Genomic DNA, 64,014 nt, shown 5'->3' on the forward strand with positions numbered 1-64,014 from the left:
AGTGTACGTTCTGATGTTACTGCTATCTGACCCAGCTTAAGAGCATTCTTAGAATTGATTGTGTAGGAAGTGGGCTAATCTTTCCATTGAAAGCCGAGACACAATCTGGAAGGTGGTGGGTGGGAGTGAGGAAATGTTCCTCTGAGACCTTCACCTGATACAAATCCCACACAGATCCAGTGAATTCACTTACCTTGCATTCAGTGTAGTTGTTATCCTGAGGTTTCACTGAACATACACATTTCCTACAGCAATACTCCCTGGCAGAGCGACTAGAAAATAGCTATCCACTACAAATAAAAACTGCTTACATAGCCTTGATGTTGTGTAAAGTTTAAACAAAAGGATCACCTGCAAAGGCTGTAAAACTTAAATAAAAACTGAGGTTGCCAGATTTGAGCAATAGGTCAGTCAGCATGAGAGCCTGAACATGACAGGGTCAGGTTAACATCTCAGTTTGAGATCATTGCTCAAGATGCATCTGACTTCAAGTGTTAACCTGTCTTTTTTCTCTCACCTTTGTATAAAGTATATCTCAGGGGCTGGTGGTTTACGGTAAACTGCCAGTGTTGCACAAAATGTAATTTAACTCCTTGAAAGCATTTCTTATGCTTTATCACTGGTTATCCTCCCCATCCTTCCCCCTTAACCCAGCTTCAATCTGTATTCTCTGTCTTGACAGAGAATCGAAGGGAAGCTAGAGAAATTCTCCCATACCTCCCTTATATTCAGTACTATCCCCATCTCTGGGTGTTGTAAATAAGTTCACTGCTAGCCTCCTTTGTCACCCCAGTCCCGGCCACAACCCTCCCATTTAAATGAAACCAACACAATAATCTAAAAGCAACACAAATTTAGATTTTGAAAATGTTACATATGCACACTTTCTATTCATCTCACTAATACAAATCTTGTCACACTCAACAGTTGAAGAAACATCATTTGCATTGTATGGAAAACCCCTTAGGAACAGAAAATGCTGCTAAGGTTCTGCCCTTCAGCCTGAATAGCTATAAATGAAAACACCTAGTGTTTATTTAACACCAGTTTAAAGATACTAACAGTTTTTGCACAATAATTCACAACGCTTATGTGGCACAATCTTCCTCAACTGGGCAGTGGGTAGCCCAAGTCAGAAATGTGAGAGTTTGAGTCCCACTAGAGATATCAGTGCATAGCATAAGCTGATAGTCCAATGGCGTATTTAAGGGAATGGTCCACTGAGCCGTCATTTGAATGCAATGTTAAACAGAGACCCTGTCTGCCCTCTCATATGATCACATGACATTATCTGAAGAGCAGGGGAGCTCTCCCCAGTCTCCTGCCCAGCATTTATTTCTCAACCAATGCTAAAAATATGATTTGATAATTTGTGTGCAAATTGGCTGACACATTTCCTACATTACAACAGTGATTACACTTCAAAAGTACTTCAACAACCATAAAAAGCTTTGAGACATCCTGAGGTGGTAAAAGCTGCTATTATATGCAAGGTATTTTCCTCCTAGACAGTGTTTCACCTGCTCTCTTGTGAGCAGTGCTGCAAGATATTTACCAGAATGATAGATTTTTGGTTGATAGACAGACTTTTGGTCTTTCAGGGATTTTAGAGATATGGAAAATGGGTAGAAAGATGGAGCTGAAGCCCAAAATCAGCCATGATCATATTGAATGGTGCACAGGCTCAATGGGCAGTATTTCTACTCCTGCTCTTATTTCTTATGTTATGATCAATAATCAAGATGTCCATACTAACATCCACTAGATGTTCAGAAACTCAAAATAAGGATAACTACAGACTGCAGTCAGTTGCTTCATGAAAAATGCACTGGAATAGAATGGGTGGAGCATTGAGTTAGACGCTGGCTTTTTATCCCTAGGAGCTAGGCTCAAATCTAGCCTAGAACAATTCGATGAAAGTCTCCCATCTGTTGGGTGCAAGAGTTCAATATGAAATGAAATGGCCAGTCTCAATCCTATTGGACTTGGGCACAAAGCATAGAAGCATCGCTAATTCAGCACCAATTGACAGTCTCCCTCACACAGGCTACAGAAAGGCTGTAGTCAGGAATATCAAATGATCACATTGTGGTTAGGTGAACTGTTCGCTTTTGAAGCTAGGCTAAGGGACAGTGTTACCCTGCCCTATACTGTCTCCTGACCTGGGAGTCCTTGAACAGACACTGGAGCAGTCAGGCAATATCAGATATACCATCTGCTTTACAGCCTGCTCCATATTCCTATCCATTGCCAGAAGTTAAATTATCCTCCCCTAGCTACCTGAAAAGAAACTAATCCAGTCCCCATCTTAATTAGTGGAAAATTCACACAAAGAAAACTATAAAAAATGCCACAGTAGCAGTCAGGGTTAAATATATTTTTTATTAATTAATCTTATTTTGAAAACAGAAAATGTTGTTAATATTAAAATACTAGACTCAGAGGTGCTAATGTTTGGAGTGAGCCCCCAACAGCCAACCTTAAGAAAAAGGTTATGTAATTTGTTAGGGTTAACATGTTGTTAATAAAATATAAATAGGGTTAACATGTTGTTAATAAAATATAAACCCCAGAACCCTCCCCAAACTAGCAGAGCTTAATCTCATTCAGTATCTGACACCACCCTCCCACAGATCACAATCCCAAAGTCATTCACCGGCTCCCCACCTGCAGCCTTGGCACAGCATTGATCTGGAAGAGGAGCCAGGACTCTCTGACTGATGCACAGGAACCTCCTACATTGGGAAATACTTGCTCCCAAACGCTTTCACCCCTCAAGAAGCATTGCTGAGGAACTTCCAGAGTAACATCTCAATCAAGTTTTCCAGCCATATACAGAATCTGGAACAGAAGTCAACTGATCCATGCAGGCATGGGATGTACAAGCTCCACTCTGGCCAGGTAAACCAGATTGGACAGTGGGAGCCAGGGCCCTGAATTGGGGCTTGAGGAGGAGCCTGGAATCAGGGCCCAGAGAGGGTAGGCCTGGACCAACAAACTGATGCATGTGGTACAGATTGCCCAAACCCAGCAATATTCCTGTGTACAAACTAATTACATACAGTTTGTCCTAGTGTCTGCACAAAGTGTGCACACAGAGGGCCAGCCTAATGAGCAGCTTCATCCAATTAAGACATTAAGAATTTTGGGAACTGTGGATCAAAGACAAATGGAAATCTTGGGTAAATATTTTTTCTTGGTGTAGTCCCCAAATATGGATGGTGAGGTGGTCAGCATTTTATTCTTTTAAAACGTCAAATTTTCAAACCTCAGCAGACAGCCTCCAAACCAAGGCTCTGTGCCTCTGCACAGCAGTGTTAACATCACTGTCAGGAATGAGCCCCACATGCCCCAGGGGCAGAGCAGCTCTGTTGGTTGCAACTGAAACAGTGACTTCTTCCAATCTAGACCAACCTAATCCCACAAAAACACAATGGCCGAGATGTGTCACGGCTAATCATTCTCAACATATACAGTCCTCACCACATGTGGGTATGTTCATGCAAATGCAATTTGACCACTATACACCATAACCAATATAAAGGGATAGCATTAAAAATCAGTTCAATTTCAGTTATTAGAGAGATAGAATGTTTAAAATTTACACTGCAGCATGTGATAAGAGAGAACTGAAAAATCAATAAAAAAACAAAAATGTTGCAAAAGCGAGCAGGTCCATTGGTGCCTGAAGAACAACATTTGGCTCATGTTTCACAAACACCTAGACAACTAACGTTATTACAAATAACATTGATTCAACAAGTGATTTCATCTGTTTCAATTGAGATGATGGACTGATGGATTAGACAAATAGTTCTCTCTCTCTTTTTTCTCCTTTGACCTGAAATAAACAGAGCCTTAAATTGCTGTAACCAGCAACTTTGAAGTTGACATTAACTCAAATGGATAATGGTGATCACATTTTGGCCAATATAAATGACTACCCATTTTAAAGGTGGACAATTTAAGTGGTGGGAACTGTATTTCTTTAAATGGACAGCAGCGGAATTACATTGGACCAAAACTGCTGACCCTCCCATTTAATAAAATTCACATTTTACTCTGTCTGAAGTGCAGGGGGAATCACAAGAGTGTGAAATGGGGGAAAAATCTTTCAGAGCTGTAAAGGCTGGACTAGCTCAATTTGTAAGCTTCCATTAATTGCTGTAGCATTGCTGCATTTACCATCTCCCCTGCAGCACACTCCTCTTCTGCAGTCACCTGTACAGCTTCCAGCTCTGCCTCACTGCCCAGCCGCAGAGGGCCATGCAGCTCCTGCTGCAGCATCTGAAACAACCTCATGCCTTTCTCTCTCTCTCTGCCATTCAGGAAATCCACATTCAGGTCAAACCGTTGGGTTTGGGAAAGATGCAGCAGGATCCAGTAAATTGCCTGGCCATCCGTCGGTTGGAAGTGATTGCAAAGGATGACGAGGAACTCACCGAGAAATCCAAATCCAATTTCAGCATGAAAGATGCTTCCCAAAAGCTGGCCACCTAGGTTGAGAAGGAAATTGTATTTCTCTGGTTCAGTGCTGTAGTATCTTCTCCAGTCACGGCTAAACTCCGCTGCTGTCTTCGGCTGGGAATTCGGGTGCTATGTTTTAGGGAGAGATAACATGATAGTGGCTTCAACCTTAATCAACATCAGTAATGTGAGTGTTTCCAAACATTGTTGTTTCAACAGCACATGCTTCAGTGACATGAATTTGGCAGACTCAACCCAGTTCCAAGGAGATGTTTTCTGCTACGGGCAAACATGCCTATGGCTCAGCACTGTTTGGCAATCTCACTCACTAAGACAGCTAGCATCAGAAGTGCCAAGGCTGTCCTCCTGAGGTTAGGGCTGAAGCACACAGTTGGGGCAATGTAGAGGGAGCTCTACTCTGCAAATAGTCATGCCAGATCTTGTCTGGGAGTAATTAAACTTAACATTGGGTATCTGAAAGTGTTGCATTGTCCAGTGCAAACAGCCCTCACCTTGATAGGCACAAAATTCAGAAAAAAAATAGTGATTGCACCAACTGAGAGAAACTAAGTAATTAAGGCGGCAAATGGAATTTTGGCCTGTATTGCTTGGGGGTTGGAGTTTGAAAATAGGGAAGTCTTGTTACAACTGTACAGGGTGTTGGTGAGGTCGCACCTGGAGTACTGCATACAGTTTTGGTAACTGTATTTAAGGATATACTGGCATTAGCAGTTCAAAAGAGATTCACTATTTTTTTTAAGTAAGATGAAAGTGGAGAGGAGGGGGATTAAAAAAAAAGGAACATAGGATAGAAGACCATTCAGCCCATCGAGCGTGCTCCGCCATTCAGTACGATCATGGCTGATAGAACACTTCAATGCCTTTTACCCACACTATCCCCATAACCCTTTACATTATTGTGAATCGGAAATCTATCAATCTCTACCTTAAACATACTCAATGACTGAGCTTCCACGGCCCTCTGGGGTAGAGAATTCCAAAGATTCACAACCCTCTGAGTAAAGAAATTCCTCCTCATCTCAGTCCTAAGTGGCTTCCCACTTATTTTGAAATTGCATGCCCTGGTTCTAGGACTGGGAAATGATACAGATTTGCATAGGAGCAAGGAAGGGAGGGCAAGATAATTACAAAAGGCAATTTAAAAAGGGCAGTAGTGCTCCCTAAAAGGCTCTTTTTAATGATATTACAGTATTAGAGGCCCAGCATATGTCATGAAGGAAATGATGGGCCAGCATTTATGCTCCACATAAGCCTCTTTCCATCTAACTTCAACTTAACTAGCATAACTCTCTATTCCTTGTTCCTACATGTGTTTATCCAGCTGCCCTTTAAATACATCTATCCTGTATGCTATTTGCCTCAGCTACTTGTGGTAATATATTCCATATTCTAACCACTCTCTGAGTAAAGAAGTTTCTCCTAAATTCACTATTGGGTTTATTAATGACTCTCATATTTATGGTCCTTTAGACAGCCTTTTCTACACAGGAAAATAAGAAGAGAAAAGTGAACAATTCAGTTATCTTCAGCTTCCTTTGCATTGCCAAGCTATCTACCCTCACCTGCTCTTACACATTGGCCAATTACTCTCCCTTGATCTTTCCAGTTATCAGCTGCCTTTACACATTCAAGCCACTCACTCTGATCTACCCTTGCACACTACTGGTATTTGGTTGAAATACACGGGCAGTGAGGTAGCAGCTAGGTAGCACTTGCTCGGGTGCCAGAGTACACCATTAGCAAGTTTAATACGGGAAGAAATTATGCAGAAAATATATTTAGAAGGGAGTTATATTTTCTAAATTTAATACCAATTGGAGTTTATGTGATGAAAAATACAGACCTGCAGTGATACCCCCAGATCTCTCAATCTGGTACTGAGGCACACAGATCATGCATCCTCTGTTGGTGAGACAATTGACTAAGAAGAAGCAAACACAGCCAAGTTTCCCCACTCCTGATCATTATTTGGGGACCCCTGCTCAAAGTTCACACATACATGATGAAGGTCAAGCTCACTATGATGCTCCCAATGTCAAACAGCCAATCAGGGTTTGAGTTGCGGGAAAGAATCAGGACAAGGAGGAGATTATTCAGCCCCTCAAAGCTGTTTTGTCATTTAATTAGATGACAGCTGATTTGCATCTTAACTTCATCTTGCCTTCTTGGTTCTATACCCTATCCTGCCTCTGACTACCAAAAGTCTTATCAATCTCAGCTTTGAAATTTTCAATTGACCCCAGACTCAAGTTTTTTTGGATGAGAGAATTCCGTATTTTCAATACTTTTGTGTGAAGAAGTGCTTCCTGACATCATCCCTGAACAGCTTAGCTCTAATTTTAAGGTTATGCCCCCTTATTCTGGACTGTCCCAGCAGAGGAAAGAGCTCAACTCTACCTACCCTATCAAATCCTTTAATCATCTTAAACACCTCAATTAAATCACTTAAACTGAAGTGCAGAGCTTTAATGTTGCATTAAAATGGCATTGACTCTGACACTTGCAGAACCCCACCTATATTTAACCCTATTCTATGTCCATTCAACACTAACCTTGGATAGTCCCACCTGAACACTGTCTTTTGTGCTCGTTGACCGGGCACATATATTCCAGGGTTGATTCCTTGCTCCCAACTTGTCTCGCAAGTCCAGGGGTTTCAGGTGCGATGCCAGCACAATATCCCTACACAAAGTAGAAACATCGGATTAATGTGCAGTGATTCTTCTGCTCTCACACTCTTCCAATTTTCATATTAGAAGCCTTGTGGTGCTCTGCAGGTAAGGGCACTAACTGGTTCAGCACTGACCCTCACAGATCATGAAGTTCACAGGGTTCATTCTTGATGTGGGCTCAACTGAGGTGCGAATGGGCAGAAATAAGACAGGGACCAACATAAGAATGTTTCTGAACAGAAACAGGCTTTTAAGTTTAAAATGTCCTTTGCAGATAGAACACACACACCCTCACTGTGTCTCACAATTCCTTTGCCAAAAATGAATCTTAGTACATCAATTCAGTGCTTTCCCAGGAAATTGATTCCGTACATCTATTAGCATTTGAGTGAAAAAGTTACACCTGACTTCTCTTGCTTTACTTCCAACTTACTAAATTTTCAACTTCTGGCACGATATTTGAAGTGTGCTCCAGCAAATGGCAATTCCTGTTCCTGATCATTATCCAGTAATGCCTTTGCTGGGTGTGTGTGGACATCAGGTGAAGACAAATTTCAGCTGACTCCCATGGTTTAATAGCTTTCAAACACTCAATGTATAGAGTCTCACACTTGGAGAACAGATCAAAGGGCTGCCGATGCCTGTGAAACTGCTCCAGCACAAGTGAATGTATTTAGGAGAACAGGATTGGCACCCCAACCACAAACATTCACTCCCTCCACCACCGACACACAATGGCAGCAGTGTGTGCCATCTACAAGATGCGCTGCAGGAATTCACCAAGGGTCCTTAGACAGCACCTTCCAAACCCACGACCATCTAGAAGGACAAGGGCAGCAGATAAATGGGAACACCACCACCTGGAAGTTCCCCTCCAAGTCACTCACCATCCTGACTTGGAAATATATTGCCATTCCTTCACTGTTCCTGGGTCAAAATCCTGGAATTCCCTTCCTAACAGCACTGTGGGTGTAACCACACCACATGACTGCAGCGGTTCAAGGCGGCAGCTCACCACCTTCTCAAGGGCAACTAGGGATGGGCAATAAATGCTGACCCAGCCAGCAAAGCCCACATCCCGTGAGTAAATAAAAAAAAAGGAGACGGAATTGGATGGAGAGATCCATGTCTGATTTATAAAGAATTGAAGTCAATTAGGATGCTGTAGAAACCCCTGGCCTGACTGCAACAACAAATGATGCTGGGGTCCAATTAGTTCCTATTTGGGTTATCTCCCCAGTTCAAAGCACTTTAAGGTTGAAATTCAAATTGGACGATAGCACAAATGGGCAGTATGACATGAGCCACCCATTATAGTCCCCTCCTTCCACCGTCATTCAGTTCCTTTAAAGTCAATGGCGCTGAATATCAGGTGTGTACATTGGAAAGCCAATGCTGCTTCATCCATTCTGCACTATTGCCTAAAAAAAACTTCTGCCTGAGCGCCTTCAGGGTCTCTTCGAAAATCAAAACAAAACTCATGTTACAAAATTAAATGGGAATTATTGACTCTCACTACATCATCCATTGATTCCATCAGGCTGAAAATTCAATTAACAGATCAGGAGAAAACAATAAGAGCTGTTTCAGGCAACCAGTAATAAAGCTTAGTCTGGCTCTGGGTGCAGTGATTGTTTAGATAATAGCAGAGAATTCTAAAGTGAGGCCAGAAATTAAATCAAGTCCAACATGTGAAGCCTCCGGCAATACCGAACATAACTAAAAACTGCATGGACTGTTTTAAATGTAAAATAAAAGTCATTGACCTCTGTGAAAGTACAGGGTGAGTGGATATGCTTCAACTCTCTGATGCCAGCTCCACTTGCATCAAACACTGTTCAGTTGAGCTTCACACAAGATGTTTGGAGCAAGATTTTTCTAATTCTTGCTTGAAAAATAAGAGTTAACAATGCACAGTATTATTAATGTGCAAATCCACAAGCAAGTTCAGGGGAAGAAGAGATACAGTGTGACTTGCAAAGTTCCAGACTTGCTAGTCGATTTACACTGCTCCATCATTTGCTTCACATAAATAGCATCTCACCCTTCGCCTTCGTTATTTTTATATTTTTCCTTTGGCTTCCCATTATTTTTATTAGCATTTATTACACTATTGATAAATGCCAGATTTGTGAATTAATTGTCCAGGAGATTTACCAGAATAGTTCCAAGGTTGGTGGATTTTAGCTACAAGGTTAGGTCAGAGAAACTGGGGTTATTCTCCTTGGAGCAAAGGAGATTGAGGGAAGATTTGATAGAGGTTTCCAAGATATTGACAGGTTTGGATAAGGCAGACAAGGAAAAACTCTTCCCATTAACTGATGGTTCAATGACTAGAGTACAAAGCTTTAAAGTTTTGGGCAAGAGATGAAGGATGTATATGAGGAAGAACTTATTTTACACAGCGAGTTGTAATGTCCTGGAGCTCACTGCCCACAAGGGTGATGGAAGCAGAGATGATCAATGATTTCAAAAGGAAATTGGATGGACGCTTTGTTAAATAAACTTGCAGGAATACAGGAATAGAGTGGGGAATGGGACTGCAGGGATTATCCCACGGAGAGCCGGCAGACTCGATGGGCCAAATGGCCTCCTTCTCAGCTCTATATGACTCTATAAACTCATAACAAAAAAACAGGACTTAACAGCACGGGTGCCCTTTTAACAATGTGATAACTGTTAATGCAATCAATCCCACCTTCCCAAAAATATATCAAATTTAATCCGTGGCGTCTCATTCCTGCAGGCATTCAATTCTTCTGAGAGATTTTTAAAATATCAAATTTTATATTTTTAAATTTTATTTTTCCTCTATTTTTTCCTCTCTTAATCCAACCTTTCTTTCTCTCTCTATTTCTCTTTCTGTACTTGATTTGACTCAAATTCATCCTATTTCCTTCTCCATTGTTCCTCTCTTTCTTTCTCAATGAATAAATCTCAAGGAGACTGTTGTTTTCAGGTTCCCCATTACCTCACCGTACCTTTATCAGCTCGCACTTCCAATAAGTTACATCACAAATTATATTTGAGCTGAAGAATGTAGTTAAAGATCTAATAGTACATGCTCTACTCCAGCAAGATTTTGCCTATTGTATTTAGAGGGCCAGATTGTCTCAGTTCTCATTACTGTAGACCGCTGCTCTGAACCAATCCCCAGTCATTGCGAGCGCTGCCTTCAAGCAGTCCCTAATCACTGCATGTGCTGTTCTGAACCATCTTTTAAAGGATCACAACTACCCCACCCAAATGGAAAAACACTTTGCCTTTGGTCAGAGTAACATGGTTGAGATCAACAGGGTTTTGAGGTGGATGGGCAGTGGGCTGTACAATCATAGTTGCTATCCCAAATCCACCACTCTAATATCAGAAAATTCTGAAAACATTCAGCAGGTCAGGAAGCATCTGTGGAGAGAAAAACAGATTTAATGTTTCAAGCCAGTGATCTTGAATGAGAACTGGAAAATGTTATCGATGTAACAGATTTTAAGCAAGTGAAGAGGCAGGGGTGGAGGAAGAACGAAAGGGAAAGATTGTGATAGCGTAGAGGACAGGGGTGATAAAATGAAAAGAAGATGATGATGCAAGGCAAAAGGGCATGGTAATGCGACAAAAGATGGATCTCGAGGAACAGTAAATGGCAACAGCAGAATAATTACCAAAACCTGCTGTCAAAAAAATGTGAGCAGCCAGTAGTTATGATCTGAAATTTCTGAACTCACTGTTGAGTACTGAAGTTTGTAAAGTATTTAATTGAAAGATGAGGTGCTGTTGTCAAGCTCCATTGAGCTTCAGTGGAACAGTGAGGGAGGTCAAGGACAGAGAGGTCAGTGTGGGAGTGAGGCAGAGAATTAGAATGGTACGCAATGGGAAGGTCAGGGTTATGCCTGCGGGCTAAACAGGGGTGCTTAGCAAAGCAATCACCCAATCCACTGTGACATTACAAGTTAGTGTGCAAGCATACAAAGGACCCAAAAGGACTGCTGGTAGTACAAGGTTTAAATCAAACATTGAAGAAATAAGTTGCATTAACTTAAGCACCTTTCAAACATCAGGATGCCCCTAAGTATTTTACAATCAATTACACACTTTTGAAGTCTGATCATTGTTGGAATGTACGAGAAGACAGCAACCAATTTGTGCACAGCAGGATCCCAAAAATTGCAATGTTTCAATGATCAGATAATCTGTTTTGGTAATGTTGGCTGAGAGATAAATATTGGAACACTGGGGAGATTGCCCCACCTCTTCTTCAAAATAGTGCCATAGAATCTTTTACATTTAATTGACAAGGCAAACAGCATTCCCTCAGCACCACACTGGGATGCCAACCTGGATTTTGTACTGAAGTCCCTGGAGCAGGATTTGATTCCATGATCTCTGACTCAGGTGCAAGGGTGTTACCACTGAACAACTGTTAAGATCCTGATAATTTAGATAAGGATACAAATGGAATCAATATAAGTCTCCATTCCCATTCTTTACATCAAATAAAGACAGGTAGTACAACTCACTTTCTTGCTGAAATAGTTTATTGTGTCAAAGGCCATGATTGAGCAATTAGAGTCCCATCCAGAAGCCAAGACACTTCTTAGAGCAAGCCTGGCACTCTTCTTTAAACAGAAAATGCCAGCTCACAGATTGGAAATATTAGCTGTTTCTCTCTCCACAGATGCTGCCTGAGCATTTCCAGCATTTTCAGTTTGTGTGTCAGATTTCCAGTATCCACAGTTTCTTGCCTTCAGGTACTCTTCTGTATAACCTTCCTTTAGATGTTTATAAAACTCATTAGCAGTACAATGGCTACATTCACAGTGGGCATTACTGGGAAGAAACTTGATAACATTACACTTCTTGGAAAACCTTGACTTTCACTTTTTAACTCAGTGATTAACCTTCAACCTGCTGATGACAGAGTGGGCCAGGATTTGCTGACAAAATAATGGCACATTTAATCACTATTAATAAATAACTCAGCAATTGTGGCAAGAAAGAGATACCCTGTGAGTTACAATCGCCACAAATTGTTGGATAATTATGCCACTCCCCTACTTATCTCACAAAAATGGAGGCTCGCGGTCAATCTCCCTGTGAATTTCAAGAATTTTTCTAATTGCACTGTTAAAACAAATTAAATTTGCTGCATAAAGTTAGGGCTGGTATTTAATGACATAAGGACCCTTTTAACGAGGAGGTTAATACTTCTGTAAAACTACTCAATCCCTCTGGCCCAAAAGGGGAACAATTCGAACTGTGGCGTCCCATTCCTCCAGGTAGCAAATTGTCCCTAGAGGTTAAAAACATTTTAAATTTTAAAAGTTTTTTTTCCCCCTTACTTTTCCTTTGTTTCTTTTTTCTCTCTTTCTGAATCCAATCTTACTTCCCCTCTATTTCTGTTTGTGTAACTAGTCTGACTCTAATTCACCCTGTTTCCCTCTCTGTCATTGTTCTGTTTCTGCTCAATCCTTAAATCTCATTGGTTAAGGAAATACACTGTTGGTCCCATCATTTACCAAGGTGCCAGATTCCATGATGTCCTCACCTCTTTGTTATCAGCTTGCATTTCCAGCAGTCTGCAGCACAAAATATTTTTAAGCTGAACAAACAATGCAACAGTCCAGCAAATTCTGGGCCAACCTAACTGTTCTCTGGCTGCTAATCACATTCATAAAAACATAAGAAATAGGAGCAGGCAAAGGCCATATAGTCTTTTGAGCCTGCTCCACCATTCAATAACATCATGGCTGATCTTCTACTTCAACACCATTCTCCTGCACTATTCAAAGAGCTGTGTGTTACAGACAATTCATACCCATAATGTCTGACCTCGGTGTGGGTTGCATAGGAGAATTAAGTCGGGTAGTGGAGCAGAGGGGAGGGGGAGAAAATAACATTCTGGTATAATTACCAAAAACAAGATATAACAAAGGGAGAGAGGGTGAAACCCATAATGAAAAGTGCTCATCACCATAAAACTCACCAGCAGAACAGCTGATTATCCCACGGGATATAAGACAGACTGCACTACCAACTCTCTCAATCCGATCCGCAAATGTCCAATATCCACTCCTACAGTGCTCCTTTCCCATCCCAGTCAAAACATGCCTCGTGAACCAACAATATTGCACACCCTGAACAGGGTGGGGAGAAGACAGCTGCTGGAAATAGGAAGTATACAGAATGTGTGCTCTGATAAGAGCATTGTCCACATAACAAATGGCTGTTTTTGGAGATGAGCACTTTTCATTAAAGGTGTTCACCTCATTCACACATCACTTTGTGCTGGGAGTGAGAGGGAGGACAGTTGTTGAGGCTCAACAGGGCCAAGATGGATCAACCAACTTGGTCAAAAGAAAGGATTCTAGCCCCTGTCCACACCAGTACATGCACATATTGCTAGAAAGAAAACAGACCAAAGTTCATCTAATTCACCTTCTACCATCCTGATAATTGCAAACTACAATGATAACAGAGATGTTGATTAATTATATCAATCACTATCAATTAATCAGACCCCAATTATGGAAAAACTCCAGTGGTGGAGAAGTTTGAGAATCACATGTCCAAAGTCACCTATTCTTCCTGAGCATATTAAACATATCACATGTCATGTCTCACATTATTTATTAACTCCCAAAATATTATTTGAAAACGTTGAAAACCTGAAAATTTAATGGCCCAGAAACTCCAGTGTTCAAATTTTTATTTGTCCTTCTGCCTGAATGGTGAGGCATAAGGCACACCTAATATTGGACCTCTGGCCTCATTTCTATCGAGCCAGTGATCTGCATACAGTAATCAGTGTCTTGGTATTCACTGCATTTTAACATCAGCAACCATAGCATGACATTGGTCACAGAAGCACTTAATGTACTCTGCAGAGGTGTAAACCTCCCAACCTATTAGCATCAATAATGTCTGGATGTAAATTCCAACATTGCATTGGCATCATTAAATTTCTCATTACCTGAATTCCTCATATGATCCCACTTTCTGATGAACGGCCCTGAATTTTGCATCATTTTCCCGTTTGTGTTTCTCATCAAGGAACAAGGCTGTCTGTAGCTCACTTTCCAGAGCCTTGAAATCGAGGGTCTCACTTTCCTCCATCTACAGTGACTGGAAAGAACAGGAGGAAAGACACATATTAGCAGCAGTTTAGGACATAGTGTATTCCAGTCAGTTTGGAGACTGACACAAATGCAGCTAAACAAAGGAACTGACAGGTACCAGTGCCCTGGAATTAGCTTTTGCTAGTGACTCTGACATAGACAGCTGGAAACCCACCACCTGATTTATTTGCCATTGCTCCAGTTCAGACCCAGGAGCCCATCCTCTGCAGTGCTAGAAACTTAAGATTTTCCAAGCTGGATGAATTACCTAGTGCCCTGCTGTGAGCCCCTGTCCTCCAGCTCCACCCAACTCTCCTCCTTTCCATTTCAGCCACTCTCATCACCCGACCCTCTCTGATTCACCTTGCCTTCCCTCTGAACCTGCCATTTTTTTCAACTCCTGGACTCTTGACCCATTTTTGCCTCTCCACCTCCCAATCCCTCGCAATACCCCAACTCCCACAACTAAATCCTAGTTCCTTCAAAGCCCAATCCTCCATCCCCCTCAAACCCCCCACCCCCATCATCAAAACCCAATCCTCCCCCATCATCAAAACCCAATCCACCCCCATCATCAAAACCCAATCCACCCCCATCATCAAAACCCAATCCACCCCCATCATCAAAACCCAATCCACCCCCATCATCAAAACCCAATCCACCCCCATCATCAAAACCCAATCCACCCCCATCATCAAAACCCAATCCACCCCCATCATCAAAACCCAATCCTCCCCCATCATCAAAACCCAATCCACCCCCATCATCAAAACCCAATCCTCCCCCATCATCAAAACCCAATCCACCACCCCCCCCATCATCAAAACCCAATCCACCCCCATCATCAAAAACCAATCCTCCCCCATCATCAAAACCCAATCCTCCCCCATCATCAAAACCCAATCCTCCCCCATCATCAAAACCCAGTCCACCCCCATCATCAAAACCCAATCCACCACCCCCCCATCATCAAAACCCAATCCACCCCCCCCCCCATCATCAAAACCCAATCCACCCCCATCATCAAAAACCAATCCACCCCCATCATCAAAACCCAATCCTCCCCCATCATCAACACCCAATCCTCCCCCATCATCAAAACCCAATCCACCACCCCCCCCCCATCATCAAAACCCAATCCACCCCCATCATCAAAACCCAATCCTCCCCCATCATCAAAACCCAATCCTCCCCCATCATCAAAACCCAATCCTCCCCCATCATCAAAACCCAGTCCACCCCCATCATCAAAACCCAATCCACCCCCCCATCATCAAAACCCAATCCACCCCCCCCCCATCATCAAAACCCAATCCACCCCCATCATCAAAACCCAGTCCACCATCATCAAAACCCAATCCACCCCCATCATCAAAACCCAATCCTCCCCATCATCAAAACCCAGTCCACCCCCATCATCAAAACCCAATCCACCACCCCCATCATCAAAACCCAATCCACCCCCATCATCAAAACCCAATCCACCCCCATCATCAAAACCCAATCCACCCCCATCATCAAAACCCAATCCTCCCCCATCATCAAAACCCAATCCACCCCCATCATCAAAACCCAATCCACCCCCATCATCAAAACCCAATCCTCCCCCATCATCAAAACCCAGTCCACCCCCATCATCAAAACCCAATCCTCCCCCATCATCAAAACCCAATCCTCCCCCATCATCAAAACCCAATCCACCCCCATCATCAAAACCCAATCCACCCCCATCATCAAAACCCAATCCACCCCCATCATCAAAACCCAATCCACCCCCATCATCAAAACCCAATCCTCCCCCATCATCAAAACCCAGTCCACCCCCATCATCAAAACCCAATCCTCCCCCATCATCAAAACCCAATCCACCCCCATCATCAAAACCCAATCCACCCCCATCATCAAAACCCAATCCACCCCCATCATCAAAACCCAATCCTCCCCCATCATCAAAACCCAATCCACCCCCATCATCAAAACCCAATCCACCCCCATCATCAAAACCCAATCCACCCCCATCATCAAAACCCAATCCACCACCCCCCCCCCATCATCAAAACCCAATCCACCACCCCCCCCCATCATCAAAACCCAATCCACCCCCATCATCAAAACCCAATCCACCCCCATCATCAAAACCCAATCCACCCCCATCATCAAAACCCAATCCTCCCCCATCATCAAAACCCAATCCACCACCCCCCCCCCCCCACAATCATCAAAACCCAATCCACCCCCAATCCCAATCCTCCTTCAGTCCCCATGTCGTCCTCCCCATCTTCATAAATATTATCTCGATGTGACTGCGAGCGGATAAAGGGAAGGGGCAGCGGGGGGAGGGAGGGACAGAGAGAGAGAGAGAGAGCCCCGGGTCGGACCCTGACGCCTCGGCCTCACCTGCTGCCTGCGTTGCCCGCTCTCATTCCGGCGGTTGCTATGCGCGGCCGCTGCCGTTGCTATGGGTGTGGCCCCGCCCCCTGCGCCTTGTTGCCCTGACAATGGGGCCGCGGTCGCGTGACAGGCGGGAGGGTCGGCGCTCAGGCCCGGGGCGGGGAGTGGGGCATCCGGCCAGCCCGCCTGCCTTGCCCTGTCCTGGGGGTAGCCTGAGGGATTGAAGTGGCTGCTGCACTTTACTGGACTAAGACACTTGAAGGGCAAGTAAGATTTAAAAAGTACCGCCGCTGCCTGTTGTGTTCACTGCAAAGTTACAGCTCTCTAATGGAGAGAGGTGTCGATGGGCCTTTGTGGACTATGGTTAATCACTGACCTACTGCTCAGTTTGCATTAAAATGTTGGCATTGTTAATCCTGAGGTGGCACCATTAAATCTCATACCCCCCCAGGATCCACAATGGGCAAGTGATTGTCAGCCCCATCAGATGGCACAGAATTTACACCATAGAACAGACCATTTGGCCCAAATGGGCCGGTCCATGTGCTGTTTATATAACATGCCAACATAGCAATTAGGAACAGCAGTAGGCCATTCGGCCCTTGAGCCTGCCCCACCTTTAAGTAAGATCGTGGCTGCTCTGATTGTGCCCTCAACTCCACTTTCCTTCCTACCTCCTGCACCCTTTGACCCCCCCCTTGTCAGTAAAATATCTCTCTAATTCAGCCTTAAACAGATTCAGTGACCCTGTCTCCACCACTCTCTGGGGAAGGGTGTTCCACAGACTGATGACCCTCAGAGGAAAAAAAATTCTCCTCATCCTTGTCTTAAATGAGAGACCCCTTATTTTTAATCTGCGCCCCCCCCCCCCACCCACCCCCCGTTCCATAGAGTCAAAGAGGTCTACAGCACAGAAAACGGCCCATTGAGTCTGCGCTGGTCAAACAATTACCTAACTATTCTAATTCCATTTTCCACCACTAGGTCCATAGCCTTCTATGCCATGGCATTGCAAGTGCACATCCAAATACTTCTTAAATGTTATGAGGGTTTCTGCCTCTACCACCCTTTCAGGCAGTGAGTGCCAGATTCCCACCACCCTCTGGGTGAGCAAGTTCTTCCTCACATTCCCTCTAAACCTCCCGCCCCTTACCTTAAATCTATGCCCCCTGGTTATTGATCCCTCCACTGAGGGGAAAAGTTCCTTCCTGTCTACCCTATCTATGCCCCTCGATTTTTCCACCTCAATCATGTCCCTCCTCAATCTCCTCTGCTCCAGGGAAAATAACCCCAGACTATTCAATCTCTCCTCATGACTAAAACTCGCCAGCCCAGGCAACATCCTGGTAAATCTCCTCTGTAATCTCTCTAGTGCAATCACATCCTTCTTATAATGCGGATTCCAGAACTGCACGCAATACACTAGCTGTGGCCTAAGCAGCATTTTATACAGTTCCAGCATAACCTCCCTACTCTTATATTCTATGCCTAATAAAGGCAAGTATCCCATATGCCTTCTTAACCACCTTATCCCGCTGCTTTAAGAGACCGGTGGACATGCACACCAAGGTCCCTCTGATCCTCAGTACTTCCCAGGGACCTACTATTCATCATGTATTCCCGTGCCTTGTTTGTCCTGCTCAAGTGCATCACCTCACACTTATCCAGATTAAATTCCGTCTATATCGTCCTGTAATCTAAGGCAATCCTCCTCACTTTTTACCACCCCACCAATTTTCGTGTCATCCGCGAACTTACTGATCAACCCTCCTGCATTCAAGTCTAAATCATTTATATATACCACAAACAGCAAGGGACCCAACACCAATCCCTGTGGAACCCCACTGGACACAGGCATCCAGTCACAAAAACACCCCTCGACCATCACCCTCTGATTCCTGCCACTCAGCCAATTCTGGATCCAATTTGCCAAATTGCCTTGGATCCCATGGGCTCTTACCTTAGCTATCAGTCCCCCATGCGGGACCTCATCAAAAGCCTTGCTGAAGTCCAAGTAAACTACATCACTCGCATTGCCCTCATCTACACACCTGGTCACCTCTTCAAAAAATTCAATCAAATTGGTCGGACATGACCGCCCCTTAACAAAACCATGCTGACTGTCCTTGATTAATCCCTGCCTCTCCAAGTGTAGATTAATTCTGTCCCTCAGAATTGCTTCCAATAGTTTCCCCACCACTGAGGTTAGACTGACTGGCCTGTAGTTCCCTGGTTTATCCCTTCCTCCCTTCTTGAATAATGGTACCACATTAGCTGTCCTCCAGTCCTCTGGCACCTCTCCTGTGGCCAGAGAGGTATTGAAAATTATTGCCAGCACCCCTGCTATCTCCTCCCATGCTTCACTCAACAGCCTGGGATACATTTCATCCAGGCCTGGAGATTTATCTACTTTTAAGCCTGCCAGACCACTTAGAACCTCCTCCCTTTCCATGCTAATTTCTTTCATTATATCACAGTCCTTCTGCCTGATTTCCATACCCACGTCGTCCCTCTCACTTGTGAACACCGACACCAATGTATTCATTTAGAACCCTACCTCCGTCTTCCAGCTCCACACACAAATTACCACTATGGTCCTTAATGGGCCTACTCTTTCCCTAGTTATCCTCTTACTCTTAATGTACTTGTAAAATAACTTTGGATTTTCCTTTATTTTACATGCCAATGTTTATTCATGCCCCTTTTTGCTTTTCTAAGTTCCCCCCTACACATTCTATACTCCTCTATGGCTTCCACTGTTTTGAGCCCTCGGTACCTGCCATAAGCCTCCCTTTTTCTCTTTATCCAATCCTGTATATCCCTCGACATCCAAGGTTCCGTGGATTTGTTGGTCTTTACTGGAATATGTTGGCCCTGTACTCTCCCTATTTCCTTCTTGAATGAGCCCCACTGCTCTGATGCAGTTTTACCTAAAAATAGCTGCTCCCAATCCACTCTGGCCAAATCAGATCTGATCTTGTTAAAATCGGCCTTCCCCCAATTTAGAACTCTGATTTCTGGCCCATCCTTGTCCTTTTCCATAACAACCTTGAATCTAACGGAGTTATGATCACTATCTGCAAAATGCCCCCCCACTGATACCTATACCACTTTCCTGGCTTCATTCCCTAAAATTAAGTCCAGGACCGCCCCCTCTCTTGGAGGACCTTCTACGTACTGGCTTAAAAAGTTCTCCTGAATGCATTTTAAGAATTCCACTCCCTCTAAACCTATCACTCTATGACTAACCCAGTTAACATTGGGGAAGTTGGAATCCCCCACTATTACTACCCTATTATTTTTGCCTTTTCATACTTCTTCCAATGCTCCAATATCAGTTTTGTGATATGAAGACCAGAACTGCAAATGTGGTCTAACCAAGGCTCCATATAAGGTTAACATTCTAAATTGGGGGAAGGCCGATTTTAACAAGATCAGATCTGATTTGGCCAGAGTGGACTGGGAGCAGCTATTTTTACATAAATCTGCATCAGAGCAGTGGGACTCATATAGCGATATAGTTCCAAGTCAGCATGGTGTGTGACTTGGAGGAGAACTTCCAGGTAGTGGTGTTCCCATGTGTCTGCTGCCCTTGTCCTTCTAGGTGGTAGAGGTCACGGGTTTTGAACTTCTCCTGTTAGTTGTTTAATTGTCCAACACCATTTTTGACTAGACATATTTTATTATAGTCCTCATCAGTGTTAACTGTACAAGCAATTTTGTATTATCTGAAAATTGAGAAATTGTTCTCCTAATTCTTGAGTGCAAATCATTTAAATCATTGGTGTTCATCATGTAAATGATGAACACCAATGGTTCTGTCACTGATCCTTGTGGAACACCACTTCTCACCTCTGCCTATCTGAGTAACTGCCTTTCATTCCTGTTCTCTGCTTTCTGTTTTGTAGCAAGCTTGTCATTTAGTCTGTTACTTGTTCCTTGGCTCCACATCCTCTGACTGCTGGCGTAAGTCTGACATGCCATACCATAGATTTTCAAAGGGCATTTAAAAGATATATATATATCTTGAACTGAATAGGTACTTTGCGTCAGTCTTCACAGTGGAAGACACGAGTGACATCCCCAAAGTTCAAGAGAGTCGGGGGGCAGAGGTGAGTATGGTGGCCATTACCAAGGAGAAGGTGCTAGGAAAACTGAAAGGTCTGAAGGTGGAAAAATCACCTGGACCAGATGGATTACACCCCAGAGTTCTGAAGGAGATAGCTGAAGAGATAGTGGAGGCATTAGTGGCGATCTTTCAGGAATCTCTGGAGTCAGGGAGGGTCCCAGAGGACTGGAAAATCGCTAATGTAACCCCCCGTTTAAGAAGGGAGTGAGGCAAAAGACGGGAAATTACAGGCTGATTAGCCTGACTTCGGTCGTTGGTAAGATTTTAGAGTCCGTTATTAAGGATGAGATTTCAGAATACTTGGAAGTGCATGGTAAAATCGGGCAAAGTCAGCATGGTTTCATCAAGGGGAGGTCATGTCTGACAAATCTGTTAGAATTCTTTGAGGAGGTAATGAGTAGGTTAGACAAAGGAGAGCCAATGGATGTTACCTACTTGGACTTCCAGAAGGCCTTTGACAAGGTGCCGCACAGGAGGCTGCTCAGTAGGATAAGAGCCCATGGTGTTAGAGGCAAGGTACTAGCATGGATAGAAGATTGGCTGTCTGGCAGGAGGCAGAGAGTGGGGATAAGGGGGTCCTTCTCAGGATGGCGGCCGGTGACTAGTGGAGTTCCACAGGGGTCAGTGTTGGGACCACAACTTTTCACTTTATACATTAATGATCTAGATGAAGGAACTGAGGGCATCCTGGCTAAGTTTGCAGATGATACAAAGATAGGTGGAGGGACAGGTAGTATTGAGGCGGGGAGGCTGCAGAAGGATTTGGACAGGTTACGAGAATGAGCAAAGAAGTGGCCGATGGAATACAACGTGGGGAAGTGTGAGGTCATGCACTTTGGTAGGAAGAACAGAGGTATAGACTATTTTCTAAATGGGGAGAAAATTCTGAAGTCTGGAGTGCAAAGGGACTTGGGAGTCCTAGTCCAGGATTCTCTTAAGGTTAACTTGCAGCTTGAGTCGGTAGTTAGGAAGGCAAATGTAATGTTGGCTTTTATTTCGAGAGGACTAGAATATAAAAGCAGGGATGTGCTGCTGAGACTTTATAAGGCTCTGGTCAGACCACATTTAGAATATTGTGAGCAATTTTGGGCCCCGTATCTCAGGAAGGATGTGCTGGCCCTGGAGAGGGTCCAGAGGAGGTTCACGAGAACGATCCCAGGAATGAAAGGCTTAACATATGAGGAACATTTGAGGACTCTGGGTCTATACTCGATGGAGTTTAGAAGGATGAGGGGGGATCTGATTGAAACTTACAGAATACTGAAAGGCCTGGATAGAGTGGACGTGGGGAAGATGTTTCCATTAGTAGGAGAGACTAGGACCCGAGGGCACAGCCTCAGAGTAAAGGGAAGACCTTTTAGAACAGAGATGAGGAGAAACTTCTTTAGCCAGAGAGTGGTGAATCTATGGAATTCATTGCCACAGAATGCTGTGGAGGCCAGGTCATTGAGTGTATTTAAGATGGAGATAGATAGGTTCTTGATTGGTAAGGGGATCAAAGGTTATGGGGAGAAGGCTGGAGAATGGGGTTGAGAAACTTATCAGCCATGGTGGAATGGCAGAGCAGACTTGATGGGCCGAATGGCCTAATTTCTGCTCCTATGTCTTATGGTCTATATATCACATCTTCTGCATTACCCGAGTCTACTCTTTCTGACACCTCTTTGAAGAATTAAGTTAGGGTTGGTCAAGTATGACCTTCACCTTTGACAAACTTATTAGAATCTTTTGAGGATGTAACTAGTAGGATAGACAAAGGGGAGCCAGCAGATGTTGTATACCTGGATTTCCAAAAGCCATTCAGTAAGGTGTCGCACAAAAGGTTAATAGGCAAGGTAAGGGCTCATGGAGTTGGGGTTAATATATTGGCATGGATAGAGGATTGATTAACAGATAGAAAACAGAGAGTGGGCATAAAGAGGGCTTTTTCAAGTTGGCAGTCACTGAATAGTGGAATGCCACAAGGATCAGTGCTGGGACCTCAGCGATTTGCAATCTATATTAATGACTTAGATGAAGAGACAAAGAGTAATATATCCAAATTTGCTGATGATACCAAGCTAGGTGGAAAGGCAAGTTGTAGGGAGGACACAGAGAAGCTGCAAAGAGATTTAGACAGGTTGGTGAGTGGGCAACAAGATGGCGGATGGAGTATAATGTAGGGAAGCATGAAGTTATTCACTTTGGTTGTAAGAATAGAAAAACAGAATATTTTTAAAAGGTGTGAAACTTGTAAGACTTGGATGCGCTTATACAAGGAATACAGAAAGTTAGCAATGCAGGTTCAGCAAGCAATTAGGAAGGCAAATGGCATGTTGGTCTTTATTGTAAGGAGATTGGAGTAAAGAATAAAGAAATCTTACTACAGATACAGGGTTTTGGTGAGACCACATCTGGAGTACTGTGTGCAGTTTTGGTCTCCATATTTCAGAAAGGATATACTTGCATTGGAGGCGGTACAGTGAAGATTCACTAAATTGGTCCCTGGGATGAGTAGGTTGTCCTATGATGAGAGGCTGAATAAATTGGGCTTATATTCTCTGGACTTTAGAAGAATGAGAGATGAGTTCTTTGAAACTCACAAAATTCTGATGGGGGCTTGATAGGGTAGACACTGAGAAATTGTCTCCACAGGCCAACTTGAAAAAGCCCTCTTTATTAAAACTTGGGGGCACAGTCTCACGATAAGGGCCCAATCATTTAGGACTGAGATGAGGAGAAATTACTTCACTCAAAGGGTTGTGAAGCTTTGGAATTCTCTACCGCACAGGGTTGTGGATGCTCCATCGTTGAATACATTTCAGGCTGGGGTAGACAGATTTTTGGTGTCTCAGGGAATTAAGGGATATGGGACCGGGAAGGAAAATAGAGTAGAAGTCCAAGATCAGCCATGATCATATTGAATGGCAGAGCAGGCTCAGTGGGGTGTCTAGTCTACTCCTGCACCTGTTTCTTGTGTTCTCGTATTCATGCTGACTAATCTTTATTATATTTTTGGTTCCTACATGTTTTTCTATTGCATCTTTGAGTAAAGATTCCAATATCTTTCCAATCAGATACATTAAGATATGCCGATGCTCTCAGATTTGTGCAAGGCCATCCGGAATTTTTGCTGCAAAGGAAATATTGAGAATGACAGTCCCGCACAGCAAACAAAACAAACATTAGGCCAAAGAAGAGCTAGACAGACGGGGAAAGGAAGAATAACCCATTTTAGAGACAGTTCAAAGGAGAGGCAGAATGCAAATTTCACCAAAGAAAGATCTAAAAATGTGCATAGAAAAAAATCAGAGGTTACGAAAGGTAAACAAAAAAAGGGTGCAAGACACAAAGGGGGGAAGCTTACTAAAGCAGAGAGAGGTAGAGCAAGCAGACAGCACAGCCAAGAGAGTGTGAATATCAGAAAAAACACTGCAACACTCAGCGGCAGAGAGCGCAGCAGAGAGAAGCTGAGTGGCCAGAAAGACATGGCAGCCAACAGAGGAAGTGTAAATAGACAGCAAAACAGAGGGAAGCTGAGCGGTAAGAAAGAGGCTGTAACACAGAGAGGGAGAGCAAACAAGCAGCACAGCAGAGAGAGGCTGAGTGGCCAGAAAGACATGGTAGCCAACAGAGGAAGTGTAATCAAACAGCAAAACAGAGGGAAGCTGAGCGGTAGGAAAGAGGCTGTAACACAGAGAGGGAGAGCAAACAAGCAGCACAGCAGAGAGAGGCTGAGTGATAGAAAAGAGACTATACAACACAAAAGGAGAACAAACAGACAGCTCGGCATTAAGTGACTGAATGAGAAGAAAAGCGTTGCAGCACAGAGAACAAACAGATGGCACAGCAAAGAAAGAGTGACTAAAGAGAGAACCACTGCAGCAGCCAAAGACTGAACCAACAGGTTGCATAGCAAACAGAAACTGAGCAAGAGGAAAGGCACAGAGAGAGAGAGAGAGAGAGGCCAACAACACAGCAAAGACATTGCAACACCCAGAAGGAGATTGGGCAGAAACCCAGTATTGAGTGACTGAGAGAAGAAAGCAGTGCATCACAGAGACAGAAACATCCATATAGCTTGGTGACTTGGGAAAAAGCACTGGAGCATAGAACCCACAAGACAGAAAGTTAAAATAAAGATGAGAAATAAATTGAGTTAAAATGAGAATGTGAATGGATATTCATGACATACTTTTTCTGTCTTGCTTTGAATTTTTTGTGCAATTTCGTGTTTTGAGTCAAGCTTGGGCTGAATTTTCCTCTTGGGAGCAGGTTTTGTGAGCCGGGCTATTTTGTGACTTGCAAACTGCACTCCCAACTGATGTGTGACTTTGCCTGGGAGTTTTTTCTTTTCCTGCAGGGTTCAAGCTTGCAATGTAGTTGCAAGCCGCGAACGAGTAGGTGGACTGGTGAGGAAACCCATCTCGGTTCTCGGAGACAGCATTCCATGCAATATCATTGATATTGCATGATATTGAAATTATTTACATTCCTTGGGAAAGAAAATAAAACACACCATCTGATAAAAGCCTTCATCAAACACGCTATCATTGATATTTAATAAAAAACACATTCTGCCATAGCACAGTGGTGATGGGCTAAAGTGATTGAAAGTGATACTTTCACCCTTCAAAGGAAAGAAGATCTGCCCTCGGGAGCTGCCGGCCAATCTGCTTGGCCGGAGGTGCAAGAGCTCAGTACTGGGCACTGCTGGGACTGGAAAAAGGACCACCAAGAAGATGGATGGCTGCCCCAGAAACCTAAGTCCCAGGGTTTTAGGGCAGGGAGGGACCTGGGAGCTCGGTGGGGCGGATGCCGGGCTTTAGTGCAGGTGGTACAGAAGGGGGGGGGGCGGGGGGGTGGTGATGACGTCTTGAGGGTGTTTCTCCTGATGCACAGAAAGCACCTCCCAAATGAGGTTCCCCCTTCCCAACTTTTTCATGTAGGCCATAAAAAAACTCCCGCCTGTCTAGCCATATTATGGCCTCGGCAGCATATTATCCAGATCAATAGGCTTGCTAACAAGCCTAATAGACTTTTATTATTTATTTACATATGGCGGGTAGGCTGACGATTTCAGCGCCCCGCCCACCTAACGTATTATGGGAGTCAGCTCGGGTGTGCAGGAAGATGGTGGGTGGCCACCCTATCTATTTGTTGAAAACGTGTCTGGTGGAGGCACATAAAATCGAATTCATTAGCACTTGAAACTCAGCCAAGCATTCATAATAGCCACATCTGTCCAAACAATAGAATGCTGACTGAGTTGGAGAGAATAGAATGTGTTCATTTCAATTTTAAAGCAGAGTGCCTGTCAATCAATGGACAGGAGAGATTTTTTCAAGTGTTAAAAGCATTTTTTTTAAATCAACTAGAGCTATTAGTTCATTTAAATTACAGTACAAAAGCTGACAGCACAGGCTAACAGAACTTTTTTTTTAAATCTCACTGCATTATGGTACGTTCACCTCTGGAAAAGTACTGAAATTAGGGTCAACTTACCTTTAAAGGATAGATCCCTATAATGAATCACTGCATTAAAAACATACCTTACAGTAGACCATCTAATTGTGATTTTGAAGATTTGAAACATTTTATGCTTACCTTTCAGAATGTTCCTGATTTCTCAGCAGGCTTTCCATTTTCTTCACAAACTCTCAAACCTGACGTGCTTTTAATGGACTTCCAGACTACCGCACCACCAGACAAAAATGATGTGCGAGAGAAAATCTGATTTTCGCCCCCCCCATCTAAAAAGGGGAACCCGACCTCATTGGAGGCAGATGAGTGTTTTGTACTTTAGGCATTCCCAACCCGCAAATAGGCCAGAAGAAAGTGGTACAGGATTAGATATATGGAGGAAAACTCGGATTTCCTCTAAAAAAAATTGATTTCCATGAGCTGCCAACTTTAAAAAGGGCTGCCCCGCAGTAATAATACACTTGGGGCAGCCTTAGCAAGATAATTGTGGGATTTCCACCCCTCAGGGAAAGGAAGTCCTGCCATCTGATTGGCCAGCAGCTGAGTAATCCCAGCAGCACCAGAACTCAATAATGTCCATTGCCAGGATTACAAGCAGTCCCAAGGAGAAGAACCATGGTGACCAGACTTAGAGGTAAATCGGGAGTGCTTGGTTGGGGAGGGATCTGAGACCCTAGGGAGAGGAGGGAGGTGTGTGGGGTTTGGTTTTTGGATGTCGGGTGAATTACAAGATCGGGGGTGGGTGGCACGCCTCAAAGTAGGTACTCTCCCTTCCTTAATAAAAGCAAAATACTGGAGTTCTGAAATAAAAAAAGAAAGTGCTGGAAAAACACAGCAGATCTCGCAGCGTCTGTGGAGAGAGAAACAAAGTTAACATTTCGACTCTCAGAACTGAAGAGACAGAAATGTGATGTGTTTTATGCTGGTGAATAAGAGGGGAGGGGCAGGTGGAGCAATAAGGAAACATCAGGGATAGGTTAGAGGATGGTGGGGGAAGATTAACTTACAAAGATGTCATGGAACCAAAGGCAAAGAGAATGAGAATGGTGTTGTAAAGCAACAAAGCATTGATCCGGAGCAGATGTTAATAGCAGAATAAAGGTCAAGCTGTCTGAAAGCAAAACATGAAAATAAGATAGACTGGCACGAGGGGGAAAAATACAAAATGGAGGATAGAGTTCATGATCTGAAGTTGTTGAACTCAATCTTGAGTCCAGAAGGTTGTAAAGTGCCTAACTGGAAGATGAGCTGTTGTTTTTCAAGCTTGCATTGGACATCACTGGAACATTGTCGCAGATCAAGGACTGAAATGTGAGCATGGGAGCAAGGTGGTGAAATGGCAAACGACAGGAAGGTCAGGGCCATGCTTGAGGACTGAACAGAGGTGTTCTGCAAAGCGGTCATCCAGTCTGCCTTTGTTCTCCCCAATGTAGAGGAGACCGCATCGTGAGCAGCAAATACAATAGACTAAGTTGAAAGAGTTACAGGTAAATCGCTGCTTCAAGTGGAAGGTGTGTATGGGGCCTTGGACAGTGAGGAGGTAAAGGGGCAGGTGTTACACCTCTTGTGGTTGCATAGGAAGGTCCCCTTCTCACCTGAGATGGTGAAGTAATGAGCTGGCCTCCTTCATTCCACCTTCCCCAGCTGCATGTGTTATCCATTAGTTGGCCAGTTAAGGGCCTCAGTAGGCCGAAGAATGGGCATGTTGGCTGATGCCTTACCTGCCCAACGTATTATGGGGGACAGATCAGATGGGCAGGAAGGTGGTACTGAAAGTCTGAAGTCTTCAAGTAAAAGAAGATATTAGAAGATACAAAATACAAGTTGAGATAAATTTAATCATGTTATTGCGAAATACATAATTTTTATTCTAGCTCATAATTTACTTGAGAAATTTCAATGATGGACCAAGACAGCACAAAGATTTTGACAAGAAATTTTAAAGAGGATTTTGAACGATATATGGAGAAGATCTAAAGACTATATCACCTGATTGTCAGATTGTAAACTATTCGTCCTCTAACTGTACAAAGGTAATTTCCATTAGAAATCTGGGCATGCACAGCAGCAGTTAAGTTTTGTATGCTGGAATTATCCATAGATATAAGGGTTTTAATAAGATACCAGTAAGTCTCTCACAGCATCGCACACAGGGAAAGAAGAGCAAGTATCATCTTTAGGGTAAGCACGAGGGCGCACAGTAATTCAGTCCCCATTTCAAAATCATAACATGTGCATGTGTGTGTGTTTTTATATTATTGTTCAGCTGAATAGTAAAACTTATGACAATTAGGGGTGCAGAGAAGTAGAGCTGGTTGGAGCCTGGAGTCCTGCATTACAGCCTTAGGGAGATGCAAAACAGATGTCACAGCCCTGCAAGAGTGCAGCGGTATAAGTGACAGTCTGACAAGTTTATGGCGGCAGCTTCCAATATGAATATAATCATAGAAATTTAAAACAAGTGTATGCCGATGTAATATTTTAATATATTACAGATATATTATGTTTCTTATGATGAGTCCTCTACCTGAATTTTGACTTCATTATTCTGTCACCGTTACATTCTGTATTCAGTAGACTTTGCCCCAGTCTCTACTCTTTCACCAATGTCTTTCTCCTCCAATTCTTCATTCTCCAAATGTCTGACCACCCTCGCCCTCCCCCTTCCCCTCCCCTCCCCCTCCCCCCCAAATGATCTCTTGCTACGTCCTCAAACTCTCACTATGTATCTCAATCCTTTATCGTCTGTCTCATTTTCTCTGTCTCTCTCTCTCTACCTCCCTCTGCCTTTCATAGGTATGTAGGACATAGGAACAGTAGGCCATTCGGCCCTTCAAGCCTGCTGCACCATTTGCTAAGATCATGGCTGATCTGGTTGTGGCCTCAACTCCACTTTCCTGCCTGTTCCCCATAACCCTTGACTCCCTTATCTGTCAAAAATCTGTCTAACCTCAGCCTTGAATAAATTCAATAACTCAGCCTTCATTGCTTTTTGGGGATGCGAATGCCACAGACTAATGACCCTCTGAGAGAAAAAAATTCTCCTCATCTCCATCTTAAAAGGGAGACCTCAAACTGTGTCCCCCCTAGTTCTAGTCTCCCCCACAAGAGGAAACATCATCCCAGTACCACTCTATCAAGTCCTCTCAAGACCTTATATGTTTCAATAAATCACTTCTCATTCTTCTAAACTCTAATGGGTATGGGCCCAATCTGTTCAATCTTTCTTTATAAGATAAGCCCTTCATCCCATGAATGAGTCAAGTGAACCTTCTCTGAACTGCTTCTAATGCAATTATACCCTTTTTCAAATAAGGAGACCAAAACTGTACACAGTACTCCAAATATAGTCTCACCAAGGCCCTATACACCTGCAGTAAAACTTTTTACTTTTATATTCCATTCCCCTTGCAATAAACATCAACATTCTATTTGCCTTCTTAATCACTTATTGTACCTACATTCTTTTTGTGATTCATGTGCCAGGATACCCAGATCCCTCTGTACCACAGATGGAAGAGGTAGATGCAGGACTGCAGTCTTTGAAAATAATTAATATCATGGTGTCAGCCAGTGATCAGAGGTACTTGGTATAACATTCTTGGTCTCATTGTGCTAATACAATATTTACAGTGCTGAGGTAAGGAAAATTAACATTATTGGAACATTTCTTACTGTGTCTACATCTTACCACAAGGTTCTACAAGAGAGAAAGGTCAAGTGATGCTACATCACTTCCTGTGATGATGTACATTGTCTCAATAGCAAATCACCAAGTTAGAATTAACCCCTTATACTAAAGGTGAGTGTACAGTAGGTTTTTTTTTACGGCAAACAAACCATTTAAACAGTCTCCACGTGTTACAGCAAACAGAACTCACAAAATTTTCCCAAGAGTTGCTCAATTAAGCAGATTTATTTCTCCAGCAAAATACAGTAAGTGGAGGATAGTTACATAATGCACGTGTAAAATCAATCCAACCATTGAAAGCAGTGCAGACTCTCGGTGCAATTGGTGGGGAAATTACCCCAGTCCTCTCAGTTCTGGTTGGGAATGATGGCATCACCATATTAGGGTTACCAACTGTGATTAAATATATTCCTGGAGGTTTCATCACATGACTTGCCCCCACGCTCTTGCCATTAGTCAGCTGACAATCCATCCTTCCTATGCCAATGGGAAAGCAAAAAGACTCATTACCCAATTGCATGGTGCTTGACCCTGAGCCAAATGCCTTTTTTTTGCCCATTTTCAATATTTTTCTATTTGGTAAAGAGAAATTTTCAAAGAAAATGACAAAAAAAAGAAATCTTTTTTCAATATCCTGATGATTTTTCAGCAGTGTCCTGAAGATTGATCTTCAATTCCTGAAGATTCCTGGGGAGCGTTGGCAACCCTACACCGTATGCGGTCCTTATTTAATCATTGCGGTAGAAAGGAGAGAGGGACTTCAGGAAAATGGGAGGAAGTTCTGAAGTGGACCGGAGCGGGGCAAGCTTGCAGGCAGGAGCTTGGGCAGGCCGGGAACAAGAGCCATCAGTAGCAGAACAAGACCAGTTGGTATTCGGCACTCAAGAGAAAAAGATTATGGGCTGGGGCAAACAGGAGTCAGTCACAACCCAAACCCTGGGCAAGAGAGGCGGGGAAGGCTTACGATCAACCAGGCAGAGCTAGCACGATTAGAGCCAGAGCTTACAGAGGCAGCAGAGCATCGATAACATCAAATTTTAAAGTAAATTAATTAGCAAGGAAACATGCATTCTAAAATTTCAAACTGTAAAACTATTGACCCAAACCAGCAGATGGAGCTCCACTCAAGAAGCCTCAATGGATCAGACATTTTCTGGTGGCAGTTTTTTTCTATCATAACACAATAACACCGGGAATTCGTTTTAGAATACCACTTACTCAGATCACAGGGAAATGTAACTAGTAAGTGGGGACATCTTAACCTTGGAATTCACCGGAGGCAATCTTTCTAAAAAAAAAAGTGATTTACAATGAAGCATGCAACCCACTTACTAATTTTAGAAGAGAGAAACTGAACATTACATCAAATGTGTCTCCCTATCTACAACAATATATAGGATTTCCTAAGCAGTGCTCCCGAACCTTGTGATCCGCTCAAAGAAACAGGAGGCCATTCATCTCCTTAAGCCTGTTCCGTCATTCAATTAGATCATGGTTCATCTGTACCTCAATTCAATTTACCTGCCTTTGAACCATATCCCTTAATACCCTTACGTAATAAAAATGTCTTAAATCTCATTTGGCACCTGGCATCCACAGCCTTCTGGGGGGAGAATTTCTCTCCTCTCCCTCTGTGCAAAGAATTACATCCTGTTTTCACTTCTGAATGGCCTAGCTCCGATTTTAAGATTGTTCCCCCTTGCCCTGCAGTCCTCCTTCAAATTCCTATAATATTTTAAACACTTCAATTACTTCGCTCCTCAATCTTCTACACTCAAGGGAATATAAACAACCTGTGCTCTCAATTTAATCTTTAAGCCCTGGGCCAGGATTTTCCGGTCGGGGAGCGGGGCCCGCTCGCCGACGTGTAAAATGACGCGGGATGACGTTGGGCGAAATTTTCAGGTAGGCGGGGGCTCAGCAGAATCAGCTGTGCGCCCGCCGACCTGTCAATGGGCAATTGAGGCCATTGACAGAGTCATTAAACTAATTAATGGACCTGCCCGTCCAACCTTAAGGTTGGCGGGCAGGCCAGGAGCCCTGGCGGGAATTAGAAAAAGCATGAAACCTCATCCACGGGCGGGATGAGGTTTCATATAAGTTTTTAAAAATGTAATTAAACTGTATTTAAAAATTATGGACATGTCCCAACTCATGTGACAGTGACAGCCAATCTCCCTGAGGCAGCACTTAGCCTCAGGAATGAGTGCGCTCATTTGTGCGCATGCGTGAAAGAGCACACTCTCGGCTCAGAGAACCTCTCTTCCCCCCCCCCCCCCCCCCCCCCCCTGCCCGCACAGGGAGCACATAGTGCTTCCATGCAGACGTCATGCTGGGCGGGCCTTAATTAGCCCGCCCACATAAAATGTCGGTGTGCCCCCAATCAGGGGTGCCGATCAGAGGTGCGCCTCTGCGCGCCCACTCTTAAACTTCCCCCCCGACTATGGGAAAATTCTGCCCCTGATATCATTCCAGAGAATGTGTGCTGTCCCACATCAAATACTACTAGACCTTAATACGCCATCCTGGTATGACAAAAATCTGCCATTGGAAATTATGATGTCAATATTTATAATGCAAGTTATCTCTGTAAAGTTGTCATCATAGTGGCACTCTCCTGCCAGTGGCACAAGAGCAGACTTTATAATGGTATGAGGGAACTTACCTTTTTAAATTTGCTTTGTATGTTTTCAGGGCCAGAGGCCGAGGACTAGAACTCCCGGCATTCCCGCAGCTCTGGTGCAAACTCAGAGAGTGGCAGGAGAACAGGCCATGCATGCTGAGTTCAGGGTTTCCCTTAATGGCTGCTTGGTGATGGTGCAAAAAGAGTGACCTCAGGTCCAGGGTTTTGGGTGCAAAAATAAAAGCACCCATGTGACAAGGTTAGTCAGGAGCAGCAGAAGAAGAAAAGGGTTGACTCCACGCACCTGAAATGCTGTTAACTCCATCCAGTTGGGGAACAGGAAAAACCTGGGGGTAGTTGATAGCTCCATGCTGCTGTCAACTCTGAAGCTGAAGAGTTTGCCTGCTGAATGAAGATGGGAGCTGGGGTATGGCAGAAAGCCAATGGGGAGCAGTTGTCATCTTAGTGAAGCTGAAGTGGCTGTCTGCCTCATGAAGCAGGCAGTTGGGGCAAAGAAAAGCCGGTAAGCAGTAGTTGCTCAATGCAGCTAGAGAGCTGGGATCATGCTGATGATTAGATTCTGAAGTGCAGGCTTGTGAATCCAGTGGAACACAATCTTGGGAAAAGAGATTGAACAACTGGGAGCTGAACAGTTGTTGGGGCAGTCTGAATTCGAGCAACTGTTGAAGGGAAATCAGAGACTAAATCCTGGAAGGAGAGGAGCTGAAATCACTCATGAAGAAGACAGAGGTTGAAGGATTGTTGTGACTCACAGCGATCACTGACATCTGGAATTTCAAATTTCATCTAGTTAACAACAAAAGTTACTGGTTCCGAACTGGATTGTAATAATGGGAATTGAATTATATTTGTATGCCCTGATTAAATTACAATCTGCTGTTTAACCCTGCTTCAGCTAAAGACGACACTTGGACTTAATTTCACATGTGCAATGCCATAGGAAATGGATTAGTAATATATCAATATTATTGCATCTATGTGCACTTTGTCACACCTGTGTCATAAATTACACTCTGTGATTATTTTAATTATGAAAGTATCTACTGTACACTTAATGTTATATTTCTCAGCTGTGGCTCACTGGGTAGCACTCAGACCTTGGAGTCAGAAGATTATGTGTTCAAACCTCACTTCAGAAACCTGAGCACAAGGTCTAGGCTGACAGGCCCAGGGCGGTACTGATAAGAACTTAAAGCGAGGCCCCATCTGTCCTCTTGGGTGAATGTAAAAGATCCAATGGAACTACTCAAAGAAGATCATGGGCGTTCTCCCAATATCAATATTTAACCTCAGCCAACAAATTATCTAGTCCTTATCACATTGCTGTTTCTGGGACCTTGCTGTGTATAAATTGACTGCCCCATTACCCACATTACAAGAGTGACTATATAGCAAAAGTATTTCCATAGTTCTGAAAGGTGCAAATTCTTTTCTATCTTTCAGTGTTGTCAATACAGGTGACACGATTTTTCAAATTTAAATCTCCCGGTATCTATTCAAGGTGGTGCTGTCACCTCTAAAATGCTCAAATTTTCAGAGTTTTTCAGTTTCTAAGTATTTCACAGGCTCTCTTCCTGTCTCACTATCTGCCTGCCAAGTCTTATTTGCATAGCCACTTCCTGAGCTGCTGTCACTGAACCAGGCCACATTGCTTTTCTCCTCTCCCCTGGCTCTCCTTCCCCATGCCTGCTTCCGGGCATGGCGAGCCACTCCATTCCCCCGGTCCCCTGCTTCCTGTATTTGCCTCCCTCCTCCATGGTTACTAACTTATACTACCTGATTCACCTGCTGTTTAGCTTTCAAAGTGCTTCCACTGTAACTGCCAATTTTGCTAGTCAACAATTATATTGTAAACACTCAGAACACCTCAAATTAAACATCTAGTGAAGATTAGGCAGCTTCTCTTGCTGAGATATCTTCAGGGAACAACTTTATTGTTAAACATTTTCAGCCTTCAGGTGGCAGGGCAAGTTCAGAAGGCTGTTTTAAAAAAACGTACAGGATTCTGGCTTTAAGGCAGGGAGTACAAAAGCAAATATGTTAAACCTTAAGTTGGAGGCCTAACCCATGATTAATAGGATATTATGTCTAATACAATACAATTCCAGTACAGTTACAACAGTAGCAAGAGGTGTCAGCTGTGGCTCAGTTCATAGCACCCTCGCCTTTGAATCAGAGGGTTGTGGGTTCAAGTCCCACTCCCGGAAACCAAGAACTGTGATTGTACTCGAAAGAGTTGCAATCTGTGACTGTTGATAACTCGAAAGAGTTTGATACATTTAACGAGGTGTCAGCTGTGGCTCAGTTCATAGCACCCTCGCCTTTGAATCAGAAGGTTGTGGGTTCATGTCCCACTCCCGGAAACCAAGAACTGTGAATGTACTCGAAAGAGTTACAATCTGTGACTGTTGATAACTCGAAAGAGTTACAACAGTAGCATCTAGCTGACAATGTAGAACATTGCCCAGCTATGTCCTGTCCGCCGAAAGCAGGATAAATCCAATCCGGCCCCAGTCTACTCACAATCATCAGCAAAATGATAGAAGGCGGAATCCACAGGTGCTATTAAGCAGCACTTACTCAACAATTATCTGCTCACCAATAGGATAACTAGGCTCCAGATCTCACTACATGCTTTAGACAATGTAGGAAGGAGGGGGGGGATTCAATCTAAGGGGGGGCTGCCCATGATCGGCAAAGAGCAGCCCCTGAAGAGTGAGCCCCCCCCCTCCCCCTTCCTTCCTGCCTGCCCTTCAAATATCTCAGTTTAAAATTCGGACTCCCTGCTTGCACCCGGTTGCACATGCAAAAGTTTTAAGGTGTGAGCAGCGTATTTTCAGGGTCAATAGGCTTCATAACAAGCCTAATGGACTCTGAATTGTTCATTTAAATAGACAGGCTGCCAATTTTGGCGCCTGGTTGGCCCCTGTATTATGGGGGTGAACTCGGGAATGGTCACCCAACCCATTTTATGTGCACCCCCAATGGGAAACATTCCCGCTGGGGGCACGTAAAATTCAGCCCAGTGTTTCTGTTTCCTATTTCCAGTGTTTTTTCAGTTCCCTTCTGTTGTTTATGGGGTTTTAAGTCCAGTTAAGTTGATCAGGGGAATTGTACAGAAAGTCACTGCCATTATTTTTAACTTTCCTCCATATCTTCTAACTTAATTTTTTTTCATAATTTTTTTTTATCTTAACTGCTTTAAATCTTCCTCCCACTCAAGCCTCATCACCACAGCCTTTTCTGAACTCAATTCTCACCACTGCTAAATTCTCTGAAATCCCTCACTTTCCTCCTCTTCCTTTCCTTCTCACACCTTTTACCTTTAAAGTCACTCAACTTTTATTTCCCACTCCCCACCATCACTTCTTTCTCGGTCAGAAAAGGAGAAGATATGAAGAAACATTGAAAACTCAGGAAGTTTCAGAAAGATCAGGGGTGTGACTTAAAAACAATAAGTCAGAATGAAAATAGGACTAAAGACAAGGGCATGGGGTTTGAAACAGAATATGAGGAGCAAGAAGATCTCAAGGGGAATTGCTGGAAGAGCTTGTCAACAGCCTGAGGAGACATCATCTTCCCTCCCCGAATATCTTCCCACTGATCATCCCATGACCACCCCTCTATATTCCCCCAACCACCTTTTCTTCCCCCTTCTGGGTTCTGAAATCGTAAGCCTGTTTCACAACACTGTGTTGAGTAACAGGCATTACATTTTTACTTGTACTGCACTTGCAATCACCTCTTCCTCTTTCACCCTCCAGGTTCCCAAATTTCTAACCTGTTTCCTAACACTGAGATGCAAAATAAAATTTTAGTTCTATTAGTGGTCAACAACATCGAGGAGGACTGCATTGGACTTCCAGCAGATATAGGTAGCTGAGCAGCAAGGACAGATTGGTGGCAGATATGATCTGATATGGATAACTATGATGAAATAAATTTTGGGAGAAGAAAGCAGGAATGAGAGTGCACACTCAATGTAAATATGATAAGCACAATGGATGAACAGAGAGACCTAGGGTTTCAAATACATAATTTTGAATGTTTTGAGTGTAAATAGATAAAGCCATAAAAATGACCCAACAGCATTTTGGGTTTTAGATAGGTATGTAGAGTATAAGATTAAAAAATTAATGTCAAATTTGCACAAAGCATTAGTTAAGTCACAGTAAAAATATTATGGGCAGTTTTGGGTGCCCCATAATAGAAATTTAATCCATGACAGATATAGCATGAGTTCGCCAGGATGATGTCAGTGGCAGTAAACTATAGTTAGGGGGAGAGATTTGAGATATTGGCATTAGTTCCATCGAAGCTGGAGTAGATGCAAGATCTTATGGCTTTCTGATTTAAGCAGCTGTTTAGCAACCATAGGTTCAGGGAGGATTAAGTGAGCTGGAGAAGAATTATAGTAAATACTAGTACATGAACATATGAGGAACTGGAACAAGAAATGATGAGATGAGTCACTGAGGCTGTCTATCGTGGGGTTTTAAAAAAAATATACTTTATTCATAAAATATCTGAAAGAACATTTCAAAACATTTCTAAATGGCCATCACAAAAAGTGCAATCAGATGCAACTTTTACACATGGATCACGAGGTGCTTCAATACAATCAATGAAAATTACAATAATTTCAATATGGTCATTACAGACAGTCAGACAGTGCAATGGTATTGGAATTTTGAACATACATCATGTTGCACTCTGAGGTGCTTCAATACAATTATAATACAATTAGTATTTAATGCATTCATTTATTGTGAGCCATACAGCCCGAGGGGTCTATACCTTTCCCAGCCCCTCGGTGCACTATGGCAGAAAGGTCTTAGACAGCGACCTTTCCCCATTGGGCCTTTGCGGCGGCTGCCCCAAACTTTAGTGCGTTGCTCAGCACGTAGTCCTGGACCTTGGAATGTGCCAGTCTGCATTACTCAGTCGGGGACAACCCTTTGCACTGGAAGACCAACAAGTTTCAGGCAGACCAAAGACCACCGAGTTGATGATCCTCCAGCTGCAGTTGATGTTTGTCTCGGTGTGTGTCCCTGGGAACAGCCCGTAGAGCACAGAGTCCTGTGCCACAGCACTGCTCGACAAAAACCACTGCATCTCTCTCCAGACCTTCTTTGCAAAGGCACATTCCACAAGGAGGTGAACAACGGTCTCTTCCCCGCCACAGCCACCTCAAGGGCAAAGTGCAGAGGGGATGAAACTCCTGACATGTAGGAAGGATCTGACAGGAAGGGCCTTTCTCACCTCCAGCCAAGCTATATTTTGGTGCTTGTTGGAAAGTTCTGGCGATGAGGCATTCTGCCAAATGACTCTGACAGTTTGCTCGGGGAACCAGCCAACAGGATCCACCATCTCCTTTTCCCGCAGGGCCTCTAGGACATTACGTGCTGACCACTGCCTGATGGACCTGTGGTCAAAGGTGTTTCTCTGCAGAAATTTTTCCACGAGGGACAGGTGGTCCAACTACTTGGAGTGTTCCACTGCAGCGTGGCCAGACCCATTCTTCACAACCGGGGACAGGTAGAACCTCAGCACATAGTGACACTTGGTGTTTGCATATCAAGGGTCTACGCACAGCTTGATGCAGCCGCATACAAAGGTGGCCATCAGGATGAGGGCGATGTTGGGCACGTTTTTTTCCCCCTTTATCTAGAGGCTTGTACATTACTTCCCTGCAAACACAATCTTTGGCGATGACCTTGGACAGAATCTTATAGTCCACATTCAACAGTGAAATGGGTCGCCAATTTCTAATTTCCTCCCGTCCCCCCTTGTGCTTGTCTATCCTGGAGCAGATGGACCCGTCTGGTCACGACGAGGTGTATCTACGCTGCGCTCCATCTGCAGGGTTGCTGAAGACGTCGTGCAGCTTGGCATCCTTAACTGTTTCCATCAGGGATCTGGACGTAGCGTCCAATCTGCTGTCGGCCCTGCTGGATCGTCCAGCCGCATCGATGATGCAGTTGAAGTCACCGCCGAGAATGACCGGCCTGGAGGTCGCCAGCAGCAGTGGGAGCTGCTGAAAAACCTCCAGCCGCTCGGTCCCTTGTGACGGGCCATACACGTTAATTAACCAGAGTGGAGCGTTCTTGTACATTACGTCTGCTACAAGGAGGCGCCCGCCCACCACCTCCTTAACCTTGGAGACGGTGAAGTTGCCTCCCCGCAGCAGAATACCCAGGCCGGAGGAACGAGAGTCGTTTCCGCCCGACCAGATCGATGGCCCATGGGACCACCATCGTGACCATTGCCTGTAGGAGCTGAGGTGCGGTATCGCACACTCCTGCAGAAACAACAGGTCAGCTTTGACCTTGGCAAGGTAGTCCAAGGTCGCAACACATCGCGTAGTAGATTTAATGCTACGCACATTTATGGATACAATCTTTAAACCCATTTTAAAGCATTTATTCTCCTATCAAACCTGTTGTCTCTGAGAGTCCCAGACCTTTAGTCTGCTCCTTCATACCCGTAATGAGCTCAAATTCCTTCACTTTGGATGGGCTGAGGAAGTTCTCATTGGCAGTGTTCTGCTCGGGTGGCATCTGGGGGTTCGCGTAGAGAGCGGGGTTTGAGATGACCTTTGCTGGAGAAGCTTCTCCAAAACTCACCCCCTCTGGGGCGTTGCTGTTCCCGGCTTCCCGGAGCTGGGGTGCGATGATTGCCTCACTGCTCCCAGATTCCTGGGGCTGTGGTGCACTGGCCTCCTCGGGTTGCAGGCAAAGTTGGGGTGCGTTGGTCTCCTTGTTGTCTCCAATGTTCTGGAGCTCGGGTGTCTCGTCCTCCAACGCCCTAGAGCTTTGCCGCTTCTTCTGTCGGTGCCGCCCTGGCACTTCTTCGTCCGAAGAGCTGCTGCCTTTGTCATCCATGTCGGATGGGAGACGCCTCTTGCCACTTGTCTGGGAAATGGCTTTGCTTCTTCTTCGCTCCTTCTTCCTTTTGGCTCTCTTCACCGTCTGCCACTCCCCCTGCTGCTTTTCCACTGCTGCCTCCTCCTCCATTGATTCGCTGTCCTGAGGACTGGGAGGTTCACGGGGTAGTGCTGTTGCCTCAATCTCTTCCTCCACCTTGTCTCTCTCTGTGTCCTCCTTTGTCCCGTTGAGCTCCCTGGGGGCCTTGGTGGTTGGAGTGACACGAAGCATTTCTTCTGCTTCCCCCTCGTTGGCTTTGGCTGCCTGTGCGTAAGTACGGCAGCGTTTGGGGCAGGTCCTGTAGAGGTGACCTGCCTCGCCACACAGGTTGCAGCACTTAGCCTGTTTGCAGTCTTTTGTCTGGTGCCCTTCCTGTTTGCAGATCTTGCAGAGGGAGGCGCTGCAGTTGGCCGCCACATGACCAGCCTTGCCGCATGAGCGACAATGCTTGGGTTGCCCAGGGTAGACCAGGTAGCCACGGCTTCCCCCGATAGCGAATCTGGAAGGAGGGTGGAAAGTGGCTCCCTTACCGTCGGTCTTTAGCGTGACCTTAAACTGGCGTTTGCCTGTCCAGATCCCCAAATCGTCTCGAACCTCGGTGCAGCTCCCCACCTTATCGAAGTACCTGGTGAGGAAGGTGAGCACGTCGGCGACAGGGACGAATGGGTTGTACAGATGCACCGTCACCACCCGGTCCCGTTGCAACGGCAGAGCAAAGAGCGGCTCCGCCGTCAGGATCTTCATCTCCGGCAGGTCTCTCTTCTTCTCGAACACCCTCAGGAGCTGGACGCAGTCTGCCACTCGCTTGAACGAAAAATCCAGCGCTGGGGAAGTCCTGCAGGGTGTAGATCTCCGCAGCTTCAAAACCACACGCCTTCAACAGGATCCTCCTGGCGAAGAAGGCCCGATCCATAGGTGATCCTCCTTCGCTGTCCTTCACCGTGACTCAGACGGTGTTAGATACCCCATGGTAGGGGTTTCGATTGGTTATAGCCTTTGCTTCCCGACCTTGCCTTGGCAGAACCATGCTCATGGTCTCTCCCCTGCCAGGTAAGTATCCTGGTTTTTTTTTTTTTGCAAAAATATACTTTATTCATAAAATATCTTCAATCACATTCCAAACCATTCCAAAAACACCATTACAAGGGTGCAATCCGGTTCAACTTTTACAAAATGTATCACCAGGTGCATCAGTAAAAACAATATTACAATCATTTACAGCCTTTCATTTTGAGCTGTACAGCCCGAGGGGATTTAAACAGTTCCCAGTCCCTCGGTGCCCTGTGGCAGAAAGGTCTTAGACAGCGACCCTTCCCCATTGTGCCTTTGCGGCAGCTGCCCCAAGCTTTAGTGCATCCCTCAGCATGTAGTCCTGGACTTTGGATTGTGCCAGTCCGCAACACTCGGTCGGGGACAACTCTTTGTGCTGGAAGACCAACAAGTTTCGGGCAGACCAAAGCGCGTCTTTCACCGAGTTGATGATCCTCCAGCTGCAGTTGATTTTTGTCTCGGTGTGTGTCCCTGGGAACAGCCCGTAGAGCACGGAGTCCTGTGTCACAGAACTGCTCGGGATGAACCTCGACAGCAACCACTGCATCTCTCTCCAGACCTTCTTTGCAAAGGTACAATCCACCAGGAGGTGAACAACGGTCTCTTCCCCACCACAGCCACCTTGAGGGCAACGTGCAGAGGGGGTGAGACTCCTGGCATGTAGGAAGGATCTGACGGGGAGGGCCTTTCTCACCACCAGCCAAGCCACGTCTTGGTGCTTGTTGGAAAGTTCTGGCGATGAGGCATTCTGCCAAATGACTTTGACAGTCTGCTCGGGGAACCATCCCACAGGATCCACCCTCTCCTTTTCCCTCAGGGCCTCTAAGACGTTACGTGCTGACCACTGCCTGATGGACTTGTGGTCAAAGGTGTTTTTCTGCATAAATTTTTCAACGAGGGACAGGTGGTACGGCACGGTCCAACTACTTGGAGCGTTCCGCGGCAGCATGGCCAGACCCATCCTTCGCAACACCGGGGACAGGTAGAACCTCAGCATGTAGTGACACTTGGTGTTTGCATACTGAGGGTCTACGCACCGCTTGATGCAGCCACACACAAAGGTGGCCATCAGTATGAGGGCGATGTTGGGCACGTTTTTTCCCCTTTTATCTAGAGGCTTGTACATCGCGTCCCTGCGGACACGATCCATTTTTGACCTCCAGATAAAGCGGAAGATGGCTCGAGTGATTGCCACCACGCAGGAGTGTGGAATGGGCCAGACCTGCGCCACGTACAGCAACAGCGAGAGTGCCTCACACCTGATGACCAGGTTCTTACCCGCAATGGAGAGGGAGCGTTGCTCCCACATGCCCAGTTTCCTTTTCACCATAGACACTTGCTCCTTCCAGTTTCTAACGCATGCCCTGGTCCCTCCGAACCATATCCCCAGCACCTTCAGGCCGTCAGCCCTGACAGTGAAGGGGACAAAGGATCGGTCAGCCCAGTTCCCAAAGAACATGGCCTCGCTCTTCCCACGATTTACCTTGGCTCCCGAGGCCATTTTGAACTGGTCGCAGATGTGGATCAGTCTGCGCACCGACAGCGGATCCGAGCAGAAGACGGCGACATCGTCCATGTACAGGGAGGCTTTTACCTGAGTGCCTCCACTGCCTGGGATCGTCACTCCTCTTATGCCCGGATCCTTCCTGATGGGTTCTATGCAACACACGAAGAGAACAGGCGAGAGAGGACAACCCTGCCTGACTCCAGATTTAATCGGAAAGCTATCTGTTTCCCACCCATTGATTGAGACTGCGCTACTGATGTTAGTGTAGAGCAGTTGGATCCAATTTCGAATTCCCTCCCCAAACCCCATTTTGGAGAGCACATCCACCATGTAGGTGTGCGATATTCTGTCAAAGGCCTTCTCCTGATCCAAGCTGATGAGGCAGGTATCCACACCCCTGTCCTGTACATAGGCAATCGTATCCCTGAGCAGCGCGAGGCTGTCAGAGATCTTCCTGCCTGGCACAGTGCAGGTCTGGTCAGGGTGGATCACCAATTCCAGAGCGGATTTGACCCGATTGGTGATGACCTGGGACAGAATCTTATAGTCCACATTCAACAGTGAAATGGGTCACCAATTTCTAATTTCCTCCCTTCCCCCCTTGTGCTTGTAGATGAGGGTGATGATGCCTTTCCTCATGGATTCTGACATACTACCAGCCAGGAGCTGGTTTGAGACCCAAGTTGCTTGCCCTCAAACTGAATTTGAAATTCTACCATGTTGTGATTGCTACCCCCAGGAGGATCCTTAACTACGTTATCTCCTATTAATCCCACCTTATTACACATTACTAGATCTAAAATAGCCTATTCCCGGATAGGTTCTGCAATGTAGTGCTCTAAGAAACAACCCCTGATGCATTTTACAAATTCGTCTTCCATGTTACCCCTGCCAATCTGATTTGTCCTGAGTAAAATCACCCATGACAATTGTAGTGGCCTTCTTACATGCCTCCATTATTTCCAAAACATCCAAAACTAATCCTTTTCTCTCTTAAACAGTGATGCCTGTGTTGCCCTTAACCCTCTTAAAACGGCAGAAGACGTCGAGACAGCCTCTGTTGTCAACTACACGGGGCTGCAAGTTCCCGAGAGGCCCACCAGTCAAGAGACTCTCGACTGGGGCATCAGCTCTGAATTGTCCTATTTCTTTGCAGGCAGCAGAAGCTCCTCTTTGGACAGACCAGCCAAACCTTCAGATAATCAACACTATCTTGAGTGGAAGACACACAGGAAAATGACCAGCGACAGAAGATTGAGCCCCAACCCCAGGCTCCAACAGTTGCTGTTGCACTACCTGTAAGTACCATGATACAGACACTGCAGCCTCAGGACAACGTGCAAAGCTGCAAGATGATGCTGGAGCTAGGACCTCGCAACATCAACTCAGAGACACATGGAAGAACACAGTGTCACAATAAGTGCCAAACTGCAAGGTGAGCCCACTGATGGGGAATGTCCAAATGACAGGGAGAGACATCTTCAACTCCCACAAAGATCACGGTGGACCACACGGAAAACGAGAAACCAGGTTCGGTAGTGATGGACATAACACTGGAGAATGAAATGTATTTTCAGGCATACAGTGTCAAGCACTCTCAGGGTGAATAAAAGCCCTTATTTTGCAAGTACAACACTTGCAAGTACGACACTGGGACAACAAAGCCAACACTGGAAAGCTGAAACAAAAACAGAATTACCTGGAAAAACTCAGCAGGTCTGGCAGTATCCTGGTTTTTTTTTGTAAAAATATACTTTATTCATAAAATATCTTCAATCACATTCCAAACCATTTCAAAAACAACATTACAAGGTCTGGCAGTATCCTGGTGGACATATGCTCCCTATCAATCCCTTCACAGTTTAAGGACTGAAAAATGGGAATGTTATCTCCTCAATCTATGTGAACCACATTAGAATTACAATATCTGTCACAAATCCTCTCTCCGTAGTTGTGTGCAGCTTTTGCCTTTAAGCAAAACGCACACAGAAATATGTTTGAAACTAGCTGTGTGTGCCAAACAACATCTGTGTCCACACCATCTCTTCCCAGGGCAAGGAACATACAAATTAGCTGGCAAAAATTTTCAAGCTGAACTTTGAACTGCCATGTGCAAGATATTACTGTATCCCTCTACTATTTTGCCCTCCACCTCCATAAACTCCTCTCAACCCCATGCTACCAGCAAATATCTTCCTCATTCACTTACAGAAATGATGAACCTGAGGAATTAGATTTAATTGCTCCGCTATCCCTATGCAAATAGCCTTGGCCTCTGTTTAACAGGTGGGTGGCCTTCAGCAACAAAAGGGACCATTCTCTTTTGCTTCAAAAAAGGATGTCTGAGGATTAAGCCTAAACACCCCGGTGCCCTCAACATGCTCATTTTGACAGGAAAACAATGCTCAACTTCCACACTGGTACTGTGCTCCTTTGTGGCACTGAACTGCCCTTAAATGTTGAGCAGCAGCCCCTGAAGAGTTGCTGGCTTGCCAAGTTTTGCACTTCCCAGACAGTCAGCATGTATGGAGGCCTGCCTCCGTCTGCATAAAATGTGATATGGAAATGAAAGTGGGTGAGTTTGCCTTGCAAAACTTGGTGAGACCAGCCAGCTTTCCAGTGTTCTGATGACACTACCTTCAAAAACAGTTCCTCTGACATGTCCTCCTTCTTCCTTAACCGAGGTTTTCCACCCACGGTCGTTGACAGGGCCTTCAACCGTGTCCGGCCCATCTCCCGCGCATCCACCCTCACGCCTTCTCCTCCCTCCCAGAAACATGATAGGGTCCCCCTTGTCCTCACTTATCACCCCACCAGCCTCCGCATTCAAAGGATCATCCTTCGCCATTTCCGCCAACTCCAGCATGATGCCACCACCAAACATATCTTCCCTTCACCCCTCCTGGCAACATTCTGTAGGGATCGTTCCCTCTGGGACACCCTGGTCCACTCCTCCATCACCCCCTACTCCTCAGCCCCCACCTATGGCACCTCCCCATGCCCACACAGAAGATGCAACACCTACCCCTTCACTTCCTCTCTCCTCACCGTCCAAGGGCCCAAACACTCCTTTCAAGTGAAGCAGCATTTCACTTGCATTTCCCCTAACTTAGTCTACTGCATTCGTTGCTCCCAATGCGGTCTCCTCTACATTGGAGAGACCAAACGCAAACTGGGCGACCGCTTTGCAGAACACCTGCGGTCTGTCTGCAAGAAAGATCCAAACCTCCCTGTCGCTTGCCATTTTAACACTCCACCCTGCTCTCTTACCCACATGTCTGTCCTTGGCTTGCTGCATTGTTCCAGTGAAGCCCAACGCAAACTGGAGGAACAGCACCTCATCTTCCGACTAGGCACTTTACAGCCTTCCGGGCTGAATATTGAATTCAACAACTTTAGATCTTAAACTCCCCCTCCCCCCATCCCCACCCCGTTTCCTCCCCCTCCCTTTTGTTTTTTTCAATAATTTATATAGATTTTTCTTTTCCCACCTATTCCATTATTTTTAAATCTACAACTAATACCTTGTCAATCTTTCCACCCCTCCCCCACTAGAGCTGTACCTTGAGTGTCATGCCATCCATTCTTAATTAGCACTTTTCTTAGATAATATCACCACCTTCAACACCTCTTTGATCCTTTTGTCTGTGACATCTTTTGATTATCTGCTCCTATCACTGCTTGCTTGTCCCTACAACCACCCCATCCTCAACTTCTCTCCCCCTGCCCCCCACCTTAAACCAGCTTATATTTCACCCCTCTCCTAACTATACTTCAGTTCTGTTGAAGGGTCGTGTGGACCCGAAACGTCGACTCTTTTCTTCTCCACCGATGCTGCCAGACCTGCTGAGTTTTTCCAGGTAATTCTGTTTTTGTTTCAGCTTTCCAGTGTTGGCTTTGTTGTCCCAGTGTCGTACTTGCAAGTGTTGTACTTGCAAAATAAGGGCTTTTATTCACCCTGAGAGTGCTTGACACTGTATGCCTGAAAATACGTTTCATTCTCCAGTGTTATGTCCATCACTACCGAACCTGGTTTCTCGTTTTCCGTGTGGTCCACCGTGATCTTTGTGGGAGTTGAAGATGTCTCTCCCTGTCATTTGGACATTCCCCATCAGTGGGCTCACCTTGCAGTTTGGCACTTATTGTGACACTGTGTTCTTCCATGTGTCTCTGAGTTGATGTTGCGAGGTCCTAGCTCCAGCATCATCTTGCAGCTTTGCACGTTGTCCTGAGGCTGCAGTGTCTGTATCATGGTACTTACAGGTAGTGCAACAGCAACTGTTGGAGCCTGGGGTTGGGGCTCAATCTTCTGTCGCTGGTCATTTTCCTGTGTGTCTTCCACTCAAGATAGTGTTGATTATCTGAAGGTTTGGCTGGTCTGTCCAAAGAGGAGCTTCTGCTGCCTGCAAAGAAATAGGACAATTTCTTTCAGTCGAGAGTCTCTTGACTGGTGGGCCTCTCGGGAACTTGCAGCCCCGTGTAGTTGACAACAGAGGCTGTCTCGACGTCTTCTGCCGTTTTAAGAGGGTTAAGGGCAACACAGGCATCACTGTTTAAGAGAGAAAAGGATTAGTTTTGGATGTTTTGGAAATAATGGAGGCATGTAAGAAGGCCACTACAATTGTCATGGGTGATTTTACTCAGGACAAATCAGATTGGCAGGGGTAACATGGAAGACGAATTTGTAAAATGCATCAGGGGTTGTTTCTTAGAGCACTACATTGCAGAACCTATCCGGGAATAGGCTATTTTAGATCTAGTAATGTGTAATGAGGTGGGATTAATAGGAGATAACGTAGTTAAGGATCCTCCTGGGGGTAGCAATCACAACATGGTAGAATTTCAAATTCAGTTTGAGGGCAAGCAACTTGGGTCTCAAACCAGTGTCCTCAACTTAAATAAGGGCAATTACAGAGGTATGAAGAAAGAGTTGTCTAAAGCGGGCTGGGAAAATAGACTAAAAGCAAGGTCAATGGATGAGCAGTGGCAGATATTTAAGTCGATATTTCATAAAGGCTCTGGAAAAAATTATCCTGGTCAAAAAGAAGGATTCGCTGAGAAGGATGAACTACCCATGGTTAACAAAGGTGGTCAAGGAGAGTATCCAATTGAAAACTAAGGCATACAAAGCAGCGAAAACTAGTGGTAGGCCAGAGGATTGGGATTTTTTTAGGAACCAGCAGCGGATGACTAAAAAGCTAATAAAGGGAGAAAATTGATTATGAAAGTAAATTGGCAAGAAATATAAAAAGAAACATCAAGAGCTTCTACAGGTATATAAAAAGAAAGAGAGTAGCTAAAGTGAGCGTGGGACCCTTGGAGGATGTGACTGGAGAATTGATAACGGGGAACAGGGAAATGGCAGATAATTTAAACCAATATTTTGCGTCGATCTTCATGGTGGAGGACACTATAAACATCCCAAAGATATCAGATAAGCAAGGAGTTAATGGGAGGAAAGATCTTGTAACAGTCTCTTTTGCAAGGGACAAAATATTTGACAAACTAATGGGACTAAAGGCAGACAAGTTGCCAGGACCTGATGACCTGCATCCAAGGGTTTTAAAGGAAGTGGCTGCAGAGATAGTAGAGGCATTGGTCGAAATATTCCAGAGCTCACTGGATTCCAGGAGGGTCCCAGCAGATTGGAAAACGTTAATGTGATGCCCCTGTTCAAGAAAAGAGGGAGACAAAAAGTAGAAAACTATAGGCCAGTCAGCCTAACATCTGTCATTGGGAAAATGCTAGAGCCCATCATTAAGGAAGAAATAGCCGGACATTTAGAAAAGCTTAATTCAATCAAACAGAGTCAACATGATTTTGTGAAAGGGAAATGATGTTTGACAAATTTGCTAGAGTTCTTTGAGGATATAACAAGCAGAGTTGATAAAGGGGAACCTGTGTATGTAGTGTATTTGGATTTCCAGAAGGCATTCGATAAAGTGCCACATAAAAGGTTATTGCACAAGATAGGAGCTCATGGTATTGGTGATAATGTATGAGCATGGATTGAAAATTGGTTACCACACAGAAGACAGAGAGTCAGGATTAATGGGTCTTTTTCAGGTTGAAAAGACATAACTAGTAGAGTGTCATAAGGATCAGTCCTAGGGCCTCAATTATTTAATATCTGTATTAATGACTTGGAGGAGGGGGCAGAGTGTAATGTATCCAAATTCGCTGATGATACAAAAATAGGTCGGAAGGCATGTTGTGATGGGGACATAAGGAATCTGCAAAGGAATATAGATAGGTTGAATGAGTGGGCAAAAACTTGGCAGATGGAGTTTAATGTAGGAAAGTGTGAGGTCATGCACTTTGGTAGGAAGAAACAAAAGGCATTTAAATGGAGAGACTCCAAAAAAGTGCAGCACAGAGGTTTTTGTGCATGAAACACAAATTTAGCATGCAGGTGCAGCAAGTAATTAAGAAGGCAAATGGAATTTTGGCCTGTATTTCTAGGGGGTTGGAGTTTAAAAATAGGAAAGTCTTGTTTCAACTGTTGGTGAGGCTGTACCTGGAGTAGTGTACAATTTTGATCCCAATATTTAAGAAAGGATATACTGGCATTGGAGGCACTTCAAAAGAAATTCATTAGGCTGATTCCTGGGATGAAGTGGTTGACTTATCAAGAACGGCTAAACAGGTTAGACCTTTATTCATTAGAGTTTAGAAGAATGAGGGGTGATCTTATTGAAACATACAGGATTCTGAGGAGGCTTGACTGGGTAGATGTTGAGATGATGTTTCCACTAGTGGGGTAATCTCGAACTAGGGGACATAGTTACAGAATAAGGGGACAATCATTTAAAACTGAGATGCGAAGGAATTTCTTCTCTCAGAGGGTAGTGAATGTCTGGAATTCTCTACCCCAGAGAGTTGTGGAGGGTAGATCACTGGAAGTATTTAAAAAGGAGGTAGATAGATTTTTGAAATATCAGGGGGTTGAGGGCTATGAGGAGCTGGCACAATAGAGGAGTTGAGGCCTGGGGCAGCTCAGCCATGACCTTATTGAATGGCCTAATCCTGCTCCTATTTCTTAAGTTCTTATGACACTTGTCGTCATACCTTAATGGTTCTCGGATCTTGCTTATAACCAGAAGTTAGATTCCTCCAGGCCTGTAGAGCCGTGTGTCTGTCGTTCGTAGCCAGAGTTCTCTCAGCCACAGTTTCCTATCCAAGAAAACCATAACACTGGCTTCCATGTCCAATTTGAACTTGGTGAAGTGACCATTTACTGAAATGTCTGCATTCCAAAAAGAGAATCCAGGATCCTTGATCTCACCCAGGATCTCTTCCTGGTATGGTATCTCAATCTCATGGATTGCCCATGGGATCCTCCGCCCATCTGGGTGTCTTAGTTTTGTATAGCTTTCCAAAGTGTCCCAGGCGGTTGCAGTTGAAACACTATACTGAGATTGCTCGACATTGTTCTCAGCTGTGAGGTCATTTGGCTCCACAGTGTTGACATGGTTGCCCATACTCTTGTGGTTGGTTTGGATATTGCCATATTTACCCTGGATTCTCTCTGCCCCTTTTTTGTTTCACTAGCTGAACAGTTGAGGTTTCTCTGAACTATGGCTTGCTTTTGCCATGAAAACAGATCGGTGCTGTTGGCAAATTTCAGTTTTTCTATTTGGATGACCTTTTCTGGAGTCAGATCTTCCTTGGCTGCAGTATGTTTGAATGGGCATCGTCAGCCACTCCGACAACAATTCTGTCCCTTATGAGTTCTGACTTAAGGTCACCATAGTCACAGGCTTCAACCAATCTGTATAATTTGTTTGTAAACGAGTCAACTGGTTCTCTCGGCTGTTGAACAGGTTTGTTGAATTTCGCTCTCTCTAAAATTTTGTTGCTTCGTAGATGAAAATACGTATCGTATGATTTTAGAACTTCATCGAATTCAACTGTGGATTTGTTTATTCCTTGCCTCACAATAATATCATCGGCTATCAGGCCTACTGAATAAAGTAGCGTATTCACTTGTTCAGATTCCGTCTTTTTATCTAATCCTGAAGCTATCATGTATCATGTACCCTTTCATGAATCTTTTCTGCCAAAGCCCCCAATTTTGTGTTTGGTCTGGCCCTTGGATGAGTTCAAATTGGGCTGACAATGTTGATTTGTTGTCCACGGTTGCTTTAAAGTTCAGGTGGGTACAGCGTTAAATGCTGTGCAAGTTTTAAAGATGGCGCCGTAGTACCATTTTTTCAAAGAATCTTCCCATGCTGGTTGCGTTTTGGCGGGCTCCCACGGTTCTGACCTCTTTATCTTTCATTTTATGCAACGATTTGCTCAGTCAACTATCCTGGGCCTTCCCTGCAATATCAGAGGAATTTCAGATGTTTTACAATTAATTCCCAGTATTGGCTGAGGTGTTTAAATCTTTTTTTACAATGAGCTCGGCCGCCACATGGTATGGCGCCGATTCTGAATGCGAGCTGGTCGTGGTGCTTTCGGAAACAGGGTGCTCTGACTTTTTTTTTACAGCATTGGGGCTTTTTAAGCTGGTTCTGTCTTAGAACTGAATTTTTTGATCACCCCTGCTAGATCCTTTGACTCTGCACTCTGTGGGCATACACAGTGGACCCCCATGAGATCTTGTGGAGTTGTCTGCTGCATAGTTGAGCTTTTTCTTCTGCCTTTCTGTTTCCAGTTCTGCAATGAAGCATCTTTCAGGCAATCCCCTTTTGTGTCTTCACTTCAGGGGCTTTCAGTCAGGACAAACTGCTGCTCCTTTCATTTTCTAGCTTTTGAATTTCTGCTACAGCTTCTCCGAGGTTCTGGGTGCTTCATTAGGTGCCAAAAGTTGTATGTTCAGTAGGTCTCATGAAGAGGTTCTGAACCTTGTATGATTGATCATGAAGTATTTACTAATAACACATAACTAGGTACATATATACAGGGTATAGCCCAAGCTACAAGCTTTCTTCTACACAGGTCTCTGTCCACAACTGACCCTCGTCTCAGGTCATGTCTCTCTTTACATCAAACTGTGGACGGTACTGTTTCCCAGTTCCACATTAACCCTTGCTTTGCCAGATACCCTTACATTAAACTGATGAGAATCACCTCCCAAGAGAAATGTTGGACCATGGAATCATTCTTTCTGTTTCAGTATTTTAGCTCAACAAGCTCTTAAAAATGGAACTTTGCTCAGACACAGTACCTCATCTTTAAATGGAAGGGCTTTTATTTAATTATTTCCTATCATGTCATTTGTTTTTACATGCAGTCTGCTTCGGAACTGGGTCACTGCAAGGATCAGATCCTTTAGACAGTCTCTTCCTGGTCACCTGCTTTCCAATTTATCCTGAGTTGTCACGCCTAGCTGAACAAACTTTGAGTAACTCACCTTCGAGCAAAGCCAAAAGCAAAAGGCTCCCTCGTACCTCACACCAAAATATCCTGGGTGAGGAAATGGACAAATTGACTGGATTGTGAAACAGAGCCTTTGGGAATGGCTAAGGGTTAGTTTATTATAAAGATGTTAATCCAGCCCCCTCACACTGTCATTCAGTAACCCCTCCCCCAGCATCCTGTGTTATTAACTGTGTCTCTACTGATATTAATCTAATCCCATCATGCTATCAGTCAGTAACACTTTTATTGTGCCTCCACTGATATTAATCCAGCTTCCTCACGCTTGCTGAGGAACTCCTCCCAGCCAGTGCCCTGAGTTGATGTCCACACTGATGTCGCAGCCTCACAGTATCAGTTCAGCAACACATTCAGGCTGGTTCCGCTGTTTAGATAAAATTACTAACAGACTCTGAAATCGTTCAGTCGTGCTAACAGCTAACCTCATTGTAAGATGTGCTGATGTGCAGCATTTAAGAGGAAATGTTCATTTTTTAACCACACTCATCTGTTCACATGAAAAAAGGCTTGATTGCAAAACAACACTTACCCACATCGTGCTGGTGTGCGACAACTGTGGCTAATCCTGCTTCGATGCTATATGTAACTAATCTGCAGCTGACAGGCTGGAAACGGTGTATAAACCTGCCTATGGCTCATGAAGTGCCCTTTCAGGCTCACAGGAATGTCATTGTGTAACCTCCCATACAGTTTATTCAATTTAATCTATAAAACCCACGTCGCAGCCAAAACACATTCTGGCAAAGAAAGACTTGAACTTATATTGCACTTTCCACCACTTCAGGATGTCCCAAAGCATTTTACAGCCAATGAATTACTTTTGAAGTTTAGTCACTGTTATAATGTAGGAAACACAGCAGCCAATTTGCCCACAAGAAGCTCCCACAAACAGGAAATAATGACCAGATAATTTTTTCTAATTGACAAAACAATGCAAGGCCCACTACAGGTGCCACTGACGGCTGCATATTATGGGGGGTGCAGATGGCTCATCCCTTCCAGAAGTAAAGTCAGCCAGAAGCTGACTTACTCCACACCAGCCCACCCCGCAGCCATAATATGTTGCAGACAGGCTAAGTTGTTAGAGAGTGGGACTTGTGCCCTTCACTGGGGAGGATGTCCAGCTCCTCGGGAGCTGCCGACCAATCGGATTGGCTGGCAGCTCCAGCAGTCCCAAGATCTCATTAGTGGGCACTGCCAAGACTGTAACCAGTTTCAAGAAGAAGGCCCACTGGACCCTGGAGTGAGTTAAGTCCAGGGTACTGGGCAGGGAGGGTTTGGCCAGCTTAGGGAGGGCGCTAAGGTGGTGGGTTTCAGAGATCAAGTGGGTAGGAAGAAGGGGGTGAGGGGGGGGCTGCCCTCCGATGCGCAAAGGGCACCCCCAAAGATAGTATCCCCCTTGCTTCCCGCCTTCTTAAAATCTTTTGCTACTCCTTGCCTGACTGCCCACGTCAACCGTTTAATGGCATGGACAATGTATTATTGGGGTTAATTGGCTTGTTAATAAGTTCAATTGATCCCTTGTGATTTATTTAAATATGGCAGGCAGGCTGCCGATTTGGCACTTACCCACCTACCATGCTATGGGGTTGAGCTCGAGGGAGGACTGGAAGATGGTGGGCTGGGCACCCAATCTATTTTATGTGCCCCCCACCCCCGCTGAAAACATCCCCCAGTGGAGGCACATAAAATCCAGTCCTCAATAGTAGGATGCTAGATGCTGGCCTCCCCAATTTTGAATTCCAGTCCCAGCTATGCCTCTCTGACTTCACAGTAGGTGGCGGGAGGTGAGAGTGGTCGAGAGATTCATCCTGAGTTGAGTTCTGATACCTTCAACGAATGGGCCCCTGCCACAACACTGTGAGCAGTTATCCAGCCAAAGCCCTCAGCAAGTGAAGGCATGTGGTATGAAGAGGCTGTGGGGTAGGGCCAGAGGGAAACAAATAAACAGGTAAGTTACCAGAGAAAGGGGAAGGTGTGTGAGCAAGGGGTCAAACGGTAGGTCACCACAGGAAGAAAACCTGAACTGAAACTGGAATCAAAACACATCTGCAATAGGCTGCCTTTAACCTGTTAGTTTCCGAGCTATTTCATTAGGCTTCAACCCAATCCTTAATATTTTGATATCTTTCCATGAGCTTTAAAAACAAATTTTGTTTAAAGTGTTTGAGTGAGCGGTCACTGTCAGTCATTAAGAAATATAGTGAGAACCTAAGGCCCCAGTTGGGGTTCCTGGGGAACACTGTGGCAGAGGGAGATTTTGGCAACAGCATGCCGTTCCCAACACTGTAACCAGAAATGTGCACCACTTCCGCTCTCTTGCTTTATCCCGTTTCCCACATGATTCCAATTAAAATTTGAGGTGATGGTGCATGCACGGGAGACACGTGTGATTCTGCAGTGGGGGAATCTTTACAGTGCTGAAACCCGCCATCAGCTGACAATGCAGCAGGGCTGGGCTGGAAAAGAGCTTCATGGTCAAAGAGGGAGGCTCTGCATCACGGCCAAAACTTTCTTGCCTAACTCCATTGCCATTAACATAAGACTTATTGGGAGCACAAAGGTAGCACAGGTGTCTATCAAAATTAAATTTCACATGTTTATTATTTCACAATACATTGGTTTCACTTTATTTGTGTTGGCATCGTTATTTGTTGAAATTAACTTAGTCAGAGAGCTAAATGTATTGGTGCACCTCATGGTTGGCAGGCAATGATGGTTGCAGGAGAGTTAGAGACAGTTCCTTTATTGTGGAAGAAATAATGCTGTGTTTCTTTGTTCACTCTTTATTGAATATTCATGTTAGCGTCCAGTGTTATATTCGCCACTCTTGGGACACGGTTGAACTTGCAAGCTCAGCTGGCCCTCCCTTCTATACATTGTAAAGGACATTGTCTGAGATCACCCTTTGTGGCGGTAATTGAAATATTGTAGGCGAACTCAAAGCCCTGTAAGGACTCTGCCAGCCAGCACCCTCAGATGGACACACATTTGGACAGTACTGACACTGCCCTTTAAGCCCCTCATTTTCTTACCTTGACTGACTGTCCCCACCACCCCAGTACACCAGGCTCTTCCCACTTCACTCCTCCTTGCCCCGATCCCACCCTCTATCCTCCCCTGGATCTCCCTTCCATTTCTCCATGTCCTTGACCCCACTCCACAACACACCCCTGACTCACTCTTGCCTGTCCCGAGCCTCCATGCAAGCTGCCGTTCTCCTGCTCCTCTCCTTTGAGCCATAAAGTTAAACAAGGAAAACCACTGACCTCATACACAACTGCACAACTGACTGGTGCACGCCACCTTTAAACAAATATGAACCAGGTGCCACGAGATTCTTGTGCTCCACTAATTTTATCTTATAATTTTAAAAGTTTTGCACTAATGAGTATTCACGGGATGCAATGTGTCACAAGTATGAACCCGCCAAAGGCCGGCATGAGGCTCTACACGCTACACGCTACAAACATGCCACTCACTTTATCTCTGCATCTCAACCCGCTGTTGGGAAATCGTGATTTCGCATCTCACCTAATTAAGCCACCATGTTTCCCATTCTTACAAGCTCCATAAAATTCCCCTCACTTGTTACACGGTGTGAGATGAGTCATTGCATCCCACAGGAAGGGGGAGCTTGACTAACAAAGAAATGCAGGCCCAGATATTCCTTCTCCCACTGCCCCTTAGAGGAGGTCATTAGCATGGGGAATATTGGAGTATGTTGTCCAAATGGGCTCCAGAAGATATTTGATGAAGTTCCTTACAAGAGATTAAAGATAAAAGAGAGCACGCAGAATTGGAAAAATCCTTGTGGCATTGGTGGTATGTAATTCATTGACAAGTACGAGACACACAGTGAGATTAAAGGGAACAATTTCTGGTTGAATATGACAAGTAATGTTGCCCAAGGATCTCAGCTGGGACCTCAGTTTTTCATCATATTTAATAATGTGACTGGGCAGGATTGAGGGGCCGAATGGCCACCTCCTACTCCTATTTCTTATGTTCTGATTAACTTGGACAAAGAAACAAAGAGCTGTATATTAAAATTTGCCGATGACACTAAGTTAAGAGACACAGCAAGTAGTGTAGATGGGAGCAGGAAGTTACAAAGGAACATAGACGAAGTAAGCAGAAGATGGAGTTCACAGTAACATTGGGAACTGGAGTAGGTCATTCATCCCCATGCACCTGCTCCACCATTAAATTAAGTCAGGCTGACCTGTTTCATAACTCAATTTTCCTGCCTTTATTCCAAATCCCTTGAAAACTTAACCAATAAATCTGCTCATCTCAATCTTGAAAATTCCATTTATCCCAGCATCCACACTCTCTGGTGTATTTGATGCTCAGAATATGCTCGGTTGTTAGTACTGAAACCTTCTCACTCAGATCCACATGGGGCAGTGCATGCACAGAACAAGACAAGACGCCAGGAGAAACAGGGCAAGTTTTTTATGCAGAGGGTAGTGAGTGTCTGGAATTCGCTGCCAGAGGAGGTGGTGGAAGCAGGTACGATCGTGGTGTTTAAGAGGCAGCTTGACAATACATGAATAGGATGGTAATAGAGGGATACGGACCCCGGAAGTGCAAAATGTTTTAGTTTGACAGGCAATATGATCGGCGCAGGCTTGGAGGGCCGAAGGGTCTGTTCCTGTGCTGTACTTTTCTTTGTTCTTTGTTCTTGTTCTTCAAATTGTACCACGAAATCTCAAACAACCATTGGAACAGCTAGACAGGCCTCAGCTTAACATCTCATCCAAAGGGCCTCCAACAGAATAGCATGACTCCTGTACTGAACTGGACAACCAGCCTTAGGTCCAACAAGCTGGTTGGGCGTAATGTGACTCGAACAGTAATCTGACAGAATAGATCAGAAACTGGCAGGGACTTGGATAAATTGGGTCCTGATCTAAACTGTCATTGCCCAGTCAACCTTGCAAGAGGTGGAACTTCCAATCACCATTACACGGCTACTGACCGCTTAGGGGCAGGGTTGGGGCCTCACTAGGTTGGGAGCTCAGTTTTCCCAGCCCATATGGGAGTCAGTCTGGATGAACACAAGAACGTAAGATATAGGAGCAGGAGTAGACCATACAGGCTGTTGAGCCTGCCCTGCCACTCAGTACGATCATGGCTGATCTTGGGCTTCAACCCCACTTTCTTGCCCACTCCCCATATCCCTTGAGTCCCTGAGAGACCAAATATCTATCTATCCCAGCCCAGGGAATCCCAAGGTCTTCTGTAAGCATATAAATGATAAAAGGGTGGTAAAAGAAAGAGTAGGGCCGATTAAGGATAAAAAAGGAGACTTGCACGTGGAGGCAGGAGAAAGACCAGAAGTATTAAACAAATACTTTGCAGTGTTTTTACAAAGGAAGAAGATGCTACCCAGGCTGAGGTGAGAGAGGAGGTAACTGGTACACTCAAGGAATTTACAATTGAGGAGGAGGTGGTGTTAGAAAGGCTATCAGATGAGATGCATCCAAGGGTACTGAGGGAAGTGAGAGTGGAAATTACAGAGGCACTAGCGATAATCCTTAGACACAGGGGTGGTGTCAGAGGACTGGAGAATTGTAAATGTTACACCCTTGTTCAAAAAGGGGTGCAAAGATAAAGCCAGCAACTACAGACCAGTCAGTCTGACTTCCGTGGTAGGGAAACTTCTGGAAAAAATAGTACAAGATAAAATCGATAGTCACTTAGACCAGTGCAAGATAATTAGGGAAAGCCAACATGGATTCATTAAGCCGTTAAGCCATGTTTAACTAACTTGCCAGAGTTTTTTGAGGAGGTAACAGAAGGTTGATAATGCTGTTCATGTGGTGTATAAGGATTTTCAAAAGGCATTTGATACAGTGCCACACAACAGACTTGTGAGCAAAATTATAGCTCATGGAACAAAAGGGAAAGTAGGCACTTGAATAAGAAATTGGCTGAGTGACAGGAAACAGAGAGTAGTGATAAATGGTTGTTTTTCAGATTGAAGGAAGGTTTGTAGTGGAGTTCCCTGGGGGCCATGGTTGGGACCCTTGCTCTTCTTGTTATATTAATGACCTAGACTGTGGTGTGCAGGGCATTATTTCAAAATTTGCAAAAGATATGAAAATTGGAAACATTGTCAACTGTGATGAGGATATTCTTGAACTTCAGAAGGACATGTTGGTGGATTTGGCAGACAAGTGGCAGATGAAGTTCAATGCAGAGAAGTGTGAAGTGATTCATTTTGGCAGGAAGTATATAGAAAGACAGTACAAAATAAAGGGAGAAACTCTAAAGGAGGCACAGGCACAGAGGGACCTCGATGTATATGCACATAAGTCATTGAAGATGGCAGGGCATGTTGAAAGAGCAGTTAATAAAGCATATTTTTTTTATTCATTCATGGGATGTGGGCTTCGCTGGCTGGGCCAGGATTTATTGCCCATCCCTAGTTGCCCTTGGGAAGCTGGTGGTGAGCTTCCTTCTTGAATCGCTGCAGCCCATGTGGTATAGGTAGACCCACAGTGCTGTTAGGAAGGAAGTTCCAGGATTTTGACCTAGGGACAGTGAAGGAATGGCGATATATTTCCAAGTCAGGATGGTGAATGACTTGGAGGGGAACTTCCAGGTGGCGGAGTTCCCATTTATCTGGTGCCCTTGTCCTTCTAGTGGTTGTGGGTTTGGAAGGTGCTGTTGAAGGAGCCTTGGTGAATTCCTGCAGTGCATCTTGTAGATGGTACACACTACTGCTACTGTGCGTCGGTGGTGGAGGGAGTGAATATTTGTGGATGTGGTGCCAATCAAGCGGGCTGCTTTGTCCTGGATGGTGTCAAGCTTCTTGAGAGTTGTGGGAGCTGCACTCATCCAGGCAAGTGGGGAGTATTCCACCACACTCCTGACTTGTGCCTTGTAGACGGTGGACAGGCTTTGGGGAGTCAGGAGATTGGTTACTCGTCGCACAATTCCTAACCTTTGACCTGCTCTTGTAGCCATAGTATTTATATGGCTAGTCCAGTTCAGTTTCTGGATATAACATCTTAGGCTTTACTAATAAGGGCATTGAGTTCAAGAGTAAGGAGGTCAGGTTGAACTTGTATAAGACACTAGTTCAACCTCATCTGGAGTACTGAGTCCAGTTCTGGGCGCCATACTCAAGGAAGGATGTAAAGGAATTGGAGACAGTACAGAGGAGATTCATAGGCATGATTCTAGAGATAGAAAACTGCAGCTGTGAGGATAGATTGGAGAGGCTGGGACTGTTTTCCTTGGAGAAAAGAAGGCTGAGAGGAGACTTGATAGAGGTATTCAAGATCCTGAGAGTAATGGAACACAGTACATAGTGAGAAAATGTTCCCACAAGAGAACATCAAGAGCTAGAGGGCACAGATTCAAAATAATTGGCAAAAGGAGTAAAAGTGATGTGAGGAAATTTTTTTGACCAGAGGGTGGTTGGAGTCTGGAACAAATTTCCTGAAAGGGTGGTGAGGCAGGTTGGATCGAGGTATTCAAAAGGGAATTGGATTGCTTCCTGAAAAGAAAGAATGTGCAAAGTTATAGGGATAAGGCAGGGGAGTGGGACTAGGTAAAATGCTCTTTCAGAGAACCAGTGCAGACTTGATGGGCTGAATGGCTTCCTTCTACACCATAAAGATTCTGTGATTCTGTAAATATAATCAATGATGGAGCATCCACAATTCTCTGGGATAGAGAATTCCAAAGATTCACATTGAAAAAATGTCTCCTCATTTCAGTTCTAAATGATGGGGAGCTGGTTTATTCAGTCAGATGATGCTCCAGCAGCAGCAAGTGGGCCCCACTATGGAAGAGCCCTGTACGCTAGAAGATGAAGAGTAGATTTATTCTTTCAAACTGTTCCTTTCAGCCCCGGTGACAATGGTTTGGAAGGGACAAGGAGCAAGTTTCTCCCAGGTGGAGAGTTGTCAGATGCTCTGTCCACCACCATGACGGGGACAGGCACCAGACTTTCCAATGCAGAGGGACATACAGACAAGATTGCCACCTACAACTGTCATCAATGTAAACAAGGCATTGCTATAGGACAACAGTGAGCATCATCATCTGTGACCAGTGAGTTCCTGGACATCATGGCTGGATAGGCTGAGAGGTAATGCATCACCAATGTGAGTTGTCCAATCACCTCAGGACCTGGCTCTGAACAGTAGCTCAATAGGCTGCTTATGTGCTGTTGAAGTAACATTCCTTGCTTGGCAAAACTTCAAATGATGTATTCCAAACAAATCATTAAACATATAAGTGGCTGATGGAATGATGCAAGCACTTTTGGGTATTAGTTTGTGTGAGAACAGTTGCCGAGGAAACAGTAATATTAATTATTATAATATAATAAGTCTCAGCTATGTAAATGTACACATCTATATCCAAGGAACTTGAAGTAAACAATGATTGTATTCATACTGCAGCATCATATATAGTGATGGTCATGTTAAAAATTATCTAGGGCCTGAATTTTCAGGGTGGCGGGGGCTCGGCCCAATGCCATTTCATGGCAAACAGATTGGCCGGCACCTCTCCAGTCCCTCCAGGAACAGCACTGCAATGGCCGGAAGAGGCACTGCAGGGAGCTGCCTGGAACTAAATACCGGGAACCAGAGGTAAGTGGCAGGGGTCTGAGGGCGGGGAGGGAAGGGAAGGGAAGGCCTGGGGGCTCACGAGAGAGTAGCAATCAGGGCCCCGATTGGCCTGGTTTGTTGGGGGAGGGATCTGGAGGTCAACGGGCCTTAAGTGGTGGGTTCCCTCAGTCAGAAGGGGGCTTCTGGTGAAGGCACCCCCCCACCTTCCCGCCCGAGATTGGACTCAGTTTTCAGGTTTATTCCCCTGATCTGTCATCCACCCGGCGGCCTAAAAAGTGAGGCTGAGTGGGAGAAGGCCCTTAAGTGGCCACTTAGGAGCCTTAATTGGGGCAAGGGCGGGCTTCCCGTCTGAGGCCTTGCCCACCCCAACGTAAAATTGCAATCAGGTTGGGACAGGCGGGATCCCGGAGGGAATTCTGCCCATGCAATATCACCAGTGGGGTGGTGGTGGTGGGGGGGGGGGTAGGGGGTGCATGGGGGCAGAGTAAAATTCTTTGAGGAAAATATTGCAGTTCAGATGCCAGTAAACCATATAAGTATTAAGAAAAGGAGGAGGCCATTCAATTCCTCAAGCTCATTGCTAATCTGCACCTCAACTTTATTTTCCTGCCTTTGTTCCATATTCCTTGTTACCCTTAAGAAAAATCCAACAGTTTCAGTCTTCAGAGCTCCAATTGCTCCCAGACTTTTTGAAGAGAAAGCTCAATTTTTCTCCTGATTTCACTTCTGAATGACCTAGCTTTAATTTTAAGATTACCTCCTCTTGTTCTAGATTCCAAAGGAAATAGTTTCTCCAAATCTACCCTATCAAAACCTTTTAACATTTTAAACACCTCAGTCAGATCGCCCCCAATATTCTATTCACAACAGAATGCAAGCCTGCTGCATTCATATGCTGTCCTCATATTTAAGCCTGTGTAGTTACAGTATCATTTGGTGAATCTACACTGCACCCCCTCTAAGGTTAATATATCCTTCCTGAGTTGCAGTGCCCATAACTGGACACAGTTATTCCTAATAGTGTCTATCTAAGGCTTTAGACAACTGAAACATAACTTTCCCCCTTCTGGCCCCGTTGATATAAAGACCAATGTTCCATTAGCCTTTTTCACAGAATCACAGAACCACAGTGCAGAAGAGGCCCTTCAGCCCATCGACACGTGAGAAACACCTGGCCTACCTACCTAATCCTATTTACCAGCACTTGGCCCATAGCCTTGAATGTTATGACGTGCCAAGTGCTCATCCAGGTACTTTTTAAAGGATGTGAGGCAACCTACCTCCACCACCCTCCCAGGCAGCGCATTCCAGACCGTCACCACCCTCTGGGTAAAAAAGTTTTTCCTCACATTCCCCCTAAACCTCCTGGCCCTCACCTTGAACTTATGCCCCCTTGTGACTGACCCTTCAACTAAGGGGAACAGCTGCTCCCTATCCACCCTGTCCATGCCCCTCATAATCTTGTACACCTCGATCAGGTCGCCACTCAGTCTTCTCTGCTCCAACGAAAACAACCCAAGTCCATCCAACCTCTCTTCATAACTTAAATGTTTCATCCCAGGGAACATCCTGGTGAATCTCCTCTGCACCCCCTCCAGTGCAATCACATCCTTCCTATAATGTGGCGACCAGCACTGCATACAGTACTCCAGTTGTGGCCTCACTAAGGTTCTATACAACTCCAACATGATCTCCCTACTTTTGTAATCTATGCCTCGATTGATAAAGGCAAGTGTCCCATATGGCTTTTTCAATTTTAATTCCTTTTTGTATCTTCCACTTTTTTAAAATGATTTATGTACTTGGGCCCAGATTTGCTCCCAAGGCGGGTGCACAGAGTCAGGAAAATTCCAAGCTTGGCGTCCATGCCTCAGGAGAATAATGGGGTCTTTGTTCCGGGGGTACCGGGCGTGTGCTGCAGTCGGGCCTGCTGCCCCTGGGTACAGTGTGGAGGCAGCCGCAGAGGCTGCCCAGTTCTGTTTAAAAGGCTTGCCTTGGTGCTCTGAGACTTTGTCCCAGTTCTAATAAAAACAGATAGGCCCTCAATACCTCAGCCCACACACCCACTCACCCCCCCCTCGCCCATTCTGCTTGCCCCATCCATGCCAACACATGCCCTCATTATGTCCTATGGCCCGTCATATCCCCATGCCAACCTATGCCCCTCTACCCAGTCCCTGGCCCTTCAAACCCTCCATGCTAACTTATGCACTTCTCTCCACCCCCATGACCCCTCATACGCTCCATGCCAATTTTTGCCCCTCTGCTTACCCCCATGGCCCCTTATACCCTCCATGTCAACCTGAGCCCCTCTACCCACAATCTTTAGACCCTCAGTACCGTCCATGCCAGCCCAGGATGCCCCACTCATCCCCAAGGCCCTTTATCACCCTTATGCCAACTTAGTGCCAACTTATGCCAACACAAGTATCCCACCCACCACCCTTACATGCTCTATGTGAACTCACCCAGCACTCATTGTAGGCAAACCTCAGGAGCCAGGCTGAGATGAAATAAAATAAAGCTCTAAGTATTTAATACAGGCTTCACTATATAAAAAAAACACTCTAATTAATAAAAGTCCATTCAATACATTTAATTCTCTTCAAGTACTTAATCCCTTATTAAAAACAAACATTTGTCTTCATAGCCCCACATCAAAGACAGCTAATCAGCCTCTTGGAGCTGTAAATCAAAGTGTGAACCTACTCACCACTCACTGTGGAAATACTAAGTTGTGGGACCAGTCAAGAAGTATTAATACTTTAATGATAGCCCTCAGTCAACAAGCAGCTATTGAAATTGCAAACACCATTTTTTGTTTCAACTCAGAGACAAAGAAGGCTGTTTTTTAATCCCCAAAATTTAAATAACAGGGGATTTAAATAACTAGACAGCTGGACAGTTTCACACACCTTATCCTCATTATATGCACATTTACAGCTACTCTTAAAAATCCTAAGTCACACATTGTGGAAAGGGACCTCATTCCAGCAGAAATGGGATCTTTTTGAACTCAGCACTGTGTTTAAATGGCCATGCAGGGTTTGGATTTTGCATACGTGTGAATCACATCCTGCCTCCTCCCACCCCCAGTGAAAATAGGGTCTGTTGCAAATGGCGGCGTAACTTCCAGATTTGGGGTCCCGGCGCCATTTTGCGTAAGGCAGAGTCTCCACAACTCTGTGAAAATCCGGGCCTTGGACTCTAAATTCCTTTGTTCCTCCTCTAAATGAGTGGTTTCTACCCACTTAAAAAATACTATGGTTTATTTTTCTTTTAAGGGTGATCTAATAGAGGTCTTTAAAATTATGAATGGGTTTGATTGGGTAGACATAGATAAGTTGTTTCACTTGTGGGTGAGTCCAAATATAAATAGTCATAAATAAAAATAGTCACTAATAAAACCGATAAGGAATTTAGAGAGTGGTTAGAATGTGAAACTTGCATCATAATGGAATAGTTGAGATGAATAGCATAGATGTATTTAAGGTGAGGCTAGATGAGTGCATGAGGAAGAAAGGAATAGAAAGGTATGCTAATAAAGTAAGATGGAAGAAGACATCTATGGAGCTTACACACCAATACAGACCAATTGGGCTGAATGGACTGTTTCTGTGCTCGAATTCTATGTTATTCTTGGGTCGAAAATGGATGACTTCACACTTACCCACATTGAAGTCCATAGTTTTGCCTACTCACTTAATCTGCCATGTCCTCTTGCAACTTACCGTTCTGATCTGCACTGTCTACAGTCTCTTCTGACATAGTATTATCTGCAAACTTGAATAGATAAATCCCTCTTCCTTCATCCAAATCATTAATAAATATGATGAAATATTGAGGCTCCAGAACAAATCCCTGGAGAACATCGCTTGTCACAACAGGGCAATCAATGCACCTCCCCAACCCCCCTCCCCACCCTCACTCCACTTTAAATCCACCCTGTTTCCTTCTGCCCCA

General features: G+C 44.7%; 1 protein-coding gene and 1 long non-coding RNA gene across 3 annotated transcripts; one reads left to right on the forward strand and one right to left on the reverse strand.

Moving 5' to 3' along the window:
* Positions 1-839: 839 nt before the first annotated feature.
* On the reverse strand, positions 840-16,715 carry dnaaf19 (dynein axonemal assembly factor 19). Of its 2 annotated transcripts, none has more exons than XM_078529844.1 (4): positions 16,667-16,715; positions 14,125-14,276; positions 7,041-7,170; positions 840-4,596 (listed from the first exon to the last, which is right to left on the reverse strand). In XM_078529844.1, the coding sequence occupies exons 2-4, from the start codon at positions 14,265-14,267 to the stop codon at positions 4,135-4,137; spliced, it is 735 nt and encodes a 244-aa protein (XP_078385970.1). In that variant the 5' UTR covers positions 14,268-14,276; positions 16,667-16,715; the 3' UTR covers positions 840-4,134. The 2 variants fall into 2 exon arrangements, with proteins under 2 accessions (XP_078385970.1, XP_078385971.1); XM_078529845.1 differs by having other exon boundaries at positions 2,372-4,596; positions 7,056-7,170.
* Positions 16,716-29,738: 13,023 nt separating this feature from the next.
* LOC144668081 (uncharacterized) lies at positions 29,739-33,613 on the forward strand. The gene is made up of 3 exons (XR_013573419.1): positions 29,739-29,835; positions 29,950-30,054; positions 32,638-33,613. It is a non-coding gene; the product is annotated as an uncharacterized LOC144668081 (long non-coding RNA).
* Positions 33,614-64,014: the final 30,401 nt, after the last annotated feature.

This window comes from Cetorhinus maximus, chromosome 25 (assembly GCF_964194155.1).
Source record: "Cetorhinus maximus chromosome 25, sCetMax3.hap1.1, whole genome shotgun sequence".
Classification (NCBI taxonomy): Eukaryota; Metazoa; Chordata; class Chondrichthyes; order Lamniformes; family Cetorhinidae; genus Cetorhinus; species Cetorhinus maximus.

Bases quoted from the DNA above. Each gene is read 5' to 3' on its own strand.
- dnaaf19 (XM_078529844.1), bottom strand. From the start codon at position 14,267: ATGGAGGAAAGTGAGACCCTCGATTTCAAGGCTCTGGAAAGTGAGCTA. The intron at 7,171-14,124 runs GTAATGAGAAAT...TACTTTGTGTAG, and splicing joins GGATCATATGAGGAATTCAG to GGATATTGTGCTGGCATCGC. The intron at 4,597-7,040 runs GTTAGTGTTGAA...CCTAAAACATAG, and splicing joins TTCAGGTGGGACTATCCAAG to CACCCGAATTCCCAGCCGAA.